Raw genomic sequence first — 71,604 nt, forward strand, 5'->3', positions numbered from 1 at the left:
TTAACTAAAAATATGACCTCATCCAACCAAGAATTGCTGATGGGTAAGACGGGTTTCAAGATTGAAAAAAAGGTTAGATATTTGGGCGTGATTTTGTGAACTAAGAACAGTATGTTGTTTCAGAATAACTATGTTACAATTTGGAATGATGTGAAAAAAGTTCTGTTAAGATGGGAAAAATTACAGTTGTCTCTCCTGGGGAGAATACCTGTGATTAAGATGAATGTTTTGCCTAGGATGTTGTTTCTTTTTCAGACCATACTGATTTTGTCAACAGATTTACCTTTTAAACAATGGCAGAGAGATATTTTGAAATTCATTTGGCAAGGCAAGAAACCAAGAATTAAATATAAATTGTTATAAGTTGCCAAAGAACAAGGAGGTTTGGGTTTGCCTGATTTAAAATTGTATTTTGATGCTTGTTGTTTGCTTTGGATGAAGGACTGGGTGATCCTGAAGGACAAGAAATTATTACAGCTTGGACATGAATTGAGATTCGGGTGGCACGCCTATTTGCGGTATGATAAAATTAAAGTTAATAAGGATTTTAAAAATCATTTTGTTAGGAGTGCCATACTGAGGTTTTGGAACAAATATAAGGTGAGATTGTCTCCTAATGTACCATTATGGTTGTCACCTCAAGAAGCATTTGTTAGAAGAGAAAATGTGGGAGAAACAAGCTGGTTAAATTAAGAAGGTTCATTAAACTTTGAAGAGGGTAAACTGAAACTTAAAACAAGGGAAATGTTAGAATTGGAAGGTTTTACATGCCATCGGTTTACTTATGTGAAATTGTTAGAATATTTTAAAGCGGATAAGAAGAACTTTAAGTTTGCTAATGAAACAACTTGATTTGAAATGGAACTCTACAAATGATGAACATGTTATTACAAAGATGTGTAAATTGTTGTTACAGATGAATTTGGAAGATGAACGTGTTAAAGAATGTATGATTAAATGGGCTAAGAACTTTGGATATAATATTAAGTTGGAGCAATAGGAAAGTATGTGGAACAAAGGTTTGAAATTGATTTTCAATTACAACTTAAAAGAGAATTTTTATAAAATGATATATCGTTGGTATTTAACCCCTGATAAGTTGTCAGAAATATAATGGTGTAATGAATGTCTGTTGGAAATGTTCACAGGGTGAAGGAACTTTCAATCATCTTTGGTGGACTTGGGAGAAGGCCAAAAAATGTTGGGATCAAATATGTGCTATTATTCAAAAGATTCTCAGAGTGGACTTACAAAAAAACCCAGAACTGTTTCTTTTGGGTGTGATGGAGAAGGAGCTTGCACAACTGTTATATGCACAATGATGGAAAGATTCAGAAATACCTACAGTGGAGGATTGGATTATTAAATTAATGGATTTGGCTCTGATGGCTAAACTAACAGCGTTAATAACAGAAAGCACTGTTTCTGGATTTATTTCTACTTGGCAACCACTTTTAGATTACTTGCTTGTATTAGAAAAAGTGAAGTTTTGATATTGGGTTTTAGTGATTAAGTGGTTTGTGTTAATAGAAATAATGTTACTCAAGATCCGTCAATGGTAAGAGATTATATTTGTAAACTTATTCATATCTGTATTGGAGAAAGTCGGAAGTCACTTTCTGTTTCTGTTTTCTATCTGCTTGCACTTTTATAGTTTTTTTCTTTTTTCTTTAGTCCTATGCTCTAGCTTTCCTGTACTCTGTATTTTGTATTTTAGTTATACTTAGAAAATTAATAAAGTTCTTATAAAAAAAAAGAAATGCCAAACAATCGGAGAGATGCTAAAGAAACATTTATTTAGCAAAGCTAATAGGTTATATTGAGTTATTGGTCTCTTGCGCTTGGGGCAGCAAGAGCAAGCATCTCAACAATACACAAACTTAGGGGTTTGACCAAAATACAAGGCATGGGTACAATAACAAGAAAGAAAGAAACTACTTATAGAAACTAACCTAGGAACTGGAGATAAGGCCTGGAATGTCCTCCAGGTGTGAGAGGAAATAAAGGGGTACTTTGAAAGGTAGGAGGGATGCGGTGGCGCTGCGGGTTAAACCACTGAGCTGCTGAGCTTGCCGATCAGAAGGTCGGCGGTTTGAATCCGCGTGACGGGGTGAGCTCCCGTTGCTAGTCCCAGCTCCTGCCAACCTAGCAGTTCGAAAACATGCAAATGTGAGTAGATTAATAGGTACCGCTTCGGCGGGCAGGTAACGGCATTCCGTGTAGTCATGCCGGCCACATGACCACGGAGGAAGTGTCTACGGACAAACGCCGGCTCTTCGGCTTTGAAATGGAGATGAGCACCACCCCCTAGAGTCGGATACGGCTGGACTTAATGTCAAGGGAAGCCTTTACCTTTACCTTGAAAGGTAACAGCATGAGTGATACAAATTTTCTAGCAAGCCTGCAAATTGCCTCCTTTGCCAGAATTGTGGAGAAAAGAGATAAGGGGCTAGCAGGGCACATTCCCAATTCCTCAGTACTTTCCTAACTAGATCATATATTCTAAATGTATGTTGAAGGTTCTGTAAGTCACAAACCTTACTGACATAGCAAGGAGAAAACATAAAGTATATGTGAGTATGTGAGCAAATGAATGTACAATTCTATATGGATATATCAAAAGCCATGGAAGGGTATATGATAGACAATACCTTCTAGTATAGATTCTGCAAATTATAATGTTTATGAACAACAGCTTATAAATACACTAAAGAGGTATACAAAGATATACAATTTGGTTAAAGCTTCAAAAAGCTCAGAGTCACCGGGAGTCAGGCAGCATATAAATTTAAAAAGATAAAATAATAAAATACAATACCATTTCCACCTCTTTCCTTATTACCACAACATGCTACCCTTCATTGTTACAACTTTTCTAAGTCAGAAGTCAGAAGGCAAGTATGGAATATAGTTACAGAGGAACAGGTAAGAAGTATCTGCTCCAGAGGATATACTGGATATAGAGGTCCCTTAAAGCTGATGTAGCTATCGGTGAAGCATTGAGATTCAAGACAGAGGAAGCCGGCCACTCAGTATTAGATATTGTATAGTTTGCAAATTTAATAATAAACTTGATAAACTGTTCAATCAGACTGCCACTAAGTGGAAATCACTACTTCATAGTTAAATTTCCATTATTAGTTCTGTTAAGTATTCTGTTGACCAATGAAGTTTCTGGAGCTATCCTTTTCTTCTTCTTTTCATTATATTGTTGTTTCTCATTGAACTCTTAGTCATTCATTCATTCGATTAGTATGTTACTTCCAGATTCCTGATGGATTACGACAATAAATCATACAATATAAGTAAACTATCCACATTAATCAAAACAACAACCAAAACAACATAATACAATAAAAGTAATAGAAAATGGTAATAATTCAAAATTAATAAAATAAAAGAAATTACCAAGATATTACAAAATTGCAAAATACAAATGGTGAACAATCGATCCCCATCTGAAAAAGATCAGTATTGCCAAACTTCAAGAAGGCTATCGCTACAAGAGCTAATCTAGCTTTTAAGGAGAAGCTGCTCCAGAGAATTGAAGCCATCCCATAAAAACAATGTTTTCTGGCCTCAATGTGTTTTCTCACTTCACAGAATTCAGGCATCACCAGCAGGTACTTCTGGGAAGGTTGCAAAGGAGCATTATAACAAAGATTCTAGCAATTACATTATCATAACTGAAATCCATTTATTTATTTGATGATGAAAGGTGAAAGGTCCCCTGTGCAAGCACCGAGTCATGTCTGACCCTTTGGGGGGATGCCGCTTTTGCGATGTTTTCTTGTGCAGACTATAGCAGGGTGGTTTGCCATTGCATTTACTTACACATATAAATAAAATAAATATAAATAAATAAATATAAATAAACATAAACATAAATAAATATAAATAAACATAAACATAAATATAAAAACAAACTGTAGCCCATTAATTACCTTGCATAGGTTTGAAATAAAGTTTTCATAGTTAACTGTTTCTTTTTCAGAGGAGGAGGAGGAGGATGAAAGTGTGAGTTAAGAGGGAAGTCCTGTGAGGAGTAGCTGCTACATCCAAATCCTTGCCAGCTCACTGAGACAAGGGTAGCTGTTGGGTGGATGATGGTGACAGAATGACTTCTTCCTTCTATCCCATCTCCCCCATTTCTGTTGAATGCAACAGGAAAATATTAGCTACAACAGTTCATGGGCTGAGGTAGTTTCAAGGCACTGGGTGAACTCCTTGGAGCTTCACTGATAGGCTAACAGAAGGATAGCCGAAATGTCCAGTGATGACACCAGGAGTGTCTCTGGTGCTACTATCTGGCACAATCCTCACTGTTAGTAGTGATAGTGCATGCTGTGCCTCATTTCCATTTCATTCCGTGGCATTCTATGGCATCCTATGGCTCTTTAGACATTCACCCTCAGCATTATATTATTCATTTTTCGGTTTGGTTTGTTTTTCCTTTAAAGTGTTCTCTTCTCCTCGTTTGTCATGTCAGTCAAAGGACTTCCTTTAAGCTACATTCTTCTCTCTGGATGCCATATTTATTTTGACATTCTGAGTCTTTCCCTTGCTTTCACTATGGCAACTTTCACCTCTTTGTTCCTGAGGCTATATATCAAAGGATTGAGCAAGGGTATTGCCACAGTGTATAGCACGGAAACAATTTTATCTTGCTCCAGGGAGAAGCTGGAGCTGGGCCGCAAATACATAAAGAGAAGGGCTCCATAGAACAAACTAACGGTAGTCAGATGTGCCGTGCAAGTGGAGAAAGCCTTGCGCTTGCCCTCTGTGGTCTGTATCCTGAGGATGGTACAGAAGATGCACCCGTAAGAGAGGAGGATTATGCATGTGGTGGTAACCTCATTAAATCCAACAACAACAAAAACGAGGATTTGATTGACATGAATATCAGAGCAGGCCAACTTGATTAAAGGTGGCCAGTCACAGAAGAAATGGTTGATGATATTGGAGCCATCGAATGACACTTTTAAGGTAAAACTTGTCTGTATAGTTGCATTGAGAAATCCAAACGCATAGGACCCCAATACCAGCCAAACACATAGTCTACGAGACATGATGACAGTATAGAGCAAGGGATTACAGACAGCTATATAGCGATCATATGCCATAGCAGCTATGAGATAACATTCTGTAGTTGCGGAAACAGCATAAAAATACAACTGGGTCATACACCTAGAATACAAAATTGTTTTCCTATCTGATAAGAAGTCCACTAAAAGCTTGGGGATAATGATGGAGGAATAGCACATGTCGAGGAAGGACAAATTGCTGAGGAAGAAGTACATTGGTGTCTGAAGATGAGAATCAGTCCTTCGTATTACAATAAGTCCAGTATTTCCCACCAGGATGATAATGTAAACCAGAAGGAAGACTACGAATAGGATGATCTGGAGTTCTAACTGATCTGTAAAGCCCAGAAGGATGAATTCATCCACCATAGTGCAGTTGTTGCCATCCATATGTCACGTGCTCAGTATTCTGGGTTTTGAGAAGAAGACATTACAGTGATTGGGATGCTTTGTTTATGGCAAGAGATTTAAATTTTAAATGTTACTGTATACTGGAGAGTTCAGAGATTTCCTTAGAAAAATATCTTGTCTTCTGAAACATTTTGATTCTATGTCAGGAGAAGCACACTGTAATGTTCTTAACAAGGCGATTAGTAGCAACACCTGTAATGCGTGTGTAAGGAGAAAAAAAAAACTTCTGAAGAATTAAAGTGGTATCTTACCAAACAAAAATACTGAGAAGAACAGGAATTAACAGAAATTACATATTAGTTTATGAAAAGTAAAGAAATCCTAACTGACCATCCAATCTGATACATGTAAACTCAAAAATAAGTCACTCTGAGTGAGATGGGTGGGGAATAAATAAAGTCTTGTATACCTTAACTGGGTTTACCTCAAGGTGAGTATGACACTCCTACTATTTAATACTAATCAACTATTTATATCTTTGTCTTGCCTTTCACTTGAAGAAAATATCATGGCTTTTAGGAAGGCAGTGTCGTATTTATAATGTGTGTATCATCAACACTTTCATACTAAATAGTCTCTTGAGTATGAGCGTAGTTACTTATTAATGCTTGTTTTGTTTCTTTGCTACTAGTGGTGGGAGGTTGCATTGGCCCATTATTGCTGGTAGAGGCAGCAGGGAGTTTGAAAAAACAACAACACACTTTTTCATTTGTTCTCTGCACCATCCTGCAATCACAAACAATTCTAAGGATTATTATAATACCATTAAAAGACTGGACATGTACATATATTTAACTTCCATGTCTTTTCCTTCATTATAGGTAAATTCTGTAACACTTTAGACTGTTAGTTCAGAGGTTCATAAGGTCATTGCTAGTAAAGGGAAGTGGCTTGCATGCACACACAACTGGGGGCAGCTTTATCAGTAATTGTATGACTCTTCCAAAGGACAAGGCTGCTTGAACACTTGAAGGAGAGGTATCTTGCTTATGCTAACATGTTTTGTGGCATACCTCTTCTGAATGCTTTGCACAGCTATGATGATGGTGATCATGGTGATGGTAATGGTGATGGAAGTGGTGGCATGGAAACTCACTGGGTAAAGTTAGAGCAGTTTCTCAGTCTATCCTTCCTCTCAGATTGATATTGTAGGGATAAAATGAAGAGAAATTTCCATGTAAGTTGCCCTGAGCTGCTGAAGGAAAATTAGGATATAGATCTAATAATAAATACTGTACACAAATAACAACACAGTATTTCTGTCTCATACCCCTACCTTGGAATGTTCGCACAACAAACAAAATATGAAATAGAACTTGTAATTGTGGAGTCCTTGGTGCTCTCTGAGCCTTGTGGTTTTCTTGCAGATGTTTCATTGCCAGACTAGGCAATATCTCCATATACTTTGTAATTATATTTTATTTATTGAGATTTATTTATATACTGGTATTCATAAAACATGAATATTCATGAAAACATATTCATAAACATAGGATTATTGTGACACACAGACTTCTTCAGTCAGGCTTGGTTCTTGGTGTCTGTCTGCAGTACTTTGAGCAAAAATACGAAGTGTTTGCCATTGCTTTCTCCTAGGATGTTTTTTCAACTCCCCAGTCTAACCTACCATCCTGGGATTTCGTGGGGTTTGCATCCAAGCACTAAGCATATCCATCCCTGCTTTCCAAGAAAAGCAAGGTCACCTAGGTGTTGTCACCTGTTGGCATGTATCAAGTGACCAAGCAAGGTCACCTAGGTGCTGTCACCTGCTGGCTCCAAAGCCACACCACGGTTGCCTGTATGTGGAGGCCACCAGCAGAAATTTGCAAAGAACAGGTCTAGGCACTAGCTGTGAGCTGGTTAAAATGGAAAGGCTACATGGAACTTTTTACATGTTCTCTGTTAACTTCCTCACACATATTATTATACATAGTAACAGTAAAACCAACAAACCAACAAACCCATAAGAACCTACTTTATCTCAAAGCGTTTATGACTGACTGTTGAGGCCAAAGAAATAACAATCATCATCATCTTAAAAAGGACAATCTATATGCAAATATATGATTCACAACAGTATGAGGTTTGAGCCTGCTTCTGACTCTGAAAACAAAACTCATCTTGAGTCAGAAGCAGGAAATGAAACTTACCCAGAAAGAATTGAAGAAACAGATACCAGCACTGACTCATCAGAGGCACTGATTGGGTGAACTTTGGAGGAAAATTTGAATCCTCCAATCAGTGCTCGAGACAGAAGAGCAGAAAAGTGCATGAATCAAAAGGCAGCCTGATTGGCTGAAGGAGAGAAAAGGTGCAGAAAGGCAAGTGTGCCAAGAGCAAACTGCCGGAGACAACTGATCCTTCGAGCTCACAGCCTCTGCAGGAGAGTCCTTACCCCAGCCTTGCCTGTAGCCAGCATGGAATCTGAGCCAGTGCCTTCTGTCGTTGCGGACCTGCTTCCTGCACAAGCCACTCCAGTTGAGACTCTACTTGCCGTGCCTGCTGAGTACAGACTTGCTTCCAGCTCTCAGCCTCACCTTGTCGCTCCAGCACAATCTGGGCATGCCTCCAGTCTTAAGACTCGTTGAGATGCTCCAGTCCAGTCCTGCCTTGCCTCCAGTTCTGAGCCTTGCCTAGACATTCCAGCCCAGCCCTCCCTTGCCTACAGATCCAAGCCTTGTCTAAATGTTCCAGTTCAGTCCAGCCTCATCTCCAGATCCAAGCCTCACCTAGACTCTCTAGCCCAGTCCAGCCTTGTCTTCACAGCTGAGTCTTGCCTAGACGCTTCAGATCAGCCCAGCCTTGTCTCCAGATTCAAGCCTTGCCAAGATCCTCCAGCCCAGTAATCACTGTTAATTTGTTAATTTGTTAACTGTTATTATGTTTTGTTGTTTATTTGTTCAGTCGCTTCTGACTCTTTGTGACTTCATGGACCCGCCCACGCCAGAGCTTCCTGTCAGTTGTCAACACCCCCAGCTCCCCCAGGGATGAGTCTGTCACCTCTAGAATATCATCCATCCATCTTGCCCTTGGTCGGCCCCTCTTCCTTTTGCCCTCCACTCTCCCTAGCATCAGCATCTTCTCCAGGCTGTCCTGTCTTCTCATTATGTGGCCAAAGTATTTCAGTTTTGCCTTTAATATCATTCCCTCAAGTGAGCAGTCTGGCTTTATTTCCTGGAGGATGGACTGGTTTGATCTTCTTGCAGTCCAAGGCACTCTCAGAATTTTCCTCCAACACCACAGTTCAAAAGCATCGATCTTCCTTCTCTCAGCCTTCCTTATGGTCCAGCTCTCGCAGCCATATGTTACTACGGGGAACACCATTGCTTTAACTATGCGCACCTTTGTTGCCAGTGTGATGTCTCTGCTCTTAACTATTTTATCGAGATTTGTCATTGCTCTTCTCCCAAGGATTAAGCGTCTTCTGATTTTCTGACTGCAGTCAGCATCTGCAGTAATCTTTGCATCTAGAAATACAAAGTCTTTCACTGCCTCTATGTTTTCTCCCTCTATTTGCCAGTTATCAACCAAGCTGGTTGCCATAATCTTGGTTTTTTTGAGGTTTAGCTGCAAGCCAGCTTTTGCACTTTCTTCTTTCACCTTCATCATAAGGCTCCTCAGTTCCTCTTCGCTTTCAGACGTCAAAGTGGTATCATCTGCATATCTGAGATTGTTAATGTTTCTTCCAGTGATTTTAACACCAGCCTTGGATTCCTCAAGCCCAGCATGTCGCATGATGTGTTCTGCACACAAGTTGAATAGCTGGGTGAGACCTGCCATATGCCTTTCCCAACCTTAAACCAGTCCATTGTTCTGTGGTCTGTTCTTATTGTTGCTACTTGGGCTACTCCATTTCTTCTGTGGTCCTCTTGTCCACAGTAGTAGATCTGGTGGTCATTTGATGTGAAGTGGCACATTCAAGTCCATTTCAGTTCATTGACACCCAAAATATCTATCTTTAATCTTGATATCTCACCAATAACCACATTCAATTTGCTCTGGCTCATAGATCTTACATTCCAGGTTCCAATGATGGGTTGATCCTTAGAACATCGGATTCGCCGTTCACCACCAGCACCATCAGCCGCTAGCCGTCCTTTTGGCTTTGAGCTAGCTGTGTCATCACATCTGGGGCCAGGTGAGCTCATCCTCTGTTCCTCCCCAGTAGCATTTTGACCATCTTACGACCTGGGAGTCTCATCTTCCGATGGTATACTGACATATCTCTGGTTGTACTGATCCATTTAGTTTTCACGGCAAGAATACTGGGGTGGGTTGCCATTACCTTCCCCAGGGATCGCATTTAGTCTGACCTCTCTGTTACGACCTTCCTCTCTTGGGTGGTCCTTCACAGTTTAGCTCATGGGATCACTGAGGTGCTCAAGTACCAGCACCACAAAGACATATTATCATATCAACTGCCCAAGAAGGACAATGAGGTGGGATGAGACAACCCAGAACAGACATGGAAGGAGCCACAAAGAAACATGTGGAAGTGGCCAGAATCTTCCAGTCAACGCACGCACTTCCTGCACTTAAGCCAGATTTTCTGAAAGACTTGTCTACCCAGGGTTTTACTCTTGATCAAAATGTACCTTGTGACAATGTTGAGATTGTGTGCTGATTTGTGGCTGGATGATCTGAATATATCCAGCACCTCCTGATGTTATGTATTAGGAAGCTGGTGACTTTAACCCCATATTTTTGATCAACAGTGCTATAGAGGGACTTCCACAGGAAGTCCCTTTGGAAATTAACACTTACTAGTTAAAATGTTCATAATATCCCCAGAAACTGCTGTTTCCATACCATGACCTGAAACATTCTAGACCCCAAAACTGTATTGCTTTGTTTATGATAAGAGATTTAAATTTTAAATGTTACTGGATACTGGATGTGAAAAATGCTCAATTAAACGTTATGCACTGAAAAAGATGGTTAGTATTAATTCCCCCCTTACCTCTTTGGGTGGTATGTGTCTTCCTCAACCTTGGGTCCTCCACCAGAGGCCTGGGAGTTTGCTGGTTCTGCGCAGTATCTTGGCTGTTCCTAGCGCTGCACTCTTCTGGACGGAGAGCTCTGAGGTTGCTCCTGGGATCTGCTGGAGCCACTCTCCCAGCTTGGGAGTCACAGCCCTGAGTGCTCCTACCACCACTGGGACCACTTTGGCCTTCACTTTCCACACCCTCTCTAGTTCCTCCTTCAGCCCCTGGCACTTTTCCAGCTTCTCATACTCATATTCATAAAACATGAATATTCATGAAAACATATTGATAAAACATTGGATTATTGTGACCCACAGACTCTTTCAGTCAGGCTTGATTCTTGGTGTCTATCTGTGCAGTCCTTTGAGCAAAACTACGGAAGTGTTTGCCACTGCTTTCTCCTAGGATGATTTTTCAACTCCCCAGTCTAACCTACCATCCTGGTATTTCATGGGGTTTGCATCCAAGCACTAAGCAAATCCATCCCTGCTTTCCCAGAAAAGCAAGGTCACCTAGGTGCTGTCACGTGTTGGCATGTATCAAGTGACCAAGCAAGGTCACCTAGGTGCTGTCACCTGCTGGCTCCAAAGCCACACCATGGCTGCCTGTATGCGGTGGCCACCAGCAGAAATTTGCAAAGAACAGGTCTAGGCACTAGCTGTGAGCTGGTTCAAATGGAAAGGCTACATGGAACTTTTTGAGATGTTCTCTGTTAACTCCCTCACACATATGATTATATATAATAAAAGTAAAAGAAACCAACAAACAAACCCTTAAGAACCTACTTTATGACTGACTCTTGAGGCTAAAGAAATAACAAGCAGCATTGTCATCATCATCATCATCATCATCACCATCACCATCACCATCACCATCTTTTTAAAAGGACAGTATGTGCAAATATGTGATTCACAACACTTAGTATCTGAATGTAAGATACAATGAATTTATTGTTTAAAAAATACTGTAAGTACATGTCTTAACTTGTTTGTGCCACTATGAGCCAATGAACTAAAAAGGAAAGATATATTACTTGCCACTTTCAGACTGAGATTATCCTAAAGCGTAAGTATATTATGTGAAGAAGGGTCAAATTCATACCTCCATCTCAATCTCTTCAAACCATGCAGCCGTTAGCGCTGGAAATAGACTGCAACTTTGTGTGTAAAAAACCCCAAATATCTCTCATAATATCAGAGGAATCACTGTAACTTTTTAACTGTTACGGCAAAGACATATTGTCATGGTATTTTTTCTTTTCTGACTATTCCAGTTTTCCTTCCTTCCTTCCTTCCTTCCTTCCTTCCTTCCTTCCTTCCTTCCTTCCTTCCTTCCTTCCTTCCTTCCTTCCTTCCTTCCTTCCTTCCTTCCTTCCTTCCTTCCTTCCTTCCTTCCTATAAAAGCAACCATGAATGAATAAAAATAATTTTCTTTTTTGTGGGGTCCACATCCAAGCCAAAGGTAAATTAGCTCAACTGCCCAAGAAGGACAATGGGGTGGGAAGAGACAACCCAGAACAGACATGGAAGCAGCCACAAAGAAACATGTGGAAGTGGCCAGAATCTTCCAGTCAACGCACCCACTTCCTGCACTTAAGCCAGATTTTCTGAAAGACTTTTCTGCCCAGGCTTTTCCTCTCGGTCAAAATGTACCTTGTGACAATGTTGAGATTGTGTGCTGATTTGTGGCTGGATGATCTGAATTCATCCAGCACCTCCTGATGTTATGTGTTAAGAAGCTGGTGACTTTGACCCCGTATTTGATCAACAATGCTATAGAGGGACTTGAATTTTTTCTTAAAGTCAGAGTATAAACAGTGGCACAATATTTTGCTCTGAGAAACCAATTCGTCAGGAGCTTCCACAAGACAAAGGCCTAAAGCTTACATGCTGATGCTGCTACACTCTGGATTGTGCCTAGATAACCTTCATCAGCTTGGTATTGTCCTATCCCAGGCCAAGCACAAACAAGCACACAGAGAGGTGGTTGCAAATTTTACTGATAGGATTTGTGAAGTAAATAAACAAAGGAAATGTGAGTGCAATGTGAGTAGAGAAACAAGTCCCCAAAAGTTAAGCAAGCTTGCCTTAAAAGAGTTCCAGCCCAAAAGAGCCGGCACAAGGGTGGTCAAGCAAAGTCCTAGGGACCAAACGTTGTAGAAGGTTCGTCAGCCACTCCAGGTCCAGAGTCAAAGTCCCAAGGTTTCAAATTGGGAGTCAAGGCCCACGGAGTCTGGGTAAATGAACGGTTGTGGCCAACGGAGAGTCTTGAGCTCATGCTCTTCTTAAACAGAAGCAGCCTCGGTGCTGCTCATTCGGAAGGGCGAGGGGCCTTTCTTGAGAGCGCCTTTGCTCTGCTCTGCTCTCCTCTCTGCATGGTGAGCCCTCGCACTGGGAGGTGGTGGCAGCTCAGACTCCTCATCTTGTGAGAGCGAGACAGGTGGCAGCTGTGCCTGCTGCTTACCGGACAGCCCCACCTCCCCTGCCTACAGCTCCTCAGGCAGCGGTTCATCCATCCAGCAACTCTGGAACAGGCTGCTCATTGTCATTCTCCTCCTCTGAGTCTGAGCTCCCCATGGCAGGTGTCATAAATACAGTAAATGTCACATCAGGCCAACATGCGATATTGCTTGGAGGGAGGGAGCTCATGAGCCTGTGGACAGATGCCCATCCTAGCTGGACAGAAAATGTCTATTAGTGGATTGTATTCATTCATTCATTCATTCATTCATTCATTCATTCATAATATTTATATGGCCACCCATCTCACAAAAAAGTGACTCTGTGCAGTGTACAATAAAACTATAAACCAGTTAACATCTGAAAAACAACGATTCTTAGGTAAAGGTAAAGGTTTCCCTTGACGTAAAGTCCAGTCGAATCCGACTCTAGGGGGCGGTGCTCATCTCCGTTTCTAAGCCTTGGAGCCGGCGTTGTCATAGACACTTCCGGGTCATGTGGCCAGCATGACGACTCGGAACGCCGTTACCTTCCCGCCGAAGCGGTACCTATTGATCTACTCACATTTGCATGTTTTCGAACTGCTAGGTGAGCAGGAGCTGGGACGAGCAACGGGAGCTCACCCCGCCGCGCGGTTTCGAACCGCCGACCTTCCGATCGACAGCTCAGCGGTTTAACCCGCAGCGCCACCGCGTCAAAAATCACAAAGGCTAAGAGAGGACAGTGATCTTAACAACAATGGAGCCGCCTCATTACTCTACCAGTCCCCTGGGGCCCCTGGCCTGATGGATTTGAGGGACTTCTTGAAAATCAGCAGGGATGGAGCCAGCCTCACTTTGGGGGCGGGGGGAGGACGTTCCATCAGTCGGGCACCACGGCAGGGAAGGCCCACCTCCTGGGACCCACCAAGTGTAGCTCCCTTTTATTCCCTCTGATAAATTATGCGTCTGGATTCATGGGCTTTGATTTCAGCCCCATTGATCTCTAAGCCCTACAGCTGCAACTCTGTCCATGCACAGGATTGATACACAGACATTTTTAACACCACTTGTTTTCACCTAGGCATAAGAATGCTACAGTATCTTTATTACTGGCAATTCTTAGCTGTGTATGGCTTGCATCAGAATTTTATACTTACCCTATTTTTCTAAGTAAATCTCACTGAACATGTTAACGTGTTTATGCAGGATTGTAGTATTGTTAATGCCAGCTGCCTAGAATTAAAGTTAGAATGATTATGCTCTGTGTTTGGCTCTGTTATTCCCAGGGAGAGAAAAAGTGTATTTCCTTTCAGAACTCAGAACAGGACAGAATCCAGAATGGGAGCATTATAAAACATGGAGGACTGAGCATGAATTTTGACCAAATTTTTCAACAGAAAATGGGAAAGATGGAGCGAGTTTCCTCATGAAGCCAGTTCCTATGTGCAATGTACAGAATGTGAAAAAGGTAACCCAGTCTGTTAGGGTTATTGGAATGTGAATTTGATGAAGGGAGTCCCCTTTTTCGGAGAGATGGGTGGTGACAGAAATTTGAAAAACAAACAAACAAGCAAACAAATAATGCCCAGTGACAGACAGAGACAATTTGTTGTACAAATAAAAGAAACCCATCACAAAAGCTTCAGAGGGACAGGCAAAGAATAACCCTAAAACAATTGAACATATCACAAAGATTTTTCTAAGAGTGATAGAACGCATTTATGGCAAGTGAATGGCATGAATATGTGCCCCTAAATTTTGTGTGCAACTCACTTGGAAATGGCTATTCTTTGACATGCTTTCTTCATGGCATTTTTAACTTCTTTATTCCTTAAACTATATATGATGGGGTTGAGCATAGGAATTATCACTGTGTAAAAGACAGACACAATCTTGTCTTGCTCCAAGGAGTAGCTGGAGCTAGGCCGCAGGTACATGAAGAGCAGAGTCCCATAGAAAGTGCTGACAGCAATCAGGTGGGAAGAGCAGGTGGAGAGTGCTTTGTAAATGCCTTCCAGGGAGTGCATTTGGAGGATGGTGGCAAGGATACAGAAATAGGAGATTACCACGATGGACGTGGTGGCCACCTCATTAAAGCCTACAAAAGCAAATAGTAGAATCTGAGCGAGTTGGATGTCAGAACAATAAAGATGAGCCAGAGGAGGTCCATCACAGAAGAAATGGTTGATGAGGTTGGAATTACAGCAGTTTAATGTTAAACGAAATCCCACATTTACAGATGCATTAAGAAATCCGGCTACATAGCACACCACCACTAATAGAATGCAGACAGTTTTGGACATGATGGTTGTGTACATCAGTGGGTTGCAGATGGCCACATAGCGGTCATATGCCATCACAGCCAGAAGGTAGCATTCAGTAGTTGCACAACCTGCATAAAAGTATTGCTGTAAGAAACATCCAGGGTATGAGATGACTTTCCTCTGTACCAGGAAATTCACCAGCATCTTGGGGGTGACAATGGATGAGTAGCAGAGGTCTAAGAAGGATAAGTTGCTCAGAAGGAAATACATGGGGGTTTGAAGGTGAGAGTCAGTTTTCACAATCACAATGATCCCAAGATTCCCCACAACCGTGGTAATATAAATCAGTAGGAATATCACAAAGAGTGCATGCCTCAGGGCAACATGATCTGTGAATCCTAAAAGAATGAACTCTTCCACCTCAGTGCAGTTTCCTCCAGCCATCGCAGTGGTTTAGCTTATTCTGCACTGAAAGAGAAAATCACGCACAATTGGATCTTGAAGCCGAAGGGAAGTTTCTGATGGGAGTCAAACATTAGGTTGAGACTCCAGGAAACCCTTGTCAGCCGCAGGGATGTTTGCATGCAATATATTTCATCTTCCTTTTTAAGGAAATTTAATTATAAAATGAGTAAAACATTATCTTTAAACAGCTTGGCAAACTCAAACGCACTTTGTCTATTAGCTTTCTCAATGGAGTTCAGTTTCATGAATGCTGATGGCAAGGAAATTAGGTCATTCTTTTTCTTGTTTTCTTTCCCGTTTTGAAAATCCATTTTCATTTTGCTAGGTTGCGACGGACAACGCCAGTGACCATAGTACTAACAGTCGTAGAAACTTCTCTTCTGCTCCTACCCATTTGGAAAGCAAAAATTATTGATCAAGGTCTACTGTAACTCCTTTTTGCTATCTATTTTTCTCCCTGGGTGGCAGGTTCAGCTATTCTGACAACAGTGAAAGAGTTTAGCATGAGGTTTATTTAGCAGATTATCATTATTTTTCCCATTCATAAGAAGCTGAATGGGAAGGCAGTCCTGCATATGATTGTGAGTTCTGTGCAACCTGTTTCTGATGTTCTGAGGAGAATATCAAAACAGGGCTATCTGCACACAAGACCTTGGTTATATTGGCAGGTTTGGTGAAAACCCATGATGATAGTTCCGTTAAATATATTTAGAAAATAAAACGCTAAGAGTGGGAGATGGCAGGGAGGACACTTAATTGAGGACATGGAAAACCAAGAAGAGGGAATAGAATAGAGCATTTTGATTTCTGCTGTTTTGTAAAAGAAGTTCCTTAAATTTATGGGTTTAATATCTTTTGGCTGCAGTATTTTTTAATTTTTTAATTGCTAAATTTTATTCTTAGCTTTCTTTTACCTTCTAAATTCTCTAAATGGCTGTGCATCTGGCAGTTTGGGGGGATGTTTTAAGGAAACACAGCATGAGATTTAGAAGTCAATTCGATCTACACTTTTGTGGATGTTCTAGATCAGACTTCCCCAGCTTGGACATGCTGCAAATGTACTATTTTCAACTCCCCAAACTCTCCACAATAACCATGCTAGCTGAGGAATTCTGGTAAATGAAGTCCACATGAGCAGAGTCCAGATTTCCTGTCATGAAATAGTCTCACCCAAAAACAAATATTCAGTGACAGAATGTTTTCAGAACATTGAGACCACACAACTAGGATGCATTCCTGGTTGAAGACTGTAGTATGTGGTTAATGACCTTGATAAGAGATAAGCAGAGACTGCCCCCCACCCCACCCCCAGGGGCTAATTTTTAGAAAGTGGTGCTGGAAGGTACTTCATTAGTACCTGGGCCACTGATCTGTGTCCCTCAGCTTGCCTCTGCTTCCCCCATATTGTTTAAGGCATAGAGGAATGTCTGGGAAGGTGTGTGAGGTTTTAAATCTGCTACTCCCTGTATGAAGGTGACAACAATTCCGAGTTTTTCCACTGAAACCAAATGCAGCTGTTCCCGTTCTACTGCAGTGGCTGAGATTAGTAACAGACCTGATGAAGGCAAACCAACTGCATCGTGATCCAGATACGAAAGAACCTGTTCCTTGTACAGTCAAAAAGAAGACGATGGAACAGGGATTCTACCTGTGCTAGGGAAAGTTATACTTCTCTTGAAATCTCTCATTCATAGTTTGGGATGAAGCCAATTTTGTGGCCTGCTAGAACCACTGAAATGGAGCAGAGCTTGACAGAGCTTAGAAGCTGGCACAGAAAAAATATTATCTTAAAATAGCTTCAGTGAGCATGCCAGAGAAATACAGGTTATGGATCTTACACATTCGGTCCTCCCAAGCATAAAGAATCACACACTTAGACACATTAGGTTGAGATAAGTGAAATAATTTCTTATTGACTCTATTGTTGCTTCTGCAATATCCACCTTGGTGGAAAAGATGAAGTTCCTTTGTTCTTCTTTTCTTTCTAATAACATAGTTTGCCCTAAACTCTCAGCCCTACCGCTGCCAAGAACTGCATGGAAGAAAGGGGAATTCCAGGCCCACCACAGGGTGCCCAGAATGGAGGAGAGCAGCACACATCCCTGTGCTTGCCTCTGATGGAGAAGAAGGAAGAAAGAAAGAGGAAGTGGGAGTGGCAACAAACAGCTTCCTCAAAGTTACATTGTGGGACAACTTAATTCACATGCAAATGAGGCATGCTGGATTTGCCAGAACTTCCCACATGGGAGTCTGTGTCTGGATGCTCAATCTTTGATGGTGCTCAGGAGTTTCTTTGCTCCACTAAGACTCGCATGTTTGTTCCTGGACGTGTCAGTTCAGTCATAAAGGGCAAATCCTACTTACATCCCCTTTGTGCCAGTGTAACTCACCAGATGTTGGACTGAGCTTGAAAACTGCTCAGAAACTTCAGGCTATACGTAATGCAGACCAGACTGCTAACTAGGGCCAATTATAAGAAGCATACACTCTGTTGTGAAAGTAGCCACCGGTCTGTTTGTGGTCTGGCACGATTCAAGGTGCTGGTAATGCTCGGGATGAGCTGGAAACCGGACTTTTTGGAGTATCGTATTCTACCTTACTGGTCTACTGGAGATGGAAGATCTTGAGAAGAGTGCTTTCGGTGGTTCTGTTGCTGAGAGAAGCGAAATTGGTGGGAACGGTGGCTGCAATATTTCAGAAGACGCTGACAGATTTCTGACAGGCGCATGGGGGGGTGGGGGGACCCTCAGTAAGCATTGCAAAGAAACTTTCTCTGAAACCTAACCACCGAATCTTTTATACTCCAGTGACCTGGAGTCAAAAAGACTACCACCACCTTGAAAAATATTGTCTATTGGTTAGTAGAGTTTTACTTCACTAACAATATAAAAGGTCGATACAGGTTTGCCTTTGTTATTACATTCCTTATTTTTGTATTTGTCTAAATAGACACTGAATGCCACACTGGAAGAAGCAATGAATGTGTACTCACCACGGTGTCCCACAAACACTTCGGGGGAAACAAAGTGTGCTTCTTTGATGCTCCTCAGAATTACCTTGAAACTTGTCTCAGAAGGAGGATTCCCATATGAAGAAGCGATTATCTCTACCAGGAAGGCTGGCGCTTATTAGCTGTTTGGTTTTCAACTGTGGGATCCATACTCCCGACGGGCTGCTGTACTACTGAGTCAACCTTCCTATTTACTCTTGGCACGGAGGGGGAGTAATTCCCCTCCCCCCAGCACTACGCTTTCAGGGAGGGGTAAACCAAGATACGCCAACCCTTTTGGGGAGAGTATGCTCTAAGAAATGCCTGGGGACGTTCTTTTCTCAGAACAGCTCCAAAGAGAGCCATCTTCTTTTCGGCAGCTGGCATCTCTCTCCAATTCCCTAGAGTCTTGCAGCATTGGAGCTACTGCAGAAAGTGACCAAGCTGCTCACACAGCTGCCTCTGCTGGCACATGCAACATTGTTCTTGCTGCTGTTGCTGTTGTTGCTGTTGTTGGAAAAAAAGGAAAATATGTGTGTTATTGTTACTATTGCTGTCAGTAGAATTAAAGGCATGCTTGGCTTGAAAAACAACTGCAGGGGAAAGTTTCTTCTCTCTGGAGAGCATTGGATGAAACCGTCAGCTGGGTTAGTACAGAGAATTCTGGAGAAGGCTGGAGAATTTCTGGACAAGAGTCTTGTTAGGTGCCACAGGAAGACCATTTGGAAATTAACACTTACTAGTTAAAATGTTCATAATATCCCCAGAAACTGCTGTTTCCGTACCATGACCTAAAACATTCTAGACCCCAAAACTGTATTGCTTTGTTTATGGTAAGAGATTTAAATTTTAAATGTTACTGGATACTGAATGTGAAAAATGCTCAATTAAACATTATGCACTGAAAAAGATGGTTAGTATTAATTCCCCCCTTACCTCTTTGGGTGGTATGTGTCTTCCTCAACCTTGGGTCCTCCACCAGAGGCCTGGGAGTTTGCTGGTTCTGCGCAGTATCTTGGCTGTTCCTAGCGCTGCACTCTTCTGGACGGAGAGCTCTGAGGTTGCTCCTGGGATCTGCTGGAGCCACTCTCCCAGCTTGGGAGTCACAGCCCTGAGTGCTCCTACCACCACTGGGACCACTTTGGCCTTCACTTTCCACACCCTCTCTAGTTCCTCCTTCAGCCCCTGGCACTTTTCCAGCTTCTCATACTCATATTCATAAAACATGAATATTCATGAAAACATATTGATAAAACATTGGATTATTGTGACCCACAGACTCCTTCAGTCAGGCTTGATTCTTGGTGTCTGTCCGTGCAGTCCTTTGAGCAAAAATACGGAAGTGTTTGCCATTGCTTTCTCCTAGGATGTTTTTTCAACTCCCCAGTCTAACCTACCATCCTGGTATTTCGTGGGGTTTGCATCCAAGCACTAAGCAAATCCATCTCTGCTTTCCAAGAAAAGCAAGGTCACCTAGGTGCTGTCACCTGTTGGCATGTATCAAGTGACCAAGCAAGGTCACCTAGTGTCATGTCCCCTATGGCGATGTATACATAACATCACAATGGGGAACATGCCTTTTCGGTGAAGGGGAGGGGGGAGGAAAGAATCAGTGCTAATCCCATAAGCACTGAAAGACAATACAGATAAAGGACAAAGGAGCCATACCTTTGCCCTGACCCGGGAAGCCATCATCCTATCTCCCTGACATCTCTGCATTACCATGGGGGACACACCTGCTCCGGACACAGGAAGAGGACAGAGGTAATCAGCGCTAATCCCCCTGATCGCCCATCGAGACTCCAGAATCACCCCCTGATCGCCCATCGAGACTCCGGGTTCACCGTCGGTCAGGACTTTGGGACAATGGGGGGTGGGGAAGGATCAGGTCTGCACCGCGGGTATTTACCAGCTACCTCACACGCCATGTGCTCATTCCCGTCTTTCTCCATGTCTGCATTCTATTCTTAATAAACCAGATATCCTTAGCCCTGGCTGGTGAGTCTGTGTTTTTTCTGAATAAGGCAACCATCACACCTAGGTGCTGTCACCTGCTGGCTCCAAAGCCACACCACGGCTGCCTGTATGCGGTGGCCACCAGCAGAAATTTGCAAAGAACAGGTCTAGGCACTAGCTGTGAGCTGGTTCAAATGGAAAGGCTACATGGAACTTTTTGAGATGTTTTCTGTTAACTCCCTCACACATATGATTATATATAATAAAAGTAAAAGAAACCAACAAACAAACCCTTAAGAACCTACTTTATGACTGACTCTTGAGGCTAAAGAAAAGCAATCATCATCGTCGTCATCATCATCATCATCATCATCATCATCACCATCACCATCTTTTTAAAAGGACAGTATGTGCAAATATGTGATTCACAACACTTAGTATCTGAATGTAAGATACAATGAATTTATTGTTTAAAAAAATACTGTAAGTACATGTCTTAACTTGTTTGTGCCACTATGAGCCAATGAACTAAAAAGGAAAGATATATTACTTGCCGCATTCAGACTGAGATTATCCTAAAGCGTAAGTATATTATGTGAAGAAGGGTCAAATTCATACCTCCATCTCAATCTCTTCAAACCATGCAGCCGTTAGCGCTGGAAATAGACTGCAACTTTGAGTGTAAAAAACCCCAAATATCTCTCATAATATCAGAGGAATCACTGTAACTTTTTAACTGTTACGGCAAAGACATATTGTCATGGTATTTTTTCTTTTCTGACTATTCTAGTTTTCCTTCCTTCCTTCCTTCCTTCCTTCCTTCCTTCCTTCCTTCCTTCCTTCCTTCCTTCCTTCCTTCCTTCCTTCCTATAAAAGCAACCATGAATGAATAAAAATAATTTTCTTTTTTGTGGGGTCCACATCCAAACCAAAGGTAAATTAGCTCAACTGCCCAAGAAGGACAATGGGGTGGGATGAGACAACCCAGAACAGACATGGAAGCAGCCACAAAGAAACATGTGGAAGTGGCCAGAATCGTCCAGTCAACGCACCCACTTCCTGCACTTAAGCCAGATTTTCTGAAAGACTTTTCTGCCCAGGCTTTTCCTCTCGGTCAAAATGTACCTTGTGACAATGTTGAGATTGTGTGCTGATTTGTGGCTGGATGATCTGAATATATCCAGCACCTCCTGATGTTATGTGTTAAGAAGCTGGTGACTTTGACCCCGTATTTTTGATCAACAATGCTATAGAGGGACTTGAATTTTTTCTTAAAGTCAGAGTATAAACAGTGGCACAATATTTTGCTCTGAGAAACCAATTTGTCAGGAGCTTCCACAAGACAAGGGCCTAAAGCTTACATGCTGATGCTGCTACACTCTGGATTGTGCCTAGATAACCTTCATCAGCTTGGTATTGTCCTATCCCAGGCCAAGCACAAACAAGCACACAGAGAGGTGGTTGCAAATTTTACTGATAGGATTTGTGAAGTAAATAAACAAAGGAAATGTGAGTGCAATGTGAGTAGAGAAACAAGTCCCCAAAAGTTAAGCAAGCTTGCCTTAAAAGAGTTCCAGCCCAAAAGAGCCGGCACAAGGGTGGTCAAGCAAACGTTGTAGAAGGTTCGTCAGCCACTCCAGGTCCAGAGTCAAAGTCCCAAGGTTTCAAATTGGGAGTCAAGGCCCACGGAGTCTGGGTAAATGAACGGTTGTGGCCAACGGAGAGTCTTGAGCTCATGCTCTTCTTAAACAGAAGCAGCCTCGGTGCTGCTCATTCGGAAGGGCGAGGGGCCTTTCTTGAGAGTGCCTTTGCTCTGCTCTGCTCTCCTCTCTGCATGGCGAGCCCTCGCACTGGGAGGTGGTGGCAGCTCAGACTCCTCATCTTGTGAGAGCGAGACAGGTGGCAGCTGTGCCTGCTGCTTACCGGACAGCCCCACCTCCCCTGCCTACAGCTCCTCAGGCAGCGGTTCATCCATCCAGCAACTCTGGAACAGGCTGCTCATTGTCATTCTCCTCCTCTGAGTCTGAGCTCCCCATGGCAGGTGTCATAAATACAGTAAATGTCACATCAGGCCAACATGCGATATTGCTTGGAGGGAGGGAGCTCATGAGCATGTGGACAGATGCCCATCCTAGCTGGACAGAAAATATCTATTTGTGGATTGCATTCATTCATTCATTCATTCATTCATTCATTCATTCATTCATTCATTCATTCATTCATTCATTCATTCATAATATTTATATGGCCACCCAACTCACGAAAAAGTGACTCTGGTTGGTATACAATAAAACTTTAAAACAGTTAACCTCTAAATTCAATGATTATTTTAAAAAATAAAAAAATCACAAAAGCTAAGAGAGGATAGCAGATCTTAACAACAACGAAGGAACCTCAGTACTTTACCACTCCCCTCGGGGTCCCTGGCCTGATGGCCTAACCAGGTTTTGGGGGACTTCCAGAAAATCAACAGGGATAGAGCCTCCCTCACTTCGGCTGTGGGGGGGGGGATGTTCCATAAGTCGGGTGGCATGGCAGAGAAAGCCCACCTCCTGGGACCCACCAAGTGTTGATCCCTTTTATTCCCTCTGATAAGCCATTTGATTTGATTTATGGGCTTTCCTTTTATCCCCATTGAGCTCTACATTTTTTCTAAGTGAGATAGAACACATTTATGGCAAGTGAATGGCATGAATATGTGCCCCTAAATTTTGTGTGCAACTCACTTGGAAATGGCTATTCTTTGACATGCTTTCTTCATGGCATTTTTAACTTCTTTATTCCTTAAACTATATATGATGGGGTTGAGCATAGGAATTATCACTGTGTAAAAGACAGACACGATCTTGTCTTGCTCCAAGGAGTAGCTGGAGCTAGGCCGCAGGTACATGAAGAGCACAGTCCCATAGAAAGTGCTGACAGCAATCAGGTGGGAAGAGCAGGTGGAGAGTGCTTTGTAAATGCCTTGCAGGGAGTGCATTTGGAGGATGGTGGCAAGGATACAGAAATAGGAGATTACCACGATGGATGTGGTGGCCACCTCATTAAAGCCTACCAAAGCAAATAGTAGAATCTGAGCGAGTTGGATGTCAGAACAATAAAGATGAGCCAGAGGAGGTCCATCACAGAAGAAATGGTTGATGAGGTTGGAATTACAGCAGTCTAATGTTAAACGAAATCCCACATTTACAGATGAATTCAGAAATCCGGCTACATAGCACACCACCACTAATAGAATGCAGACAGTTTTGGACATGATGGTTGTGTACATCAGTGGGTTGCAGATGGCCACATAGCGGTCATATGCCATCACAGCCAGAAGGTAGCATTCAGTAGTTGCACAACCTGCATAAAAGTATTGCTGTAAGAAACATCCAGGGTATGAGATGACTTTCCTCTGTACCAGGAAATTCACCAGCATCTTGGGGGTGACAACGGATGAGTAGCAGAGGTCTAAGAAGGATAAGTTGCTCAGAAGGAAATACATGGGGGTTTGAAGGTGAGAGTCAGTTTTCACAATCACAATGATCCCAAGATTCCCCACAACCGTGGTAATATAAATCAGTAGGAATATCACAAAGAGTGCATGCCTCAGGGCAACATGATCTGTGAATCCTAAAAGAATGAACTCTTCCACCTCAGTGCAGTTTCCTCCAGCCATCGCAGTGGTTTAGCTTATTCTGCACTGAAAGAGAAAATCACGCACAATTGGATCTTGAAGCCGAAGGGAAGTTTCTGATGGGAGTCAAACATTAGGTTGAGACTCCAGGAAACCCTTGTCAGCCGCAGGGATGTTTGCATGCAATATATTTCATCTTCCTTTTTAAGGAAATTTAATTATAAAATGAGTAAAACATTATCTTTAAACAGCTTGGCAAACTCAAACGCACTTTGTCTATTAGCTTTCTCAATGGAGTTCAGTTTCATGAATGCTGATGGCAAGGAAATTAGGTCATTCTTTTTCTTGTTTTCTTTCCCGTTTTGAAAATCCATTTTCATTTTGCTAGGTTGCGAGGGACAATGCCAGTGACCATAGTACTAACAGTCGTAGAAACTTCTCTTCTGCTCCTACCCATTTGGAAAGCAAAAATTATTGATCAAGGTCTACTGTAACTCCTTTTTGCTATCTATTTTTCTGCCTGGGTGGCAGGTTCAGCTATTCTGACAACAGTGAAAGAGTTCAGCATGAGGTTTATTTAACAGATTATCATTATTTTTCCCATTCATAAGAAGCTGAATGGGAAGGCAGTCCTGCATATGATTGTGAGTTCTGTGCTCCCTGTTTCTGATGTTCTGAGGAGAATATCAAAACAGGGCTATCTGCACACAAGACCTTGGTTATATTGGCATGTTTGGTGAAAACCCATGATGATAGTTCCGTTAAATATATTTAGAAAATAAAACGCTAAGAGTGGGAGATGGCAGGGAGGACACTTAATTGAGGATATGGAAAACCAAGAAGAGGGAATAGAATAGAGCATTTTGATTTCTGCTGTTTTGTAAAAGAAGTTCCTTAAATTTATGGGTTTAATATCTTTTGGCTGCAGTATTTTTTAATTTTTTAATTGCTAAATTTTATTCTTAGCTTTCTTTTACCTTCTAAATTCTCTAAATGGCTGTGCATCTGGCAGTTTGGGGGGATGTTTTAAGGAAACACAGCATGAGATTTAGAAGTCAATTCGATCTACACTTTTGTGGATGTTCTAGATCAGACTTCCCCAGCTTGGACATGCTGCAAATGTACTATTTTCAACTCCCCAAACTCTCCACAATAACCATGCTAGCTGAGGAATTCTGGTAAATGAAGTCCACATGAGCAGAGTCCAGATTTCCTGTCATGAAATAGTCTCACCCCAAAACAAATATTCAGTGACAGAATGTTTTCAGAACATTGAGACCACACAACTAGGATGCATTCCTGGTTGAAGACTGTAGTATGTGGCTAATGACCCTGATGAGAGATAAGCAGAGACTGCCCCCCACCCCGCCCCCAGGGGCTAATTTTTAGAAAGTGGTGCTGGAAGGTACTTCATTAGTACCTGGGCCACTGATCTGTGTCCCTCAGCTTGCCTCTGCTACCTTCATATTGTTTAAGGCATAGAGGAATGTCTGGGAAGGTGTGTGAGGTTTTAAATCTGCTACTCCCTGTATGAAGGTGACAACAATTCCGTGTTTTTCCACTGAAACCAAATGCAGCTGTTCCCGTTCTACTGCAGTGGCTGAGATTAGTAACAGACCTGATGAAGGCAAACCAACTGCATCGTGATCCAGATATGAAAGAACCTGTTCCTTGTCCAGTCAAAAAGAAGACGATGGAACAGGGATTCTACCTGTGCTAGGGAAAGTTATACTTCTCTTGAAATCTCTCATTCATAGTTTGGGATGAAGCCAATTTTGTGGCCTGCTAGAACCACTGAAATGGAGCAGAGCTTGACAGAGCTTAGAAGCTGGCACAGAAAAAATATTATCTTAAAATAGCTTCAGTGAGCATGCCAGAGAAATACAGGTTATGGATCTTACACATTCGGTCCTCCCAAGCATAAAGAATCACACACTTAGACACATTAGGTTGAGATAAGTGAAATAATTTCTTATTGACTCTATTGTTGCTTCTGCAATATCCACCTTGGTGGAAAAGATGAAGTTCCTTTGTTCTTCTTTTCTTTCTAATAACATAGTTTGCCCTAAACTCTCAGCCCTACCGCTGCCAAGCACTGCATGGAAGAAAGGGGAATTCCAGGCCCACCACAGGGTGCCCAGAATGGAGGAGAGCAGCACACATCCCTGTGCTTGCCTCTGATGGAGAAGAAGGAAGAAAGAAAGAGGAAGTGGGAGTGGCAACAAACAGCTTCCTCAAAGTTACATTGTGGGACAACTTAATTCACATGCAAATGAGGCATGCTGGATTTGCCAGAACTTCCCACATGGGAGTCTGTGTCTGGATGCTCAATCTTTGATGGTGCTCAGGAGTTTCTTTGCTCCACTAAGACTCGCATGTTTGTTCCTGGACGTGTCAGTTCAGTCATAAAGGGCAAATCCTACTTACATCCCCTTTGTGCCAGTGTAACTCACCGGATGTTGGACTGAGCTTGAAAACTGCTCAGAAACTTCAGGCTATACGTAATGCAGACCAGACTGCTAACTAGGGCCAATTATAAGAAGCATACACTCTGTTGTGAAAGTAGCCACCGGTCTGTTTGTGATCTGGCACGATTCAAGGTGCTGGTAATGCTCGGTATGAGCTGGAAACCGGACTTTTTGGAGTATCGTATTCTACCTTACTGGTCTACTGGAGATGGAAGATCTTGAGAAGAGTGCTTTCGGTGGTTCTGTTGCTGAGAGAAGCGAAATTGGTGGGAACGGTGGCTGCAATATTTCAGAAGACGCTGACAGATTTCTGACAGGCGCATGGGGGGGTGGGGGGACCCTCAGTAAGCATTGCAAAGAAACTTTCTCTGAAACCTAACCACCGAATCTTTTATACTCCAGTGACCTGGAGTCAAAAAGACTACCACCACCTTGAGAAATATTGTCTATTGCTTAGTAGAGTTTTACTTCACTAACAATATAAAAGGTCGATACAGGTTTGCCTTTGTATTACATTCCTTATTTTTGTATTTGTCTAAATAGACACTGAATGCCACACTGGAAGAAGCAATGAATGTGTACTCACCACGGTGTCCCACAAACACTTCGGGGGAAACAAAGTGTGCTTCTTTGATGCTCCTCAGAATTACCTTGAAACTTGTCTCAGAAGGAGGATTCCCATATGAAGAAGCGATTATCTCTACCAGGAAGGCTGGCGCTTATTAGCTGTTTGGTTTTCAACTGTGGGATCCATACTCCCGACGGGCTGCTGTACTACTGAGTCAACCTTCCTATTTACTCTTGGCACGGAGGGGGAGTAATTCCCCTCCCCCCAGCACTACGCTTTCAGGGAGGGGTAAACCAAGATACGCCAACCCTTTTGGGGAGAGTGTGCTCTAAGAAATGCCTGGGGACGTTCTTTTCTCAGAACAGCTCCAAAGAGAGCCATCTTCTTTTCGGCAGCTGGCATCTCTCTCCAATTCCCTAGAGTCTTGCAGCATTGGAGCTACTGCAGAAAGTGACCAAGCTGCTCACACAGCTGCCTCTGCTGGCACATGCAACATTGTTCTTGCTGCTGTTGCTGTTGTTGCTGTTGTTGCTGTTGTTGGAAAAAAAGGAAAATATGTGTGTTATTGTTACTATTGCTGTCAGTAGAATTAAAGGCATGCTTGGCTTGAAAAACAACTGCAGGGGAAAGTTTCTTCTCTCTGGAGAGCATTGGATGAAACCGTCAGCTGGGTTAGTACAGAGAATTCTGGAGAAGGCTGGAGAATTTCTGGACAAGAGTCTTGTTAGGTGCCACAGGAAGACCATTTGGAAATTAACACTTACTAGTTAAAATGTTCATAATATCCCCAGAAACTGCTGTTTCCGTACCATGACCTAAAACATTCTAGACCCCAAAACTGTATTGCTTTGTTTATGGTAAGAGATTTAAATTTTAAATGTTACTGGATACTGAATGTGAAAAATGCTCAACTAAACATTATGCACTGAAAAAGATGGTTAGTATTAATTCCCCCCTTACCTCTTTGGGTGGTATGTGTCTTCCTCAACCTTGGGTCCTCCACCAGAGGCCTGGGAGTTTGCTGGTTCTGCGCAGTATCTTGGCTGTTCCTAGCGCTGCACTCTTCTGGACGGAGAGCTCTGAGGTTGCTCCTGGGATCTGCTGGAGCCACTCTCCCAGCTTGGGAGTCACAGCCCTGAGTGCTCCTACCACCACTGGGACCACTTTGGCCTTCACTTTCCACACCCTCTCTAGTTCCTCCTTCAGCCCCTGGCACTTTTCCAGCTTCTCATACTCATATTCATAAAACATGAATATTCATGAAAACATATTGATAAAACATTGGATTATTGTGACCCACAGACTCCTTCAGTCAGGCTTGATTCTTGGTGTCTGTCCGTGCAGTCCTTTGAGCAAAAATACGGAAGTGTTTGCCATTGCTTTCTCCTAGGATGTTTTTTCAACTCCCCAGTCTAACCTACCATCCTGGTATTTCGTGGGGTTTGCATCCAAGCACTAAGCAAATCCATCTCTGCTTTCCAAGAAAAGCAAGGTCACCTAGGTGCTGTCACCTGTTGGCATGTATCAAGTGACCAAGCAAGGTCACCTAGTGTCATGTCCCCTATGGCGATGTATACATAACATCACAATGGGGAACATGCCTTTCCGGTGAAGGGGAGGGGGGAGGAAAGAATCAGTGCTAATCCCATAAGCACTGAAAGACAATACAGATAAAGGACAAAGGAGCCATACCTTTGCCCTGACTCGGGAAGCCATCATCCTATCTCCCTGACATCTCTGCATTACCATGCGGTGGCCACCAGCAGAAATTTGCAAAGAACAGGTCTAGGCACTAGCTGTGAGCTGGTTCAAATGGAAAGGCTACATGGAACTTTTTGAGATGTTTTCTGTTAACTCCCTCACACATATGATTATATATAATAAAAGTAAAAGAAACCAACAAACAAACCCTTAAGAACCTACTTTATGACTGACTCTTGAGGCTAAAGAAAAGCAATCATCATCGTCGTCATCATCATCATCATCATCATCATCATCACCATCACCATCTTTTTAAAAGGACAGTATGTGCAAATATGTGATTCACAACACTTAGTATCTGAATGTAAGATACAATGAATTTATTGTTTAAAAAAATACTGTAAGTACATGTCTTAACTTGTTTGTGCCACTATGAGCCAATGAACTAAAAAGGAAAGATATATTACTTGCCGCATTCAGACTGAGATTATCCTAAAGCGTAAGTATATTATGTGAAGAAGGGTCAAATTCATACCTCCATCTCAATCTCTTCAAACCATGCAGCCGTTAGCGCTGGAAATAGACTGCAACTTTGAGTGTAAAAAACCCCAAATATCTCTCATAATATCAGAGGAATCACTGTAACTTTTTAACTGTTACGGCAAAGACATATTGTCATGGTATTTTTTCTTTTCTGACTATTCTAGTTTTCCTTCCTTCCTTCCTTCCTTCCTTCCTTCCTTCCTTCCTTCCTTCCTTCCTTCCTTCCTTCCTTCCTTCCTTCCTTCCTTCCTATAAAAGCAACCATGAATGAATAAAAATAATTTTCTTTTTTGTGGGGTCCACATCCAAACCAAAGGTAAATTAGCTCAACTGCCCAAGAAGGACAATGGGGTGGGATGAGACAACCCAGAACAGACATGGAAGCAGCCACAAAGAAACATGTGGAAGTGGCCAGAATCGTCCAGTCAACGCACCCACTTCCTGCACTTAAGCCAGATTTTCTGAAAGACTTTTCTGCCCAGGCTTTTCCTCTCGGTCAAAATGTACCTTGTGACAATGTTGAGATTGTGTGCTGATTTGTGGCTGGATGATCTGAATATATCCAGCACCTCCTGATGTTATGTGTTAAGAAGCTGGTGACTTTGACCCCGTATTTTTGATCAACAATGCTATAGAGGGACTTGAATTTTTTCTTAAAGTCAGAGTATAAACAGTGGCACAATATTTTGCTCTGAGAAACCAATTTGTCAGGAGCTTCCACAAGACAAGGGCCTAAAGCTTACATGCTGATGCTGCTACACTCTGGATTGTGCCTAGATAACCTTCATCAGCTTGGTATTGTCCTATCCCAGGCCAAGCACAAACAAGCACACAGAGAGGTGGTTGCAAATTTTACTGATAGGATTTGTGAAGTAAATAAACAAAGGAAATGTGAGTGCAATGTGAGTAGAGAAACAAGTCCCCAAAAGTTAAGCAAGCTTGCCTTAAAAGAGTTCCAGCCCAAAAGAGCCGGCACAAGGGTGGTCAAGCAAACGTTGTAGAAGGTTCGTCAGCCACTCCAGGTCCAGAGTCAAAGTCCCAAGGTTTCAAATTGGGAGTCAAGGCCCACGGAGTCTGGGTAAATGAACGGTTGTGGCCAACGGAGAGTCTTGAGCTCATGCTCTTCTTAAACAGAAGCAGCCTCGGTGCTGCTCATTCGGAAGGGCGAGGGGCCTTTCTTGAGAGTGCCTTTGCTCTGCTCTGCTCTCCTCTCTGCATGGCGAGCCCTCGCACTGGGAGGTGGTGGCAGCTCAGACTCCTCATCTTGTGAGAGCGAGACAGGTGGCAGCTGTGCCTGCTGCTTACCGGACAGCCCCACCTCCCCTGCCTACAGCTCCTCAGGCAGCGGTTCATCCATCCAGCAACTCTGGAACAGGCTGCTCATTGTCATTCTCCTCCTCTGAGTCTGAGCTCCCCATGGCAGGTGTCATAAATACAGTAAATGTCACATCAGGCCAACATGCGATATTGCTTGGAGGGAGGGAGCTCATGAGCATGTGGACAGATGCCCATCCTAGCTGGACAGAAAATATCTATTTGTGGATTGCATTCATTCATTCATTCATTCATTCATTCATTCATTCATTCATTCATAATATTTATATGGCCACCCAACTCACGAAAAAGTGACTCTGGTTGGTATACAATAAAACTTTAAAACAGTTAACCTCTAAATTCAATGATTATTTTAAAAAATAAAAAAATCACAAAAGCTAAGAGAGGATAGCAGATCTTAACAACAACGAAGGAACCTCAGTACTTTACCACTCCCCTCGGGGTCCCTGGCCTGATGGCCTAACCAGGTTTTGGGGGACTTCCAGAAAATCAACAGGGATAGAGCCTCCCTCACTTCGGCTGTGGGGGGGGGGGATGTTCCATAAGTCGGGTGGCATGGCAGAGAAAGCCCACCTCCTGGGACCCACCAAGTGTTGATCCCTTTTATTCCCTCTGATAAGCCATTTGATTTGATTTATGGGCTTTCCTTTTATCCCCATTGAGCTCTACATTTTTTCTAAGTGAGATAGAACACATTTATGGCAAGTGAATGGCATGAATATGTGCCCCTAAATTTTGTGTGCAACTCACTTGGAAATGGCTATTCTTTGACATGCTTTCTTCATGGCATTTTTAACTTCTTTATTCCTTAAACTATATATGATGGGGTTGAGCATAGGAATTATCACTGTGTAAAAGACAGACACGATCTTGTCTTGCTCCAAGGAGTAGCTGGAGCTAGGCCGCAGGTACATGAAGAGCACAGTCCCATAGAAAGTGCTGACAGCAATCAGGTGGGAAGAGCAGGTGGAGAGTGCTTTGTAAATGCCTTGCAGGGAGTGCATTTGGAGGATGGTGGCAAGGATACAGAAATAGGAGATTACCACGATGGATGTGGTGGCCACCTCATTAAAGCCTACCAAAGCAAATAGTAGAATCTGAGCGAGTTGGATGTCAGAACAATAAAGATGAGCCAGAGGAGGTCCATCACAGAAGAAATGGTTGATGAGGTTGGAATTACAGCAGTCTAATGTTAAACGAAATCCCACATTTACAGATGAATTCAGAAATCCGGCTACATAGCACACCACCACTAATAGAATGCAGACAGTTTTGGACATGATGGTTGTGTACATCAGTGGGTTGCAGATGGCCACATAGCGGTCATATGCCATCACAGCCAGAAGGTAGCATTCAGTAGTTGCACAACCTGCATAAAAGTATTGCTGTAAGAAACATCCAGGGTATGAGATGACTTTCCTCTGTACCAGGAAATTCACCAGCATCTTGGGGGTGACAACGGATGAGTAGCAGAGGTCTAAGAAGGATAAGTTGCTCAGAAGGAAATACATGGGGGTTTGAAGGTGAGAGTCAGTTTTCACAATCACAATGATCCCAAGATTCCCCACAACCGTGGTAATATAAATCAGTAGGAATATCACAAAGAGTGCATGCCTCAGGGCAACATGATCTGTGAATCCTAAAAGAATGAACTCTTCCACCTCAGTGCAGTTTCCTCCAGCCATCGCAGTGGTTTAGCTTATTCTGCACTGAAAGAGAAAATCACGCACAATTGGATCTTGAAGCCGAAGGGAAGTTTCTGATGGGAGTCAAACATTAGGTTGAGACTCCAGGAAACCCTTGTCAGCCGCAGGGATGTTTGCATGCAATATATTTCATCTTCCTTTTTAAGGAAATTTAATTATAAAATGAGTAAAACATTATCTTTAAACAGCTTGGCAAACTCAAACGCACTTTGTCTATTAGCTTTCTCAATGGAGTTCAGTTTCATGAATGCTGATGGCAAGGAAATTAGGTCATTCTTTTTCTTGTTTTCTTTCCCGTTTTGAAAATCCATTTTCATTTTGCTAGGTTGCGAGGGACAATGCCAGTGACCATAGTACTAACAGTCGTAGAAACTTCTCTTCTGCTCCTACCCATTTGGAAAGCAAAAATTATTGATCAAGGTCTACTGTAACTCCTTTTTGCTATCTATTTTTCTCGCTGGGTGGCAGGTTCAGCTATTCTGACAACAGTGAAAGAGTTCAGCATGAGGTTTATTTAACAGATTATCATTATTTTTCCCATTCATAAGAAGCTGAATGGGAAGGCAGTCCTGCATATGATTGTGAGTTCTGTGCAACCTGTTTCTGATGTTCTGAGGAGAATATCAAAACAGGGCTATCTGCACACAAGACCTTGGTTATATTGGCATGTTTGGTGAAAACCCATGATGATAGTTCCGTTAAATATATTTAGAAAATAAAACGCTAAGAGTGGGAGATGGCAGGGAGGACACTTAATTGAGGATATGGAAAACCAAGAAGAGGGAATAGAATAGAGCATTTTGATTTCTGCTGTTTTGTAAAAGAAGTTCCTTAAATTTATGGGTTTAATATCTTTTGGCTGCAGTATTTTTTAATTTTTTAATTGCTAAATTTTATTCTTAGCTTTCTTTTACCTTCTAAATTCTCTAAATGGCTGTGCATCTGGCAGTTTGGGGGGATGTTTTAAGGAAACACAGCATGAGATTTAGAAGTCAATTCGATCTACACTTTTGTGGATGTTCTAGATCAGACTTCCCCAGCTTGGACATGCTGCAAATGTACTATTTTCAACTCCCCAAACTCTCCACAATAACCATGCTAGCTGAGGAATTCTGGTAAATGAAGTCCACATGAGCAGAGTCCAGATTTCCTGTCATGAAATAGTCTCACCCAAAAACAAATATTCAGTGACAGAATGTTTTCAGAACATTGAGACCACACAACTAGGATGCATTCCTGGTTGAAGACTGTAGTATGTGGCTAATGACCCTGATGAGAGATAAGCAGAGACTGCCCCCCACCCCGCCCCCAGGGGCTAATTTTTAGAAAGTGGTGCTGGAAGGTACTTCATTAGTACCTGGGCCACTGATCTGTGTCCCTCAGCTTGCCTCTGCTTCCCCCATATTGTTTAAGGCATAGAGGAATGTCTGGGAAGGTGTGTGAGGTTTTAAATCTGCTACTCCCTGTATGAAGGTGACAACAATTCCGTGTTTTTCCACTGAAACCAAATGCAGCTGTTCCCGTTCTACTGCAGTGGCTGAGATTAGTAACAGACCTGATGAAGGCAAACCAACTGCATCGTGATCCAGATATGAAAGAACCTGTTCCTTGTCCAGTCAAAAAGAAGACGATGGAACAGGGATTCTACCTGTGCTAGGGAAAGTTATACTTCTCTTGAAATCTCTCATTCATAGTTTGGGATGAAGCCAATTTTGTGGCCTGCTAGAACCACTGAAATGGAGCAGAGCTTGACAGAGCTTAGAAGCTGGCACAGAAAAAATATTATCTTAAAATAGCTTCAGTGAGCATGCCAGAGAAATACAGGTTATGGATCTTACACATTCGGTCCTCCCAAGCATAAAGAATCACACACTTAGACACATTAGGTTGAGATAAGTGAAATAATTTCTTATTGACTCTATTGTTGCTTCTGCAATATCCACCTTGGTGGAAAAGATGAAGTTCCTTTGTTCTTCTTTTCTTTCTAATAACATAGTTTGCCCTAAACTCTCAGCCCTACCGCTGCCAAGCACTGCATGGAAGAAAGGGGAATTCCAGGCCCACCACAGGGTGCCCAGAATGGAGGAGAGCAGCACACATCCCTGTGCTTGCCTCTGATGGAGAAGAAGGAAGAAAGAAAGAGGAAGTGGGAGTGGCAACAAACAGCTTCCTCAAAGTTACATTGTGGGACAACTTAATTCACATGCAAATGAGGCATGCTGGATTTGCCAGAACTTCCCACATGGGAGTCTGTGTCTGGATGCTCAATCTTTGATGGTGCTCAGGAGTTTCTTTGCTCCACTAAGACTCGCATGTTTGTTCCTGGACGTGTCAGTTCAGTCATAAAGGGCAAATCCTACTTACATCCCCTTTGTGCCAGTGTAACTCACCAGATGTTGGACTGAGCTTGAAAACTGCTCAGAAACTTCAGGTTATACGTAATGCAGACCAGACTGCTAACTAGGGCCAATTATAAGAAGCATACACTCTGTTGTGAAAGTAGCCACCGGTCTGTTTGTGGTCTGGCACGATTCAAGGTGCTGGTAATGCTCGGTATGAGCTGGAAACCGGACTTTTTGGAGTATCGTATTCTACCTTACTGGTCTACTGGAGATGGAAGATCTTGAGAAGAGTGCTTTCGGTGGTTCTGTTGCTGAGAGAAGCGAAATTGGTGGGAACGGTGGCTGCAATATTTTAGAAGACGCTGACAGATTTCTGACAGGCGCATGGGGGGGTGGGGGGACCCTCAGTAAGCATTGCAAAGAAACTTTCTCTGAAACCTAACCACCGAATCTTTTATACTCCAGTGACCTGGAGTCAAAAAGACTACCACCACCTTGAAAAATATTGTCTATTGGTTAGTAGAGTTTTACTTCACTAACAATATAAAAGGTCGATACAGGTTTGCCTTTGTTATTACATTCCTTATTTTTGTATTTGTCTAAATAGACACTGAATGCCACACTGGAAGAAGCAATGAATGTGTACTCACCACGGTGTCCCACAAACACTTCGGGGGAAACAAAGTGTGCTTCTTTGATGCTCCTCAGAATTACCTTGAAACTTGTCTCAGAAGGAGGATTCCCATATGAAGAAGCGATTATCTCTACCAGGAAGGCTGGCGCTTATTAGCTGTTTGGTTTTCAACTGTGGGATCCATACTCCCGACGGGCTGCTGTACTACTGAGTCAACCTTCCTATTTACTCTTGGCACGGAGGGGGAGTAATTCCCCTCCCCCCAGCGCTATGCTTTCAGGGAGGAATAAACCAAGATACGCCAACCCTTTTGGGGAGAGTATGCTCTAAGAAACGGCTGGGGACGTTCTTTTCTCAGAACAGCTCCAAAGAGAGCCATCTTCTTTTCGGCAGCTGGCATCTCTCTCCAATTCCCTAGAGTCTTGCAGCATTGGAGCTACTGCAGAAAGTGACCAAGCTGCTCACACAGCTGCCTCTGCTGGCACATGCAACATTGTTCTTGCTGCTGTTGTTGTTGGAAAAAAAGGACCTAAAAACTCTGTTTCTTCTAATCTGTTTGCTTATACAGCTGTAAAATTATGCATATGGAAATTTGTAACTCTTGTATAAGATTTCGTACAGCCTAAATGAAGACTAAGACACCAGGATGGCTGCATTAAACAATGTGAAAATAGTTGTTTCTCTTAAACCCTTCAAATGAGTTTGATCTCTCTCTCTCTCTCTCTCTCTCTCTATCTATCTATCTATCTATCTATCTCTATCATCTACTATTTTGCTCTTTATTCACTGGAGATCACAAACAATATTTAGTTGGTTGGGAGTTGGGTATAAACTCTACTGCTGGAGGTGTAAATCAGGAAGTAGAACATTTAACACATAAGATTTGTTCTTGTCCTACTATTTTATTTTTGTGTTAGATTAATATCCCACTTTCATTCAGGAGCGCAAGGTATGTACATAGTGCTCCTTCTCCCTATTTTGTCCACAACAATAACTTTATGAGATAGATTATGACAGAGACAGTGACTGTAACCAAGTCATCTGTTGAGTTTCCGTGGTTGAGAGTGAACTAGAACCTGGGTCTCCTTGATCTTAGTCCAACACCTTAACCCAGCCTTTCTCAACCTTTTGACCCTGGAGGAACCCTTGAAATATTTTTCAGGCTTCTGGGAACCTCTGCACATTCAGGCTCAAATATAGGCCACACATTACAAAATTATTATATTTATATAATAGTTAAAATAAATCCTCTTTCTTCAGAAGATATTGTTCTTCAAAGATTTATTTTTTTATCTATAAATACTGATCCTCCCTCATGGTACTTACTCTTAGAGGCATATATAGAGGCCCTTAACTATTAAAGGCCTCTATATATGCACTAAGTGTTCTTAAACTAAAAATAAAGAATGAAACTTACCTCTTTAATGTGAAGTTTTCTGAATTTGAAATCTTTTTTTTAAATAAATTGTGATCTCCCAGGGAACCCCTAGTGACCTCTCATGGAACCCTTGGGTTCCCAGGAACTCTGGTTGAGAAACCCTGCTTTAACTACTACATTATACTGGCTCTCAACAGAAAATATTTTAGATAACTTACTATATTTGCATTCAGGACTGACATCAACAGATTTGATTAATATGACTCTGGATCACTGACAGTTAAAGACAATATGTCCTTGGCTGTTTGTCCAATATTTGGAATCTATATAGTACAACTATTAAGAGTTATGAATTTTTCAGGCATGGGCATTGGTTAAGACAGTGTTTTTCAAACTTGGCTACTTTAAGATGTGTGGACTTCAACTCCTAAAATTCCCAAGCCAGCATGAAAAACACTGGGTTAAGATATTATTATGCAACACTGGAAGGAGAAATCTGTACCTAACTTGCAGTGGTTGATTGTTAATATTTATTGCCTGTTAGTATTTGAATTAAATGTTCTTAGCAAAGAGGAAAGAGGACTTTTATGCAATATGCTCAAAGTTTGTGTTCTGTTTATAATTTCCAGGCCTGCCCCTTATAAATCGCCCCTTTTTATTGCTATATTTATCACTTTTGAGGTTGAGTCCTTTGATGTTGTTGTATGTATTTGCTTTCTTACATGGTTGATTAGTATAATAAAATGAAAAGCATTTTTTAATGAAGCCTGAAAGAGTACGGACCATGAGGGAGGAGCAGTATTTATAGATAAAAAAATAAATCACTCTTTGAAGAACAATTTCTTCTGAAGAAAGAGGATTTATTTTAACTATGTTATTGAAAAGAAAGAAATTTCTACAAATCATCATGTTCTATAATTGGTTTCTGAGTCAAATATCTCTTTATGTGATTATTAACTAAGGTATAGATTCAGTTTATTGTGCTCAGTATAATGGAAGTTAAACCAGGATGTAGGCTGACTTCCCTTCCCTTCCCTTCCCTTCCCTTCCCCTATCTTCTTTAAAAAATACAAGATAATGGAAGTTAAACCAGGATGTAGGCTGACTTCCCTTCCCTTCCCTTCCCTTCCCTTCCCTTCCCTTCCCTTCCCTTCCCTTCCCTTCCCCTATCTTCTTTAAAAAATACAAGATAATGGAAGTTAAACCAGGATGTAGGCTGACTTCCCTTCCCTTCCCTTCCCTTCCCTTCCCTAGCCTTCCTGTCATGAGTAAGGATGGCGAGCAGGGGGTTCCCATCCAGTCTGTCAAGCACATGCGTAGCACTGAGGAATTGTTCAGCCATTCAAAGAGACACAGATCGGGACCACCTTAACCCTTGGGGTTTATATGTCTGGGTTTTCCCACGCTTGTTCAGTTTGTTAGGATTCCTGATAAGTACTAGCAATAAATATTAGAGACCAGTTCCTTGTCTCAGTGTGTTTCCTGGCTGTTAGGACAATAGTAAAGAGAATGCGGCAATAGGATACAAACACCAATGATGTGGTGGTGACCTCATTAAATCCAACAATTGTAAATAGCAAAAGTTCATTGAGTGTAATATCAGAACAATAAAGGTAACTCAGAGGGGGGCCATCACAGAAGAAATGGTTGATGACATTGGTTTTGCAACAAGTTACTCGTAAACTGAATCCTGTCTGGATTGTAGAATTCAGAAACCCAGCCAAATATGACAAGATTACCAAGAAGATACAGATCCTTCGAGACATGATGTGTGTATACATGAATGGGTTACAGATGGCTAAGTATCAGTCATAAGCCATTACAGCCAAAAGGTAACATTCTGTAGTCGCTAAACCAGCATAAAAGTAAAGTTGCAAGATGCACCCAGTATATGAGATGATTTTTTTATGTGCTAGAAAGTTTACCAGCATTTTGGGGGTGACAACTGAAGAATAACAGAGGTCTAAGAAAGACAAATTGCTGAGAAAGAAATACATGGGGGTTTGAAGATGAGAATCGATTTTCACAACCCAAATAATAACAATATTTCCCACAACAGTGATAATATAGATCAGCAAAAACACCACAAAGAGAATGGTTTTTAGGACAAGATGGTCTGTGAATCCCAAAAGAATGAGGTTTTCCATCAGAGTGCAATTTTCTCCAGCCATCTATTAGATGAGTGTTATGAAATAGTGGATTCTGAAAAAGGAAAATGATGTTATGGTATTATTATTCATCTGAAGAAATATGTTCCTATGTGTGAGAGGGAAACAGAGAGAGAAAAGGGGACTTGGTTTGTCTGAAAATCCCTTAGAATATCACTATATGAGATTGGACAAGCAAGTTTCTGTGCTTATTTTCCTCATTGGTAGAAGAGGAACGATTTAGGAACTGACTGGACTTTGGTGTGGTATAATACTTTAAATTAGTCTTCTGCAACCCAGTGCTTTCCCAGTTTGTTGAGTTGCAGCTCAAATCATCCTAACCAGCAGGACATTTGTCATGCTGTCTGCTGATTATGACAATTCTATTCCCATAAATTTGGAATTCATCAATATGGGGAAGGCTGTCTTCCATATTTCAAGGCATTCTTCTGTGGGTAATAAAATTGTGCCCTGTCATGTCTTGCGAGTCATTTGCCTCTATTTTACAGCAACAACATTATATACTGTTCCTCAGCTTTATTCATGGTTGGGGAGATTATAAAATAAAAAACACATGGGTAGAGAAGAAGGTAGACAGAATGTCGAAGCATGAGCATCTATGCACACTTGGTCTCTATAATCTAATTTTGTTATGAAAAGCCAGACCAGGTTTACCCTTGTTGACTTGTATTCAGAACTAACATGTATTTATCCAGACTTTTGCAAATCTTCCACAAAAAGAAAAGAAAAGAAAAGAAAATTAAACTTCCTCTACAATATTTTTAAGTCACAAATTTTATATGCTTTAGTTATTGGCATCTTCCACTTGTATCTGTCTGTGAACATTACAAAGCATCATTCTATAAGCTGCAGAATTCTAACTACATGGCAATAAATTTAAATTTTGAATAATACTTAATGTTCTTACTCTTGTTATTAGACAGTATGGAGAAATGGCCTTACAAAACAGATTTTGTTTGTGTCATAAAAAGCAGCGAATAGTTATGTTATCAATTTATTAGTACTGTATTTTATAGCTAGGGATGAAAAGATCACTTTTTAAATAGTTTTCTGCCTACAGTGTCAAAACAATCTGGTTTTCCCTGACCATTATAAAATTAACATCTCTAATACATGACAAAGAGTTGAGATCATCACAGCAATTAAAATTATTAAAGCACCAGTTCTACAGTAATGGAACATAATTGCTAGATCATTTAAAAAATTCACTTTCATTTTTTAAAATGTTTGGTAATAAGTACAACATTAATTCAGGATTTAATTCTTTTTTTTTTTTTAGATCCTCCTAATATCTTGCAGCAGTGCTAAGGAAAGATCAATATTATTGCACAGATGGATTGGTTGGTGTAAGTCCAGAGAATAGATAGTAATCAGGCTTCATTTTTAATTTTGAAAGAAACAAAATTGATATTACAGTTTGATTATTCTGACATCTGTACCATGAGCTTAGTGGAAAAAGCAGACTTAACTAAATAGAGTGTTTAAGAAGTCATTAGAAGCAAGAAAGTTTGATGTAACTCCAAATCTGTCAGTCAACATCCTGTACGTACTATTCTTCAATCAGACACAGAAAGTAAAGGTGATATACACATTTTAACAGTGCTTGATCATTTTCAAAATTAAACGAAAGGACTCAATATTGTAGTCTACCTCCAAAAAAAAACCTACCCCAAATTGAGTCCCTCGAGATGCTTTGGGACTGTAACTTGCTGAATTTCCTGCCTGTATTGGAGGCTTAATTATCTGTCAACATTTTGAAATAAATTTGATTCAGCTCATCACAGTTCTACCCTTCACTTCTGCAAATAATACAGATTGCAATGAGAGAGAGAAAACATGCTCAACTTTCTTTAACATTTAAAACAGCAAGGCAGGCCACATATTGTTGAATCGCAGAGTTTAATATTTTATATTCTTCGATTTAAATCTCAGAAGGGACATGACTACAGTAGTTTAAAAAAAAATCTGATGTTAGTTACCTTAAAATGTATTTATTTTATTACAATTTCTACCCCATCATTCCATTCTCACAGTACTAAAGGAAGCTAACTGACATTACAGTAAAGAGTAATATAAAGTGATTAAAACCCAGTAAAAATCCATAAGCATATAAAAGCAACCTGAAGTTTCAATAAACAATTTTCCCATATGTAAAATGCACCCTCCAAACTCAGTTTTAAAATGCAGCACTGCACTGCAAGAAGCTGGAAATTTAGCAACCCGCTTCCATATGAGAATGTCAATTTCTATTTAAAAGGAAAAATTGAACTGAAGTATACTGTACATAACTTCCCTTTGTAGATAATATGGTCATCGGTTTGCCAAAATTGACTTCTGTGGGCCAACAGACAGAACAATAAATCTGTACTCACTTTGTTTAGGTGCAAAAAATACAGGTGCAACATTTCTTTTTGCAGGCTGGAGACAGAAATCTTTTCTTAGCAATCTTAACATGAGGGATTCCCAAATGATGATTATATCAGGAGAGTTTGGGTTTGTTTGTTCTTAAACCTCTGGGATTGGTGCTCCTAATTGACCTCTGTGTTATTAAGTCAAGCCTACAAGGCAAGTCGTTCTTCCTGATTTTGCTGAGCAGCAGTCTGGTAACCAGAGGTTTGTAAACAATACAAGAAGAAAACGGAATGGCCGAGTTGGTTTTTTGGTGGCAACATTGCAGAGAAGCATTTTATGGCACCAAACTTCCCACAAAAAACTTAAAGCAATTGTGAAAGAATTCCAGCGAGTATTGCACATCAAATGCAAGCTTTATTTATAACAATTGAGGTTCAGTTACTTCTGCCTTCTCCAAAAAGCTAGAAGTAAATCTCTTTTGGGTGGGAAATATCTCTTTTTTGGGTAATGGCCTGATGTAGCATCAAGTGCTTTACTTTTGATTAAGTAAAAACTAGCTGTCACAGATATGTTATAGGGAGGGAGACAAATGTTTTTCTTTGACACTGAAACCGAACTAACAAAAAACAACAATCTCACTAAATGGTGTTGTGCTTCTTTTCAATATTTATTGAAATATTTTTACAATATTCATTTACTTACTATTCAAGAGCATTCATTCATACTGAAATATCCCCTTTCCAATTACCTTGACACTATTGCAGAGCTAGTTCATAAACAGAGAGTGAACACATTACAAGACTGTAAATCTGGGATATTATGGTTCTTCCACTGTATAAGAACAATATTTTTCTTGTGCCCCATGTTCAGTAAATCCACAGCTCTTCATATAATGATAGATTCCACATTTTTGATATGTAATTCAGAGTGACATTCATATTTTAAAAAGGTAGCATTCAGTATTCTAATTCAGATTGGAATTTTAATGGAAGGCACATCCTCATACTCACATAGTTTCACTTCCCAAACCCCCGGAAACCCTGAACATCCCCAGTGTTCCCTCTACCTGACCAATTACGGACTATAGCACAGAACCATCTCATGCCCATTCCATGCTGCCTTCACCCATGTTCACCTTAACAATATTTTGTAATTTTTTATAAAAAGTACTTTAGTCAGAACGCATTTCAGTGCTGATAATAATTAAGGAGATTTAGATGCTGCTGATGGATTTTGAAGAGAGCCAGTTTAGTGTAATGGCTAAATGGCTAAAGGTGCTGGATTAGAAGCCAGAGTTCTAGTCCCACCTTAGGCACAAAGCCAGCTGGGGGACCTTGGGCCAGTCACTCTCTCTCAGCCCTAGGAAGGGGCCAATGGCAAACCACTTCTGAAAAACCTTGCCAGGAAAACTGCTGGGACTTGTCCAGGCAGTCTCTAGGAGTCAGGACTGACTGAAAGGCACGCATACACACACACAAGAAGTAACATGTTGCATTAGTATATGTTTTTGTTATTGGAGGTTGCAGTATGCTGTGTGTGCATGTGAGCATTCCTGAGAGCAGCACTCTGATCTCAACAATGAGTAGTGAAACAAGTTTTGTAACTATAACATAAGGGAGAGTTGTTTTTTAAACTTTATTTACAGGACTTATAGACCATTTGAGTCAACTGACTCTGAGCAACATACAATTCCCCAAGTCCATTCTTTGAGTTAAAACAAATGCATAATAGTAAAAACTGAAAACCAAAAATATACAATATAAACAATTACGTGTATCAGGAATAAAGCATTTTAAAAACACCATTTAAAAGTTGCAAATCCAAAGGTACGGTCATAGTTCAGCCTCAAAGGCTTTGGGAGCAGCCCAGCGATTTACAGGAAATATAATATAGGGATAGGCAAAGCCTAGCACATTGCCAGCTACATCTTATGAGAAGGACAGGCCAAGAGCGTGTGCTCTGTGTGTATGTGCCTGGGAAGAAAGGCAGAAGGAAGTGTCCAATAAGAGGTCATCTTAAGCAAATAGCAGGCAGAATAATGGACAGAGGGGACAAAGAGTAAATCCTTAATTCACTGTTGCTCACTATGGCCCTTGTGGCCAGTAGCTGATGAGGTGCTGAAGAGTCACAGCCATTGAATTTGGACCTCCAACATGCATATGTCTGTCTGCACTTTGTACCCAGGGTCTAATCAGGATGTGGTCATGTGTGTTGCCACCACCACCTTTCCCTTGATGTATGTATGTGTGTGTAAAGGCCTAATCAGAGTGGGTTCATATGTGTTGCCACTCTCCCTGGGTATTTCCATATACTGTATGCACTCTGTAAGTACCCAGTATTGCATTCTGGGAAGCATAGAATAGGTTGCATATGCTCTGTATTACATGATCAAGAAGGAGATGGCAAGGAGGCTTAGAACGGAGAATCAGCAATACCCCAAGCCACTGCCAATCTACTTCTTCCACAGGGAATCACTGAGGACTTTTTTCTGGATTTTTTTTTCTCCACAGCCCCCAGCTGGATCTGGCCCTTTTAAAAACTTTGATATTTCTTTTGCCGGCTTCTCCCACCATACCAAATTTGGTCCTATGCTGTTCTTTTCTTTTGCGGGGGGTGGCGGGGTAGTTATCTTACTGATGGACAAACAGATGAACAAAGCATCCTAAGCCTTTTCATAATTTGTTTCCAGGAATAAAAGAAAAGAATAAAAAGGGCTTTTTAGATAGATCTTAAATTTAAAAAAAGCAAGTCATTATACAAACTGTTCACTGAAGATAACAAAATGCTAGCAGATAGCAAAGAAAAAACTCTGTTTCTCAACTCCTTTTTTGGTGGCAGTCTTCTCAAACAAGAGAACATGTATTTTACCAGGAGACTGTAAAAAGCAGAATGAAAGGACAGGATTGAAGCTTAAGATGAACAGAAATGTAATCAGGGAATATCTATTTACTTTGCATAAATCTAAATCACCAGGGGCAAATGGACTGCATCCTGCTGAACCTTGATGTAATATCTTTGAGAAATCCAGGAGAATATGTGAACTGACAGATGCGTAGTAGTACTGTTATGTTGTCCCTAACTCCAAGGAGCTACAGACCAATCAGTCTGACATCATTTATGATTGTAGAATTAATTAGAAAGTGGTTGAACTGTGAGTACCTTGAAAACAATGTGATTGTTATCAGAAGTTAGCATGAATTTGTCACGAACAAAGTTTGCCAAGCTCATTTTTCCTTTTTGATGGATTGCACTACTATTCTACTTCCTTAGGTGAACTGTATTTTGATGTCAGTATCTCATGTCATGCTGTTCGGTAAGCTAGTTAAAAATGAGTTGGATAACATGACAATGAGGTGGATATGTAAGTGGCTCACAGTGGGTTTTTTTTTAATCAAACTGGAGGAAGGTATATTATGGAATATCACAAGACTCATTCTGAGACCCATTTTCTTCAGCATTTTTATTAATTACCTGGATTAAAGGAATGCATATCAAATTTGCAGTTGACACAAAACTGGGTGAGATAGCTAATACCCTAGAACAGTGTTTCTCAACCTTAGCAAGTTTAAGATATGTAGACTTCAACTCCCAGAACTCCCCAGCCAGCATGTTGAAGTTGAAGTCTACGCATCTTTAAGTTGTTGAGGTTGAGAAATGCTGCCCTAGGACGATGGCCTCCAAAGTAAGGGGCATAAAACATTCCATTGGGGTGTGGGAAGAAAATACTAAAATGTCAATTTATATTTTTATGTTAAAAAAATAAGAAAGAAATTAAGCTATACTTATACTAGATATGCAGAATGTGCAAAACATATATTCGGGGGTATGTTTCATAATGTACATAATATGGTAATACAGTAGTAGATGTATATAATTTATAAATAAATAAACTTGCATATACTGGGGTGCAGGTTCAAAAATGTTTTACTTATGAGGGTGTACGATCAAAAAAGTTTGGAGACCTCTGCCCTAGAAGACAGAAATAAAATCCAAAACAATTTTAAGAAATGGGCTGAAAATAACATACTGTAATGAAATTTAACAGAGAAGCGATATTCTTGACTGAGCAAACACAAATGCACAAGTATGGAATGGGGGAAACACAGCTTGGTAATAAAAGTTGTGGAAAATGTTCTTAAAATACTGGTGGATTGTAAAGTAAATATGTTGGGATGTAGTTGTAAAAAAGTCAAATGCAAACTTTAGGCTTCATCAACAAAGTACAGTTTCTAAATTAGAAAAAGCAACAGTTCCATTTTATTTTGCATCATCATCAAAAACAAGGGCTATGAAGATGAAGATTAGGAAAACAAGGGTTATGAAGAAGAGAGATTAAAGGAACTGGGAATGTTTTGTCTAGAGAAATATGATAGCACTCTTCAAATACCTGAAAGAATATCCAGCTGAGAAAGGTCAAGACCTATTCTGCTCTGCTATAGAGTGCAGGATTCAAAATAATATATTCAAGATATTCAAGGTGGATTCCAACTGAATGTTAGGAGTGGTTTCCTAACTATACAGGTAGTTTGGCTGTGGAACCAAGAGAAGTAGATGCATCTCCTTCAGAGATGTACTCAAGGAAAGGCTAGACAGACAATCAAAGAGATGAAAGATGTTCCATCCATGGAGCAAAGTGTCTCATTGAAACAAATTGCCACTCCCCCACCCACTCCCAGCAAAGACCTATGAGACTGTAACTCACTGCAGATCTTCCAAAAATAAAATATAATACTCAAGGCAATTAAATATTCTATGTTAACATTAAATGCTAAGAAATTACAAATAGCCATACATAGATAAGTTATATTATGATGGTTGTATCATTTCCTTCCATATCAAACTGTTGCAGATTTAATAATAAAAAATTCTTGGCTTCTTCAAAGTTTCATTGCTTAATTATTTTGTTCCAGATGTTTCTCTGAATAACAACCAGAGCATCCTTCACCTCCTTGTTTCTCAGGCTGTAAATCAAAGGGTTCAGCAAGGGAATCATCATAGTGTAGAAGATGGCAAGAATTTTGTCACTCACATCTTGGATGGGTGATCCATTGCTTGACTTCGGTCGGAAATGTAAAATAAGGATTGCCCCATGGAAGATGGTAACTGCAGTTAGGTGTGAAGTACAAGTGGAGAAGGCTTTTACCCTGCCTGAAACTGAGCTGATCCTTACAATGTTGGCAAGAATATACATGTAAGAAAGAAAGACACTCAGAATGGTCGTGGCTTCTACAGGTCCAGCCACATAAAAAATCAGGAGTTCATTTAGGTGAGTGTCAGAACAGGAGAGTGATAAAAGGGCCGTGACGTCACAATATACCTGATTGATCTCAGACTGACAGAATGGCAATCTGAAGGTGAAAATAGTATGCAGAAGGGAATGCAGAAAGCCAAGAAGGTAAGAACCTGCCATCAGAAGAATACAGAATCTAGGAGACATGAGGACCAGGTACAGCAAGGGTTTGCAGATAGCCACATACCGGTCATAGGCCATTGCAGCAAGAAGAAAGCACTCTGCGCTCGCCAAGCCTATGACTAAGTACATCTGCACTGCACATCCAGTGAAGGAAATGGATTTTTTATCTTCCAGCAGATTCGCCAGAGACTTACAGGCAACCACAGAAGAGAATAATGAATCTATAAAGGACAGGTTGCTGAGAAAGAAGTACATCGGAGTGTGGAGTTGGGGGCTGGCCCTGATTAAAGCAATCATGCCAATATTGCCCACCAAAGTAGCGATATAAGAGATCAGGAACACAAAAAAGAGGGTGATCTTCAGGACAGGCTTGTTGGTGAAACTGACAAATACAAAATGCTTGACCCTTGTGGTGCTGTTTTCCTCTGCCATTTTCTTTCAGACCTGCAAGGTAAAGAAATGTGGAAGGCCAAGAAAAGCAACCGTTTTTCAGTAATTCCTAGCAGTAACTCAGGGAATTAATGGCTTCCAAATGTAGGGATGACCACTAGTTTGAGCTGCTTGAAAAGACAAGGGAATTTATGAAGAATGTAGAGTGGTGTTTCCCTAAAATGTAACTTCCATTACACAGGCAGTCTACTTTACAGCACTAGATGCAGAAATACACAGCAGGCTTAGTTCTCTATTTGAGCTCACTGAAAATATCCTTCCAGTCAATGAAATAAATTTAAGCATTTCTTCCTCTGTTTGATGCTGCTGAATATGCTGGGCTACCTTTTCCACCAATCCCACCCTTTTCTACACTTTTTCCACCTTTCTCCATATACTTTTCCATACTTTTTCCACCAATCCCACCCTACCAATGGTATGGCTTTGAATTCAGATTCAGAGTATCTCATTTAAAACCTTCACCACATTTTTTACAATTCAACCTACATAATCAAGCTATCTAGTTTATTCAAGAAATACCTCTTTAAATAGATATTGATATGCCCTTTTGGGGCTGTCAAATATTCATACAGAAATATAATCTTTGTAAATTAATCTTCCCTTCCCTTCCCTTCATAAAATTAATAGAGATGCGACTTCTACATTGCAGAGGATTAAATAATGTAATGCATATTTCAGATAATTAAATATCAGATCACTTTATTGAGAATGGAGAGCCCTCGTGGGGATCCCAGTCTGATTTGGGTCACTGTTTGGCTTTTGTAGAGTAAAGAAAAAGGAAGCACCTGCACAACCCATATGACATGCAGGGTGTAGTTTAGCCTTAGCTCCTGGCATGCTCTTTGTTTACACACAGTCCTCCTACTCTGCCATTTTGAAGCAGGATTCACTATACAGAGTCCTGCTTGGTTGGATGCCTGAGCCACTGGGAAGCATCATCTCTTCTCCTTTCAAAGCTCCTCCTCTGCTTAAAAACAAAGGGCTTTCTCAGATAGAAATAACCTAAGCCTCAAGCAGTAGAGAGCCAATATCGACATACAAAAAGAACAGAAAATTAATGGGCAAAGGGAACAGCAGCCTGCCAAGAACCTCAAGAGGGTCAAAACAGGTCCAGAATTCAAGGCCCGTACATAGAAGAGCAAAGGGAGGTGAGGCTTACCTGGGTTTGGGGCGGGGGGAAGGAAACAGCCACACACCCATCACATCATTTAAAAACATCAGTACTTACCCAAAATAGAGAATGAGGGGCTAGCAAGTCTGAGGAAATAGACACTGAGTGAAATTGTATGATGTGACTGAATTCCAGGGAGAGAGCCATTACATCGTTACATCATTTCTCAAAGCAAAAACATTCTTGCACCGAAGCTCACTCTCAGATACATAAACTGGTATCACAAAATGGCTGGGTTATGTGCGAATACAAGCAGAGTTGTCCTTCCCCACAGCACAAACCTCATCCCTCCAGGCTCTGGGTCCTTGGAGAACTTCTCTGCATCCCTCCCAGTCTTTAGAGAGGCTGGGATACTCTACAGACTCCAATGTGTCTTTGGCTGCAGCTATTCCTGCAGGCTTGGATAAGAGATCAATTCCGTGTGAGAAAAGAAAAAATGGAGAAGATATACAGGATGCCACTGTTGCCAGAATGTGGAGAATGTCAAGCCTTGGGCCACATTCAGCTGAGCATGTGCTCTGGAATGAACTCCCCCCATTATGCGGGACAGGCCCCAGCTCCACTTGCCTTTAGAAAATCAGTGACAACTTGTTTTTTTTCCCCAGGCTTTTGGGTCCAGCAGAGTGGAGTCCCCCTGGGGTTCTTTGAATGGTCTTGTTCAGTTTCCCATTGTATTTATTGGGGGGGGGGGTTATTTTTTATTTTTATAAAGCTTTATTAATTTTTTTAACATATACATAAAATACGTAAACACTAAAAAGAATAAAACAAAGAATAGTACAAGAAAAAAGAAAACTAAAAAAAGTGCAAAAATACAGAGCAGACTATTCCATGGTGGCTTCTGACTTTCTACAACAAAGATATACTGTATATAACTCATTATCAATCTCTTACTCTAAGTTAAACTAAGATAAATATTATTTCTATAAAACATTTCCATCTCTATATGACATTCTCCACTAAAACAAACTCTCTCTCCTTTTCTAACATAATTATTCACCTAATAAGCAAATATTCAAATATTATCCTACTTCACTAAAATTTTACTCCTCTCTGCCTACTAAAATAACAAAAAAAATTATCTACATTTGATTAATGTCCTTTTACCCATGGTAAAATCATTATCCCCAAAACAAAAACATCAGTCTAAACCTTTAAGGGACGCGGTGGCGCTGCGGGTTAAACCGCTGAGCTGCCGATCAGAAGGTTGGCGGTTCGAAACCGCGTGGCGGGGTGAGCTCCCGTTGCTAGTCCCACATGCAAATGTGAGTAGATCAATAGGTACCGCTTCGGCAGGAAGGTAACGGCGTTCCGTGTCGTCATGCTGGTCACATGACCCGGAAGTGTCTATGACAACGCCGGCTCTAAGGCTTAGAAACGGAGATGAGCACCGCCCCCTAGAGTCGGACACAACTGGACTTTACGTCAAGGGAAACCTTTACCTTTACCTAAACCTTTAAGGGACCAACCTGATAAACACCTTTAAACAATTATCCAACTTCGAAATAGACTTAAGGCATTTCCATATGTCAATATCACAGAAAAAATTTTTTACACCAGAATTCTGGAAGTGCAAATCTAAATGTCCATGAATAATGATGTAATATCTGTATAATATTACAATATATGTATGTCTCTGTTTTTAAAAATTATGATGTAAGGTATTCTTTGCAGTAAAACCTTTAATCATAGCAGTGTATATTATAGTACTGTACAGTATAGTGTTTTGTCTTGTTTTATTATTTTATTTTATTTTATTTTACCAAAACGTAGGTTTGGCTGACTTGTGACAGGCTGAGGTTTCTCAGCCAAATATGGGTTGCCTCATTTCTGAGCTGCTGCTGGGACTTCCTTTGTTCTCAGCCCCCCACTCTTTGGCTGGGAGGGGACAACGTTTGCTTCAGTTGGCTCTTCTGAGGAGTTGGCATGGCTTCCAGGTTCTGCTCTCTGCTCCACTTTTTCCAGCCTACAGACACCCACTGCATTCTTCACCCTGGCTCCTATAGTCTCACCAAGTTGACATTGTCCTGGTGTTTCCTACTTTCCTCTCCTCTTGCCTGCAGCCTTCATTCTTCCTGCTCTCCAACACACATATGCAATTTCTTCTCTTGACGCACAGACACCCACCAGAAGGTGTTTTCCCTTTACAGCTGGAATGCTGGGGTGGTCCAGCTAATCCAGCTGCTGGAAACCCCAGAGGGGAAAACGAGTAAAAGAGAGGGAAGGAGAGCCTTCTATTGATCATGGGAGTGATCAATAGAAGGCTCTCCTTCCTTCCCTTTTACTCATTTGAGCTCCTGATTTAAGGGCAGGATTGAAATCTAACAAACAAATGAACAGACAGACAGAGAGACAGACAGACAAGTAACTGTAATCATTTTAGGTTGAATTAAAGAATTCAGAGGGAAGCACCTTCAAATCAAGAGAATGTAAAGCAAGAGTTCAGAGAATGGCATGGGAAATAGGGAAGGTATAGAAGAAATTTAGTTTAGAGCAGTGTTTTTCAACCTTGGCAACTTTAAGATGCCAGCTGTGAAAGCTAACTCAACAGTGCTGCTTCCTGGATGAAGGAAGACTGTGCTTCCAGAGTCTTAAGATTTTACAGCTCACAGCGATGTACATAGATTTATTCATTTATTTATGTCAGAGGATCATTCCAGGAGCAATAGTTAATAGCCTCTGGAATTTCTCCACTGCCATGGGTTGTATAAGTGAGAGGGGGGAAGAGTGATTTGTTGCTTAGTAACGGAGACAGTATGAGCAGGCACAGAGGGAATTGTTGTGGCCAATTTCTTATCTAAAATAACACCATCTCAAAGAACAGAGCCTGGGAACGGAGCCATAAAACTGAAAAATGTGGCAAGCATTCAATTTCAAATGGGAGGCAGGAAAATCCAATGAACTTAATGAGCGGGGCAAGGGAATCTGATTCACTTGTGACTTTGCAGGACAATGAACTGTATCTCAATAAAATAACTTTCCTGTAACCAAAGAGGGTTGTCGTGAAGCTTATTAATATTGGGATATCTGAACCTAGGATCCTCACAATTTATTTATTTCATTTTTAAGGCTGCCCACTCATCAAATGACTCTGGACAGCTTATATAGGACTAAAAACATCAGAGTACAAAATACCAAATCCATAAAAATCATTGTCCCACAGGCAATTAGCTCCAAAAACACACTTAGGCAGGATCTTATGACATCTTGGCCCTGCGCCTGGAGAGAAAACAGGTCTTCAAGGGAGACCCTACCCTTTGCCATCAAGTACATGTAAAGAAGAATAGTTGAGAATATAGTGGAGCATATTAAAGCATGTACTGTACACTCTGTCGTTGATAGCAAAGGACATTCTATTTTTTCATTTGAGAAAAATTGCTTATAGTTTAATTGCAGTACCATGACTCTCCCCCCCGCAAAAAAAAAATCAGGAAAGCTTTTTTTTTTTTAATTTATCTAATCATTTTGACCCCAGCTCTTCTCCATATACCTCTTAAGGCATCCTTCACCTCCTTGTTTCTCAGGCTGTAAATCAAAGGGTTCAGCAAGGGGATAACAATTGTGTAGAAAACAGCAAGAATTTTGTCACTCATACCTTGATGAGGCAATCTGTTGCCAGACTTTGGTTGGAAATGTAAAAGAAGGATTGCCCCATGGAAGATGGTGACCACAGTAAGATGTGAAATGCAAGTGGAGAAAGCTTTGAGCCTGCCTGAGGCAGAGTGAATTCTTATTACAATGCTGGTGAGAATGTATGTATAAGAAACTGCTACACTCAGGATGGTGATTATTTCCACAAGCCCAGCTATATAAAAGATCAGAAGTTCATTGATGTTGGTATCTGAACAAGAAAGTGACAAAAGTGCAGTAATATCACAGAAAAAATGATTGATAATAGAATCACAAAATGAGAGTTGGAAAGTAAAGATAGTATGTATAAGAGAATGAAGAAGCCCAAGAACATAGGAACCTGCCACCAGGAGAATACAGGCTCTAGGAGACATGAGGACAGGATACAGCAAGGGTTTGCAGATAGCCACATACCGGTCATAAGCCATTGCAGCGAGGAGAAAACATTCTGTGCTCCCTAGGCCTATAAAAAAGTACATCTGTGCTGCACACCCAATAAAGGAAATTGAGTTTTTATCTGCCAAAAAGTTCACTAACATCTTTGGAGCAAACACGGAAGAGAAGCATACATCCAGAACGGACAAGCTGCTGAGAAAGAAATACATAGGTGTATGGAGACAGGCACTGGTCCTTATTAAAGCAACCATTCCTAAATTTTCAGTCAAAGTAGTTACATAAATGACAAAGAATATTAAAAAGAGGATGATCTGCATTTTAGGACTGCTTGTTAATCCTACAAATATGAAGTCCTTGACAACTGTGGTGGTGTTTTCTTCAAGCATCATGTCCAGATTTTTTTTTCCCCCAAACCTGCAAAATTCCAAAGTACAGATAAGGAAAAACAGTTTTTGTTTTTGTACAAGACAAAATGAATGTATGGAATTTATTGCCATCAGTGAGTAAAGATAATTTAATGAAGTGACAGAAATCTTTCAAGGATAAATCTTTTTGGTTCCCAGAGGAGTAACTACATTCGTTTATTGCTGGAGGGCAGCAAAACCAATAGGTAATTTTGAACGGGCTTAAGAATTTAGCTATTGCATTTAGGCTACAACCTGGTCTACCTTGGAATTAAATTCTACTGAAGAAAATTTATATTATATGATTGAATCAATGTACATGATTAGTGGTTAGTACTTAAAAATAATAGGGAGCTGATATCATGAGGCCTGGATTGCTTTTGGCATGATGTCATCCCTTAAGTGTATGTTGCTGTATTCCTCCTCCTATTTAACACAATACTAACCCTGACCCTAATACAATACTATTCATAGTGTTGGGAAGAGAAGTAAAATGAAGAGAATTTTAGTTTAACTCTTTGTCATTCAAATTAACAGAATTTGCATCCGTATTTTTTTCACACTTATTTTCTGAATAAGCAACTGAATATATTCAGATTTACTTCTGAGCAAAACTGAAAAGGTAATTAAAAAGCCCAGGGACACGCTTGAAACTCATGTGATAATTTATGTATGAATGCACACATGTATTTAAAATTACTAGAATTTCTTTAAATTTCTCAAATGTAAGCAAAAATAGCCATTAAATTAAGACATCCAGGTAGATACGGTATTCTAGAGTCACTTGTTGAGATGGGCGGCTATAGAAATCAAACAAACAAACAAATAAATAAATAAATTCTCTCATTGAATAATTACAATTTTCCCAATTTAAAATAATAACAGATTTTGCATGGAGTAAAATCTGTTGCAGGTAAACTACAATCAGATCACACTTTCTGTTTCCATAATGCATATTTTCTGGGGACTAAATCCAGCTGAATGCAATACTTAACTGTATGTTAGCTGTGTTTTGCCCCCTACCATCACCAATTACCTTCTGCTTTTTTGTTTTAAATTAAGTGTGTCATTGCACTGCAGCTGACCAACAGAATTGGTCCAGTTTTTTCCCCCCCAGAACCAGGTAAGAAGAAGAAGAAAAACAAGACTTTTTGTATAAATTTATGAACTTTTCATGCACCTATCCATCTCCCTGCTTGACAGTTACTCAGAACTTGCACTGGATAGGAAAAAGAAGAGAAAACAAGGGCAAAAGGGAAGAACACTGACTGGAAATGGAAGGAGGAGAGAATGAATATCTTAAGCCAAGTAGTTCTCAGAAAAATCACTGGAACTAGATTGTACTTAGTCTAACTTTATGAAGTTGGGGTGGTGGTGGCTGTTCTTGTAAAGCTCATTTTAAACATGGTCTGTTTCTCCTTTTTAAATAATAGAAAAATAATTTAAAACCCCCATACCATACTGCTGTGAAACAGGCTGCTGTTTTTAGACTGGCTTTGTATTAGTTATTTAAAGCTGTTCTATCACTTCAAGTCATTTCTTTTAGGTAAACAGCTACAATGACCAAAACTAACATAGTGTAAGATGAATATTTACATACCTTGGAGACAATCTTTGTGCAGATTTAATATAATTCACAGTTGTAGTAAGAAGGAAGAAACAATTCCCTTTGCTTTAAAAACTAGATGATGTTGACAGTAGGTTTTCTAGGCAGCAGCCTTTTTTGGGATGTATAATGGAAGAGAGTTTGTTGAATAATAATAATAATGGCAGTAAAAACCATAACTTTCAGTCATTTTTATCTGCAGAAATCTAATGCAAGCAATAAATGTATTTTTAATCATCAATCCCATGATTAATGATATTATTTTAATACCAAAAGGACTGCTTTATTTTCTTCATTAATCTGCCTGACAACATGTGGTCCCTAACACTTGTGTTCAACTATTCGAAGTTCTCAGCTGGTCTCTAATTTTCAGTCCCTGCTTTTTTGCAGCATAAATAGAAAGTGTGTGCTGAACTGAATTGTATGATATGTCCTTGCATAATTCTTTGAAGCAACTTAGCTTTGCTGTTGTTTGAGAAGTTAAAAAGAATTTAATTTATTCCCCTCTGAATTTCTAAACCATTCTGAGGTGCCCTAGAAAGTTTGTATCTCAGCAGAATGAAAATGGGGTATTTATTTACTTACTTGATTTCTTTCCTACATTTCCTCCAGGAGTTGAAGGCAGCATAGTTTCCATAAAGTTATATATTTTGGATTACTATGATTTATTCATCTCCTAAATCACAGGTGCTTGGTCTGCCTTCTTCCTGGTAAATGTATGTCAAAATGCACATAAGTGATATCCTCTTTCTCTGTTTATTTTTAATTTGGTTTTAGAATTTGGTTTTTCTTTTTTATTTGGTTTCCCTGCATAGTTAGGCATTTTGAAAATATTAATGGAATTATAACAGGGCACTGAGCATAATATTTTATTATATACTAATGATTTTTATGATGCTTTACATTTATTCATTATTTAATTTTTATCCCGCCTTTATTATTTTTATAAATAACTCAAGGCAGCAAACATACCTAATACTCCTTCCTCCTCCTATTTTCCCCACAACAACAACCCTGTGAGGTATATGAGAAATCTCTCTTCTTTATGTTATTTCAGTAATACAAGAATTTGGGATTCCACCTGGTTACTCAGTACATTGGAGTAAATTAGATTTGATCATAGAAATAGTCTAGAAAAATATAAAGACTGACATTTAGGTTATGTTCTGACTCCTTTTTTCAATCTTGGCATAAAGATTTTCAGCAGCCTTCCCAACTAGTAAATTTGAACTTACTGTCTATTTTGATGCAGATATAAGAAGATCTGGACAGGTGGCCCAGAACACCTTTGAATATTTGGGATTAGATAACTGTGATATACAGTATGTAAAGATGTAGATGACATCAAGGCTGATTTATATTTTGAAAGTCCTTCCCATGTTTATTTGATCACCTTATTTTAAATAAATTTAGGGGACAATGACATTGATTTATTTGTCAAGAACATTCTGTGAGATTTTCATTGAGTACATTATATTTACCTGTTAAGAAAGGTACATTTATGTTTCTGCACTTTCGATTTGGTCATTGGGCTTATTTAAATAAAGTTTTAGCTTTATTTCATGCCTGGATTGAGGATTATCAAAATGTAGCTCCTCTTTGGGTTTAACCAAATAGTTATTATCTGACCCTATTGAAAGACAGGAAATACACCAGTTTTAATATCTGCACCTAATGCTTCAAGACATACATGGAAAATGTTGGGAGATTATAGATAGAGAGACAGACAGATGAAAGATAGATAGATATAGGGTAGATTTACCCATGAAAGCTTACATTATGGGATAATCAAAGTTTAACAATAGTATATAAACATGGTTGTTGTTATTTTGGTAAATTGGATTTATTGGACCATTATTATCTTTGCTCACTTTAGTTCTAAACGATCTAGATATCTGACCATAGGCTTAGTTACTTTAGTAACTGCTCATACATAACTTAATTTATTCATCATTTTATTCATCATTTGTATTGCATGTTTTTAAAATAATTTATTACCCCAATGTCCTATATTTTATACACGTTTATATATTGTTCTTGTGATTTTTATGCAACAGTGCTGCATTCTGCTATGCCATATGAAATAAATAAACATTAGTTCTAAGGAAGCCATTTTTAAAACTTTTGCAGAATTAAAAAAAAAAGATATTCTATACCACAGAGTACTTTTTGGCAGTTTATTCAACTTAACCATTTGTTATTTGGTTTATTTAAATCTAGAAATGATCATTACTTCTAAAGTTTGACAGTGCTTAGAGATTCTAGAAGAATTATCTTTAGCTAGCAAGCCAGTAACTCTTCTTTAAAGAAAGTTGAAGGAAGTTGATGAAGTTGATGTTAATTATTTTCACAACCTTTGAAATAATAAGCTTGAATGTCCTGTCTTGATAAACCAATTGATAATTGTGGTAAACAATATTAAATTAGTTCCATATAATTTTAAAATGCAATTAATACAACAACAAAATAGTTTCATATAAATTGAATACCTCTGGGAATGTTCAATAAGGGAAGGTTGTACTCTTCCTGCTGTTGAAGACATAACTCAGGAATAGGAACATTAACTCATATTGTTTGGTCTTGTCCTATTGTTGTTGTATTGGAGCTGACATCAATGGATCAACATGACTCTGGATCAATGGCTGTATGTTAGAAACAGACTTGATATTCAAGGTATTCTTCTTGGTATTATTCCCATTATATGGAATTTATCAAGATATTAGGGACTGTGGATTTGGGGACATGATGAGGATTGGCTAAAATAATTATTGTAACAGGAAGCTCTGGCGTGGGCTGGTCCATGAAGTCACAAAGAGTCGGAAGCGACTAAACGAATAAACAACAACAACAAGACATTGAGAGGTAAAATCAACATCAGTTGTAGCAGTAGAGAGTTGATATGTGTTGAATTAGGGATGTGGGCTTTTTTTTTTTGGACAAAGGGGCAAGGAGGAACAATATTATCAATGTTTTTGTAGTTGTTCTGTGTATAATATAATTTCTAGGCTTCCCCCTGCTTTTCTACTCTTTTACTGTATATTGTTGTGCATATCAGTTTTGAGATTGCATTGATCCTTAAATGCTATTCCACATAGTTGGGCTTTTTTTGGTTCATTATTTTAATGTAATAAATAAATTAAAAACATACTACTTATATATCCAGAGATATGCACACAGGTTTTCTGATTTTCAGTTTTCCAAGCTATTGCTCCTCATCTCCAAAGGGTCTTTGCATTTCCAAAACTTGCCAGTTTTATTCCTACAACAGGATCACTCTTCCTGATTCTGGACTTTGAACATTAACAAGGGTCTGGGGCATGTTGCCTTGTGCAGATTACACCTTTGCTCCTTACAGCTGCTTGCCAAGACTAAAAAAAGTAGAAAGACAACAACAACAATGGACCCTCTGCTTACGTTACCTCCCTGCATTTCTTCTGCCAGTTATGAGATCTCTGCAGTTATTTCTGTAATTCTTTACTCTGGGTTATCCAGCATCTTGCAGCTTAGAAACTAACCCAGGCCCATAATCATGTTAGAGATTTGAAGTCAACAGGAACCCTTGTTAGAGGATATGCTCCTAAACATATGCAGAATGCTGAAAGGATACTGAGTAATCTCATTAAAAGAATAAAACATGCTCACCAAGCACTCCTGCTCACCAAGCAGTTCGAAAACATGCAAATGTGAGTAGATGAATTGGTACCGCTTCGGCGGGAAGGTAACGGCGTTCCGAGTCGTCATGCTGGCCACATGACCCGGAAGTGTCCCTAGGGACAACGCCGGCTCCAAGGCTTAGAAACGGAGATGAGCACCGCCCCCTAGAGTCGGATTCGACTGGACTTTACGTCAAGGGAAACCTTTACCTTTACCTACAGTATGGCAGTCTTAGATGTGAAGTATGGATTTAGCCCAGCTATCAATGAATGCTAAGTCATTCAGTACCTTTGCAGTGAAAGACAGACTTAAGAAATGGGTGAGAACAGAAAAACATAAGCTACAACTTAAAGAGCCAGTTTGGTGTAATTAAGTGGTTAAGGCATCAGGCTAGAATCTAGGAGACTGTGAGTTCTAGCCCCATCTTAGGCACAAAGCCAATGAGGTGACTTTGAGTCAGTCACCTCTCTCAAATCTAGGAAGAAGGAATTGCAAGCCATTTCTGAAAATTGCTACCCCAAAAACTGCAGGGGTCAGTTGCCAGGCATCTTTACTTACTTTACATCTTGAAGAAAGGGAACAATGGGCAGGGTGGTGGAGAGGAGGTAGACTTGCTTAAATGGAGGACTTGGAATGGCACTATACACCTGAGAAGGGTTGAAGGTACCAGAAAAAAGTCAATATGGCCATAGTCTGATATGGGTGTGACTGTTACCTTTAATTTTTCATTGAAATTAATTTTTGCCCTAAGGGGCCTGGTTCTCCTTTTCTTAGCTGACAAATTTCAATCCAGTTGGAAGAGGACCATGGATGAAAGACAAAGCCTATACTGGTTTTCTGCTGCAGCATCATTTCTCCAGAATATGAATGGGCAAAGTTACTTCTCAAGCAAAGTGTTTTAGAAATGTCTTAAGTTAGCTTCCATCCAGTGTAATTACTGCAAATCGGTTTAAGTGTTCTAGATTTCCAAGGCCCTTCAGTTTGCTTTCTGTTCCTAACAGACAAGCCCCCTCGCTCCTGGACTTTCGCAAAAGATTAAAGACCTGGTTTTGTCTGCAGGCTTGGAATGGGAGGGGGAATAATCACACCTGGGGATGGCCAGCGCCATGAAGTGATTCTGAGGGGCCTATTACACTCAAGGACTGACTAAGATCTTTTCGCCATGTAGATTTTATTATATTTGTACTTTTACTGTATTTTGTATTATAAGAGTTTTGAATTTTAATCTTGTTTTATTGTAAGGCGCCCAGAAACGCCCCATAGGAGAGAGATGGGCGGTGAATAAATTGATAGATAGATAGATAGATAGATAGATAGATAGATAGATAGATAGATAGATAGAGTTTAACATTACTCCTTGTGCAGTTTTGGAGGGCAGATTTAATAAAATTCCTTGTGTGAGATGAATGTATCCCTGTGGCTTGAGAGCAGAAACGTCACTGGCTTTAAATCTTCTCTAGACATTCAGAGAACTCTATTATAACTCTGCTTATTGAACATTTCCTAGTCCCTCCTGTGACTTTATGTAAACTTCTTTCTTGCAGACCAAGATTTCAAATGTCTTATGAAGTAACTAAATAGTGCTTGATAACTCTCAAACTATGAGCCCAATTATTGTCCTAGATATATAGAACTATCAATTTTAGGAGCTCAGTTTTAATTAGATAATTTTCAATCTAATTATATAACGTTAATACAATTAAATTATAATTAATAAATTATAGTAATATAATTTTAAGTCATGTATTTATTATCTGTGTTTGGCTATATAATGGACTGCCCTTGAAAACCATCTGGAAATTTCAGCAGGTACAGAATGCAGCTGCTTGTGTCCTAATGGGAACATCCAGGACTTCAGGAGGTGTATTGACTACAAGTTTGATTCCAGGTACAGCTCAAGGTGCTAGTAACAAACCTATAAAGGTCTACATGCTTGGGGCCTGGATATCTGCGGGACTGCTTATTCTAGGTAGAATCTGCCCATCCACTGGGTGCCGGTGCAGAGAAACCCTGCTAACAGACCCCACCCTTTGCGATGTGCCTTGGGAAGGGACTTGTAAGCTAGCAGGGTCTGCTGGCGTTGTTCTCCTGTGGAATCAGCTCTCTCCTGAATTAAGGCCAACACCCTTATTGTTAAGAGTTGGAATACTACTGAAAACTTTGCTACTGAAGCAGATATTTGGAGATGGAGATATGAAGGATGTACGTACCTAAGACAGATGTGGCGCTGCTAATGATGATATCGCTATTGTGATTTAATTGTAATATTGTTTATGTGTTCTATAATTTTATTGTATTTGTTTTGTAAACCACTTAACATTCATTATTTTTACTGAACTGGCATAAAAGCACTTAAAATAAGTAAGCAAGCAAGTAAATAAATAAATAAATAAATGTTTTATTGATCTCTCACAGAAGTAACAATTCCCTCTTTTTTTTTTTTCCAAATAAATGCTTATATTCTGCAAATTGTAAGCTCTGCATGATAATGTCAAGAAACACTCTGGACCATAACACTAGCACAATGTTCTCCATTTTGACATGGGACTGATATATTGCTACTGTGCTTCATTCTGAGCAATGCCATCAGAGAACAGAAACTGGTAAGACTGGAGATTTTATTTCTAAAGGTTACAGAGAACCAGTGTGGTATAATAGATAAGTTGTTGGCCTAGATCTGGGGAAGTCTACCCTCATCCATGGAAGGTTGCTGAGTGACTTTGGGCCAGTCGCCCTCTCTCTATCTCAGCCCAATCTACCTCACAGGGTTGTTATATGCAAAAAAATGGAAGGGGAAGTGCTGTGTCTCTCTATATCTTGAGCTCCTGGAGGAAAGGCAGAATATAAATTTAACAAATAAATAAATTAAATTAATACACTGTAGGGCAGAGTTTGGGGAAAACATACATCTCATACTCAGATCATGTTGAACTAGGAAAACCAGAAGATAAGGGCATATCAGGGGCATGCTGGAATATGCCGTTCATTAACATCTGGATGGTGATACTTTCCCTGTCACTGATACAGAGTAGGAGCTCCTGTAAATGTATAATTCTGCACTTCAAGATGCTATTCTGGCAAGGTGTAAATCTTTAAAAAATTGCACCAGGCTTTACAATTGTCCTTTAAGTACACAAAAAGAGATAGCTACAGACATTGGCTCTGGTTACTTGCTGAACATACTTAACCCAAAATTTGATTGTGGAGAGGGACTATAGTGACTACTTCTACCTTCCCAGATGTCACTAATATGAAGTCAGTGCTCCCTCTGGTGACCACAGCTTCAGCATCTTGAAGAGACAGAGCCTTGATACGCCACTAGGGAGTGATCCTATTCAAGACTGTAGAATATCAAAGAAGTTATCAGACATGGCTTTGTTCCCCACTTGCATATCAGTGTGAGTACTTTCAATAACATCTGAAGATCAATATCTGGTCAAAAATCTTATACTTAAGAGCCACAGTCTGAAATAATGATCAATGACTAATTACAGTTGTAATCCAGGGCAGTGCAGAGTTAAAGTGTCTCTTTTGTTCTGCTCTTCCATTTTGCAACAACAGACTTCCTAATCATTCTTTGAAGGGCACATTTCACCTCTTGATTCCTCAGGGTATAGATCATGGGATTCAGCATAGGGATCATCACTGTGTAGAACAAAGAGGCCACCTTGTCTTGATCCAGAGTGTATGTGGAGCTTGGTCGTAGATACATGAAGAAAATTGTCCCATAGAACATGGCAACTACAGTCATGTGGGAGCTACAGGTGGAAAAAGCTTTATGTCTACTCTCTGTGGAGCTTATCCTTAAGACTGCAATCAGGATGCGGGTGTAGGAGGTGCTAATGGTCATTGTGGTGGTTATACAGTTGATACTAACCAGAGCAAATATAACCATCTCATAGATATGGGTGTCAGAACAAGAAAGCTGAAGCAGTGGAGGGATATCACAGAAATAATTATTGATTTTATTTGAGCCACAAAAGGATAAAGTAAATGTGAATATGGTGTGTGTAGATGAATGAAATAAGCCAACTGCATAGGAACCAGCTACAAGCCAAGCACATGTTTTCCTGGACATAATGACTGGGTAATGGAAAGGATTACAAATAGCTACATAACGGTCATAGGCCATTACGGCCAGCAGAAGGCATTCTGTAATCCCAAAGATCACAAACAAAAACATTTGAGTTGCACAGGCTGAAAATCCAATGGTTTTTCTTTCTGCTAAAAGATCCACCAGCATTTTGGGAGTGATGGCTGAAGAATAGCAGATATCCACAAAAGCTAAATGACTAAGAAAGAAGTACATGGGGGTTTGAAGCTGTGTATCAAATCTGATTAGTAAAATCATGCCCAGATTCTCCATTAAGGTGACAGCATACACATTTAGGAATAGAATGAAGAGAGGTAATTGTAGCTCTGTTTGGTTGGTCAATCCAAGAAAAATGAATTCGTTTATGGTGGTATGATTCCACCAGGACATTTCCCCCAGCAAGAGTTCCTGTTTGGAATATGAAAAAACACTGATGAAATGATGTTTTTATCTGGGCCAAACAGTCAAGAGCATATCGCCATCCATTTTTTTCAAAGATTTTGTTACTTTTAGCATTTAAAAATAGAACCTTAAAATTATATGTGAAAGAAAAAAATGAAACAAAATCTGATAACCCAGCAGGACCACAGAGATAGAATAATTTTACTGCAGGAGGGAAAAATAATTTTTTTAAAGGAAAAATGACTACTTTTTACGGAGTTTTGTTTCAGTGATTGAACATTTTCCATCAGAGAATTATAAAGAAATACAGAGTTAGGTTTAGGCTTGATTGTCTGATTTTTGTGTTGCTATATGCTACCCTACAACTTTGCTAGTAACATGTCTCCAGATGGTTTTTCCTGTTAGTTATGTCCACTGCCAAAAAAGAAAGAGTCATGCAGGAAATATTCTCCTCATCTCGGTTCCAAGATACCTTTTATTCATATATTACCAGCTTCCATATCTTTCTTTCTCCCAGCTTTTGATTAATCTTTCAGTACCCTGCACCTTTTTTCCCATCCAAATGATCCTCTTGCCTCTTTTGAATAGCTCTGTAGACTCCCTTCTTTCCTGAACCATTTTTGATATCAGCTCCACCATCACTTAATCTTTTTGTTTTCCATTCCTGCTCCTCACTCACAGTTCCAGGTATTGCTCAGCATCCCTACCTTGTTCCTGAAAAATAGCATGCAAAACCCTTTCCTCACCAACTCACCACCCCTTGTATAAAGCAGGCACATTGTTGGCCTTAAGGCAAACATGTTTAGCATCTCTGTGCTTCCTGAGCCTAGCCTCTGAAATGTCAGACCTTGAACTAATTAATAACCAACTCACCTGTGACATGAAGCAGCAGTGTCTCAGTAATTGTCTGAGAAGATACCCACAGAGTATTTATTCATATTCTGTGACCTGTGGGACTTCCTTTTGTATACGTGCTACTTATAATAACCGCTGGAGAACTTTCTGGAACATATTGCTGAAATTGATGGACAACAGTGAATTTACTAAATTAAAATGTGTTAAGCTTTGACCAATCTCTGAGGCTATTTTTTCTCATTTGCTTTAACTGAGTTGACAAAAACAATGGTTTACATATAGCCTTTGCTAAGTCTGGGGATTTAAAACCACTTCCACACACCTATCAGCTTGACTGGTCCAACCTCTCAGAAGCTTTTTCACACTGCTCCAAGAGAATCCACATGTTGCTATCCTTGCTATGCTCAATAAACCATCTGTATAGGAGAAAATCGCCCCCCCCAAGCCCTGTCTTGCTGCCTTGTATTTGTTTTTGCGGTGAAGAAAAAAAAGGGGGGGGCACTGTGAGAATAAGGTGCAACTCCCCTTCGCTCAACCTAAAAAGCATAGTAAAATGATGATGCACCTTTTGTGTGTGTCAGTACATTGCATGTACCTGCTAATTGATGAGAAGTGACAATGGTATGTTGGTTTACAAGATAGGAACTCTAATCCAGAAACTATCTTGCATATAAGAGCAAGAGAAAGCTTTGGGAAAAATACTTGGGTCTTTGGTCAGGCTTGGACACTTGACAAAACACTGATGGAACATCTAGCAGGGCCTGGGAACATGGGGGAGGCAACAGGATCATTGCAAAAAAGATTCTTCAGCCCAGGGCAGGGTGTAAAGTGAGACTTAATGCAACCCCACCTTAATTGTGCTAGGTATAAGTGGATCTGGAGAACTGCTTTAGCAGGCTTTCAAAATTCTTAGTTTACCCAACTGCTTGAAGCAGAGTAAAACAATTAATGAGATATCAGTTACAGCTCAGCTGCTGTAACAGGGTAGCAAAAGACAGAATGTTAATGAAAACAATTCATAGTTTTGGAGAATACTATGGATATAAAATCAATGTTCAAAGAACAAAAATGATTACTAGATTTTTGAAACAAGGAGAAATCAGTCTTCTACAAGAAGAATCTGACTGTCAGTGAAATACCTTGGTTTGCATCTGACAGGCAACAATAAAAAAATATACCAAAATAACCAAAAATATACCAAAATAACTATGTTAAATTATGGCAAGAGATTAAAAGAGACCTTGAACGGTGGAGGAACCTAAAAGTTATCTTGGTTAGGATCAATTGCAATCATCAAAATGAATATACTACCCAAGATAAACTATTCCAAATGGCGCCAATCAGAATTTCAGAGAGAACTTTGCAAGAATGACAAGAAACTGTCCGTAAATTTATATGGAGTAGGAAACGACCCAAAGTTAAACAAACAGCACTTCAAGATTCCAAAGAAAGAGGTGGCCTCATCCTTCCAGATTTTAAACTCTACCATAAAGCAAGCTGCCTGTCATGGATAACAGAGTGGATAAAATCCCCAAATAGTAGAACGGCAATGTTGGAAAGAGCTGGCTTAACCAACGGACTTCATAGATATTTATAGTATAGCGATACAAAGGAAAATAAAAATTTTAAAGGACACGTTATTAGACAAAGTTTGATAAAAGCATGGAATTCTATGAAGGAGATAATAAGCCCAACAATTTCACCTTTAGCTTCTCCCTCAAACACTTTCCATGTTTGAGACAATTACAGCAAGAAAAATGTAATTACATATGTAGATATGGTTCAGTCAGGCTCTATGAATAGATTAGAAACACAGCAAAAACTACTCAGTGAAGGCCAGAAGATACCATGGTTGATGTACTTAAAAAACGCTGGAAGGATAAAATCAGATCTCTAAAAGGAAGGAGGGGTATTAAGAAAAAGGACAGAATTTGAAACATTCATACAAAATCAACACTGTCTATTAGGGTGCATATATACACTTTTATTAGGCATGATACAGAGACATGGTAGATGTCACGAGAGAAATTGTCTAGAATGTACAAAGGAACTTCAAATTTTATGTTGGATATGTGAACAAGAAGGGACATTTTATCATGTTCGGTGGACGTGTAAAAAAGCTAGAAAATTTTGGATTCAAATGCACACACTGATTCAGATGATTTTAAAGATTAATATACAGTTGAGATCAGAGGTTTTTCTTTTGGGATTGATGGACAAACAGTTGGAAAAAAGTCATGGAACTTTGTTTTTGTGCAGGATAACTGCAGTGGGATTATCGTATGCACAAAGACGGAAAGGTTCGGCATTACCCACAATGGAGGAATGGTTGGTGAAGAAGATGGAACTTGCTGAGATGGCTAAATTGACTTCTTTGATCAGAGAAAAGACAACATCTATGTTTGTTGCTGACCGGAAACCCCTTATGGACTTCTTGTGTAAAATAGAAAAAAATGAACTTACGATTTATGGTTTAGATGATTAGACAAGACAGATTATAGAAAGAAGAGAGTTATGTAGTAAACATAGAATAAGAGGTAAATTTATGGTCGTATTTATAACTACTGTAAAGAAGAACAGAAGCTACTTCTTTATATCTTTTTTCTTTCTTTTCTATTTTTCTTTTCCTTTTTTTCCCTTTCTTGAACTTTTAGCTTTCTCTTTGATTTCTTTCTTTCTCTTTTCTTTTTCTAGTTTGTATTAGTTTATCTTTATCATTATCTTCCTTTTTAAAAATCTTTAATGAAAATTATTGAGAAGAAAAGATATGATACAGAGACATAACAAATAAAAAGCTGTATGATAAAATGCATGCAAAACCTTAAAGAATCAGTCACAACACAAGAATGGGAAGAATTATGAACTAAATCTATAAAATTTACACCAAGTAAATTTCACTTAAAGGAAAATTGGTACAAAATGTTCTACAGATGATATATAACTCCATCCATAGTATCTAAGATAGGCAAATCATACAGTAATAAATGTTGGAAATGCCATGAAACACAACAAACATTTTATCACATATGGTAGACATGTAAAAAAAAAAGTAGTGGAAAGATATATATAGTAAAATGCAGAAAATTTTAGAATTTAAATTTGAAATGAAACCACAATTTTTTTTGGTTAGGCAAATCAGAAAAATCAACAAGAAACATAATAATTTAATGAGATATAGAAAAAGAGATGGTGCTTTGTTTCAATTTTAAAAAGTAGCTAGATATTATGTGCCGCCTCAGGGATGAAATTTGATCATGACCAAAAAAGGGTCATGTACCTACTGATCAGTGACCTGGATGTCTTTGTTTTGGAAGCGGTCCAAAATGATTGCTTCTTGGCAAAATGCAACTAATCATGTTAATTAGTGGCCATTCTGTCCAAAAAACTTCTGGATGTTTAGAAGGGTATATTATGCTTATAGTTGTGGCACATTGAGTGTGACTTTTATTGTGCATCTGTGACTTTTATTGATTGGTTCACCCCAAAAAGTCACAGGTTATATAAAAGTGGTATTTTAGATTTGTACTTTTATTCCCTATCACCAAGGTAGGCTAAGTGTGAGCAGGGAAACATTAAATGCTTAAAGAGAATATATAAACTCTAAATTTTAATAGACAAGAGATGGCAGCAACTATTTTTGCACTGAGTTAGAAAGGTTGGTTTTAATTTCTTAAGAATGTTGCAGGGCCCATAGATAAAGAAATGTATTTGTGGCTTCTAGTTCATTCAAATACTGTGATCTGTATATTCATTTTAAGGGCATGCTGGATAATGAGAGAATAGATCACTGAGTTTGCATACTGGACCATTCCCATGACTGCACATTTCAAAGGAAACTATGGGCAGGTTGGTTTTCACCTGTTCTTTGGTGATTCAAACCTGTATCCCCCAAAAGGAGGATTGATCTTTTTCTTCAACAAATTGAACTGTATAATATTTGGACAGAAAAAAATAGTTTCTCCCCCAATGTTATATTCTGAAATCAGATTTCTGAAAAAAAATTACGCATACAAAGGACTTTGACAGCAATAAAAGATTTTATCCTCCAGTTGCTTGCTCAGATACAGATAATCCTATGCTTAATTAAATAAATATTTAGAGAATAAAACCTAAATAGCCATTCAAACATTTAGGTCTGATATGTGTTGTATCAGCAGGATCACATCATATCTTTTTGCTGCATTATACTGTTATAAATACCAGCAGATCCCATGTTTAATGTTTTCTGTGAAAGCAAATACATATGCATAGAAGACTAGAATTTGAAAGAAGAGTTTTCTTGTGGGTCTAGTTTAAGTAGCTATATTATGAACTTACTCAATCTCCTGACTGTGTAGCTCAGCCCACAGAGAACATTATTTCAGAGAATTAAAGTTGCATATACAACTGACAAGTATCTACACTTTTGTTAACCTAATATTGTACTTTCAAATTAGAACAGTTTTTCCAAAATTTTCTGAAATGCCTCCTTCACATCTTTGTTCTTCAGACTGTAGATGAGAGGGTTCAACATGGGAATCACCACAGTATAAAACAAAGATGCCACTTTGTCTTGTTCCAATGCATATGTAGAACCGGGCCGTAAATACATAAAAAAGATCGTCCCATAGAATAAGCAGACAACAATCAGGTGAGAAGAACAGGTGGAAAAGGCTTTGTATTTGCTTGTGGTGGAACGGATCTTCAGAATTGTAGACAGAATACAGGCATATGAAATCAGAATGATCAGTGTAGTACTTATACAATTTATACTCACTTGTACAAATATCACTGTCTGATTAATGTGAGTATCAGAGCATGAAAGTTTTAGCAGTGGGGGAATATCACAGTAATAATGATTGATCACGTTTGGTCCACAAAAGGGTAGAGTAAAGATGCACACAATATATAAAACTGAATAACAAATGCTTAGAATGTATGAAACAGCTACTAGGCAGAAACACCGTTTTCCTGACATGATGACTGAATAATTCAGCGGGCTACAGATGGCCAGATACCGGTCATAGGCCATCACAGCCAGTAGGAGACATTCACTGCTCCCACAGAGAACACAAAAGAACATTTGAGTTGCACAGCCAAATATTTCAATAATTTTCTTCTCAGTTAAGAGATCCACCAACATTTTAGGAGTAATGGCTGATGAATAACTGGTATCTGCCAAAGCCAGACTACCAAGGAAGAAATACATAGGAGTATGGAGCCGGGCATCAAACCTGATTACAAAAATAATCCCCAGATTCCCTGCCACAGTAATAATATACACAGTAAAAAACAAAATGAATAAAGGGACTTTGAGTTCAGTCTTATTTGTAATACCCAGAAAAATAAATTGAGTGACTCTCGTGTGATTAAACAGAGACTTTTCCATCAATCTGAAATTCCTGTTGAGAATAAACGAAAAGAATAAACATACTGATTAATATCTGGGTGGCTGGTATAATGATCTGAGCCCCAGAAATATAGACTCTTATTCTTTAATAGTACTATATTCATTCAATTCAGACTATTGCTTAAGTAAAATAGAATATTTATTATTCTATTTATATTTTTAGACTGTAACTCAGGTTGACATGTTTTTATCATTATTTTATTGTAAACTGCCCAGAGTCCCCAGCTGGGGAAGATGGGCGGTGATGTAAATTTAAATAATAAAAACATTTTAAAAAAATTAAAAAAAATTAAAAAAAACAGAAAGTTAAGCTATCTATAGGATACTGGTACACTGTGTATGTATTAAACATACTTTAATTTATTTGCAGCAGTAAAATTAATTACGATTATGAAATTTATGATTGTGAAATAGATATTCTCACTATTTTTCGTAATATGCTAAAATAAAAACTTGCAATGAAGAGTTCTCCAAATAGCTGCTATCATTTTTGTCTCTTTTCCGATCTGCTCTTCCTCCAAAGAACTCAAAGTGGCAGACATTTGTTTTCATTCCATGAACAACAGTTTAAAAGTAAATATTTTTAAACTACAGTCTATTTTTAGAAGTACAGGTCTTAATGGGAAGAAAGTAGGATGTCCTATCTCCCCTTAGAGCAACATAGATGCAGTTTCATCTTTTTCTTATTCCTTTGTCATTTGCCCTTGTTTGATAATATTTTGCTGTCCTGATTGATTTCCAATCAGCTGTTGGTCCTTGATGTGGAATCACTCACAATTTATAAATTATGAGCATGTATCTCCATGATGAATGAAACATTTATTCAGTCTGTTCTTTTAATGCAAATGTATCCAATTCACACTTCCCAAACATATATTTGGACCTGAATACAATGCAATACAGAGCCAGTTTGGTGTAGTGGTTAAGGAGCTAGGCTAGAAACCATGAGTTCCAGTCCTGCCTTAGGCACCAAGCCAGCTGGGTGACCTTGGGCCAGTCCCTCTCTCAGCCCCAGGAAGGAGGCAATGGCAAACCACTTCCGAAAAACTTTGCTGAGAAAACTTCAGGGACTTATCTAAGCAGTCTCTGAGAATTGGACATGACTGAATGGATTAAAAAAAAACAATACAGTACAGTCAAATCCTCATTTTTCTTGATTTTTAAATTTACTAAGATACTGAGGTTTAAACAACAAATGTTCCATCATTCCCCACTTGTATCTTCAGAATCAGGTTTTATTGACACAAAAGAGGATTGTAGACAAGCACATTACACTCACTTCTATTTTTCTGTTAACATCCACAAATTGAATTAGTATTGTTTTACTATGAAAAATATAAGAAAATGCACATAACTGCATTGGATAACTGAAATGATCTTGAAAGTGGCTGTGAAGGTGGAAGCACCTGGCGACCTAAGTTGTTTTTGGAAGCTATACAAAGTTAATCCTCTTAGATCTTGGACAGAACCACTTAGGAATTCCAGGATGGTCAGCCAGACTGGAAAGGTGAAAGAAATTCAAGGAAGAATGGCACATTGCTTCAATAACAAATCAAATTCAACTTAAGGGTGTCTTTGCTATATTTCTTGAAAATAAGATGCATGTTAACAAATGCACAAAAAGGTATTCATTTAGACAAATATAGGCCTAGATGTATATGCATTTTTAATAGATTTCCAGGGAGGAAATTGCCAACTGAAGTGCAATGGAAGTGGAAGAAGAACAAAACCAAGGAAAACCAAAACGGAATTATTTAGGCATCCTTAGTCTACAATACAAAAATCTCTTAAGTATACTATCTCTATACTGTCTTGTTCAAGGAAGATACTGAGGTTTAAACAACAAATGTTCCATCATTCCCCACTTGTATCTTCCGAATCAGGTTTTATTGACACAAAGGAGGATTGTAGACAAGCACACTACACTCACTTCTATTTTTCTGTTAACATCCACAAATATTGATATACAGTACATACTTATTCTGGATGACTTGTGTGGCTGCAGCATCTAATAAAGTCCTTGGAGAAACCAGGAAGAATGGCAAACTTTAGAATTGAGCCAATACTTCATCCTGTTATGAAATGCGTTTGCTTTTCTATTTTCGTATATTTTTCCATATACTTTAATTTAGAGTGGCACTGTATTCTCTCTAAAAAGATTTTGATACTTCTAGTAAATGTGGAAATAAGGAATTTAGTCTGTATTCAGCTATTCATCTACCCAAGACAAAGTGAGCTTTTTCAGATGCTTTCTCCATTCCTGATATCTACTTTAAACAACAAGGGAAGGGAAGGGAAGGGAAGGTCATATTGTTTTCTGTCTATTAGTTTTGGAATGCTACACTGAAATGTAGCACCTGTGTGTGGATTGAAGCATTGGATGACTCAGAAGAACAGTTTCAAAAGAAATATTCCTAGTGTATTTATTTATAAGTTTACCTCTTCTGGGACCTTATCCCTTAATGTTCTCAGATGTTATATTTGAAGAAACTAAAACCAGGGAGGAAATCTTGACAAGTCTCATAGGCATACATTTAGATCAGTTCAGGAAACCTCCAGTAGAGTGGTTAGATGTGGCCACAGTGACTCCCTGAGTGACTTGCAGCCTTTTATCCTAGCTCTGGCCCTCAAATAGCAATCAGATTCTCTTGGTATCAGAAGTTTGTTTGTTGTTTTTTCCAAACCTAATTGCAACATGAAAGCATGGGGTTCTTTATGAGCATGTCTCTGGGG

At 39.7% G+C, this 71,604-nt stretch overlaps 8 protein-coding genes and 1 pseudogene across 8 annotated transcripts; all 9 read right to left on the bottom strand.

Annotated features, from left to right (window-relative positions):
- Positions 1 to 4,535: 4,535 nt before the first annotated feature.
- On the bottom strand, positions 4,536 to 5,474 carry LOC134487327 (olfactory receptor 5AR1-like). Its single transcript, XM_063289064.1, has one exon. The coding sequence runs from the start codon at positions 5,472 to 5,474 to the stop codon at positions 4,536 to 4,538; it is 939 nt and encodes a 312-aa protein (XP_063145134.1).
- A 9,215-nt stretch (positions 5,475 to 14,689) lies between these two features.
- Positions 14,690 to 15,628, bottom strand: LOC134487326 (olfactory receptor 5AP2-like). The gene has a single exon (XM_063289063.1). It carries the CDS (start codon positions 15,626 to 15,628, stop codon positions 14,690 to 14,692), a length of 939 nt encoding a protein of 312 aa, XP_063145133.1.
- A 7,228-nt stretch (positions 15,629 to 22,856) lies between these two features.
- Positions 22,857 to 24,255, bottom strand: LOC134487329 (olfactory receptor 5AS1-like; the record flags this gene model as incomplete). The annotated part of the gene is made up of 2 exons (XM_063289066.1): positions 23,347 to 24,255; positions 22,857 to 22,865 (listed from the first exon to the last, which is right to left on the bottom strand). Coding segments are annotated over exons 1-2 (918 nt in total), but the record flags the coding sequence as incomplete, so codon positions are not given.
- A 7,319-nt stretch (positions 24,256 to 31,574) lies between these two features.
- Positions 31,575 to 32,513, bottom strand: LOC134487328 (olfactory receptor 5AS1-like). The gene has a single exon (XM_063289065.1). It carries the CDS (start codon positions 32,511 to 32,513, stop codon positions 31,575 to 31,577), a length of 939 nt encoding a protein of 312 aa, XP_063145135.1.
- Positions 32,514 to 37,142: 4,629 nt separating this feature from the next.
- Positions 37,143 to 39,059, bottom strand: LOC134502966 (olfactory receptor 5AS1-like; annotated as a pseudogene).
- A 7,234-nt stretch (positions 39,060 to 46,293) lies between these two features.
- LOC134503040 (olfactory receptor 5G9-like) lies at positions 46,294 to 47,253 on the bottom strand. The gene has a single exon (XM_063311685.1). The coding sequence runs from the start codon at positions 47,251 to 47,253 to the stop codon at positions 46,294 to 46,296; it is 960 nt and encodes a 319-aa protein (XP_063167755.1).
- A 2,724-nt stretch (positions 47,254 to 49,977) lies between these two features.
- LOC134487331 (olfactory receptor 5T17-like) lies at positions 49,978 to 52,857 on the bottom strand. The gene is made up of 2 exons (XM_063289067.1): positions 51,933 to 52,857; positions 49,978 to 50,006 (listed from the first exon to the last, which is right to left on the bottom strand). Exons 1-2 carry the CDS (start codon positions 52,855 to 52,857, stop codon positions 49,978 to 49,980), a joined length of 954 nt encoding a protein of 317 aa, XP_063145137.1.
- Positions 52,858 to 61,649: 8,792 nt separating this feature from the next.
- On the bottom strand, positions 61,650 to 62,615 carry LOC134503122 (olfactory receptor 5AR1-like). Its single transcript, XM_063311804.1, has one exon. The coding sequence runs from the start codon at positions 62,613 to 62,615 to the stop codon at positions 61,650 to 61,652; it is 966 nt and encodes a 321-aa protein (XP_063167874.1).
- Positions 62,616 to 67,914: 5,299 nt separating this feature from the next.
- Positions 67,915 to 68,850, bottom strand: LOC134489782 (olfactory receptor 5AP2-like). Its single transcript, XM_063292652.1, has one exon. It carries the CDS (start codon positions 68,848 to 68,850, stop codon positions 67,915 to 67,917), a length of 936 nt encoding a protein of 311 aa, XP_063148722.1.
- Positions 68,851 to 71,604: the final 2,754 nt, after the last annotated feature.

Source organism: Candoia aspera, chromosome 1, assembly GCF_035149785.1.
Source record: "Candoia aspera isolate rCanAsp1 chromosome 1, rCanAsp1.hap2, whole genome shotgun sequence".
NCBI classification, from domain to species: domain Eukaryota; kingdom Metazoa; phylum Chordata; class Lepidosauria; order Squamata; family Boidae; genus Candoia; species Candoia aspera.

What these genes read in the sequence shown, in the direction of transcription:
- LOC134487327 (XM_063289064.1), bottom strand. Translation starts at nt 5,474, where the DNA reads ATGGATGGCAACAACTGCACTATGGTGGATGAATTCATCCTTCTGGGC.
- LOC134487326 (XM_063289063.1), bottom strand. Translation starts at nt 15,628, where the DNA reads ATGGCTGGAGGAAACTGCACTGAGGTGGAAGAGTTCATTCTTTTAGGA.
- LOC134487328 (XM_063289065.1), bottom strand. Translation starts at nt 32,513, where the DNA reads ATGGCTGGAGGAAACTGCACTGAGGTGGAAGAGTTCATTCTTTTAGGA.
- LOC134503040 (XM_063311685.1), bottom strand. Translation starts at nt 47,253, where the DNA reads ATGGCAGAGGAAAACAGCACCACAAGGGTCAAGCATTTTGTATTTGTC.
- LOC134487331 (XM_063289067.1), bottom strand. Translation starts at nt 52,857, where the DNA reads ATGATGCTTGAAGAAAACACCACCACAGTTGTCAAGGACTTCATATTT. An exon ending in GGTGAAGGATGCCTTAAGAG is followed by an intron (nt 50,007 to 51,932) that starts GTATATGGAGAA and finishes TTGCACTTCCAG; the next exon opens with AATTCTGGTGTAAAAAATTT.
- LOC134503122 (XM_063311804.1), bottom strand. Translation starts at nt 62,615, where the DNA reads ATGTCCTGGTGGAATCATACCACCATAAACGAATTCATTTTTCTTGGA.
- LOC134489782 (XM_063292652.1), bottom strand. Translation starts at nt 68,850, where the DNA reads ATGGAAAAGTCTCTGTTTAATCACACGAGAGTCACTCAATTTATTTTT.